A 72,089-nucleotide genomic window follows, 5' to 3' on the forward strand; every position below is an offset into this window, starting at 1 on the left:
TAGATTCTTCAAAGTAGCCACCCTTTGCTTTTTTTGATAACCCTGCAAACCCTTGGTGTTCGCTCAATGAGCTTCATGAGGTAGTCACCTGAAATGGTTTTCACTTCACAGGTGTGCCTTGTCAGGGTTAGTGGAATTTTTTCCCTTATTAATAAAAAAGCAAAGGGTGGCTACTTGGAAGAATCTAAAATATAAGACATGTTTTCAGTTATTTCACACTTTTTTGTTAAGTACATAATTCCATATGTGTTCATTCATAGTTTTGATGCCTTCAGTGAGAATCTACAATGTAAATAGTCATGAAAATAAAAAGGAAACGCATTGAATGAGAAGGTGTGTCCAAACTTTTGGCCTGTACTGTATACACAAAGAAAAACATTAAATGGAGAGTACACAAAGTTTAGACTTACCAGCAAGTAATCCGTTACATTTATCCATCTATATCCAACGTGTTTTTCTGTACACTCTTTCCTATGAAGAATTGCAGGCTATAATCTACAGATATTTTGCACTGTACCTCTAGTGATAAATGACAAATGTCAAGCTCAGCTTCACACTTCACATGAAAGGGAAACATTGATAAAGTATAGTGTTCTCCCGTCCCACAGCCTGCTTTGGCTTCTGTATGTGAACATACTGAGACTTCCTACCCCACATCCTTTCCCATCTAAATGCATTCAATAAACTCAAAACATTCACTGCATTCTCCTGTATACAGCAAGGTAACTGTGTGATTTGAGCATTAGCCAGTGTCATCAGTCATGGAGTCCCTAAATTCCCCATCCAAGCAGGTGCTGTTGGGCAGGGCTGGCCCTACAGTGTTAAATGGACTGTTTAGCTGGCTAAGCCAACTTCAGAGCTGTAAAGCACGGTGGATAAAGCCTCAATATTCTCTGTTTGCCCATAATTCATCATACTGTGCCACGTTGGTGGCTTTAAACAAGCCAATATGCTAAGCTTGCCTCAGCTACGTGCTGTGTCACGCTGCACAATGCTGCAAACCACATTTTGCATGCACTTAGAAAGCTATCTTTAAAAAAGCAACCTGATGATCGATCACGTGACCAGCACCTGCGACGGTTGCAAGAGACTAGAGCTCCTACACTCACCTCCGTATTTCATTAAATAACCAGGTCTATTACTTTTTCTTCGACGCCAAATTGTTTTGTCTGTTATCACAGTGACTCAGTGAAACGCCTGCAGGCACGAAAAAGCAGGTGTCGTTGTCGCCTAAACTATCTACTCGTTCAGAGAAATTTGCTAGCATGGTGGCGGAGTGGAGTGGTGGCTAACGGAGCAACTGATGTGAAGACGTTCCCTAACATGGAGGACTTAATTGCTCGATTCTTGGAGAAGCAGCTAAGTGTACTTGAATCAGTGATCTACAACGCAGTGAAGGGAGTGTTGGCGGAAATTAATGCCTCACAGCAACACATCGGGGCAGAACCTGAGATGCAGGAAATTATGGTATGTGAGCCGGAGCAATCTGACTGCGTCACATATCACCATACGTGCATCCCTACAGCGAGTTGTCCAGGACAACTATGAAACTATATTAAAGGGGTGATAGAATGATTATATAGGGTATTTCACACCGTTCCTTATGGTCTCCTAATGGGGTATGTAACATTGGTTGGGCTGAAAATGGTCTGGTTGATATTTTATTGGCCCTTATGCATCTCTGTGTTTTGGCCCTATTTGTAACAAGAGCTTTTCTTCCAAATATGGTATGCTCATGAATATTTAGATGAGCTGCCCGCTGATTGGTTGAGCGAATCCCCATACACACACATTAGAGACGTGCGCTGATTGGTTGAGCGAATCCCCATACACACACATAAGAGACGCGACAGAATCTCATATTCCAGACACTGCAATGTTTCGTTACCAAATTCACTTCTGAGACTTTTTATGCGAGAAATCAACTATATAAAGCTCAAAGCTAAAGGTTTCGTTAGCTGCGACTGTCCCTTCAATCCAAGCTATGTGTAGCTACAAATCATGGATAGTTAGCTTCATTTTCAGTGTAATTCGAGTATATTTACAGTTTGAATTTCGTCACGCCACTTATACAACATCTACCTAACGGTCTTATAAAGCTAACAACGTTGTCCGATTTCAAGTTAATGAATATTTGTGAACATTAAGGGTTTCGTTAGCTGCGACTGTCCCTTCAATCCTAGCTGTGTGTAGCTACAAATCACGGATAGTTAGCTTCATTTTCGGCGTAATTCGAGTATATTTACAGTTTGAATTTCGTCACGCCACTTATATAATCTCTACACCAAGGTCTTATTAAGCTAACAATGGTGTCCGATTTCAATTTTATAAATGTTTGTGAATTTCAGAGGAATTCTAAGAGGAGGCTAGCTAGCTCTCATTGATAGAGCTAGCTCCATCCAGACGGACAAGAGGCGTTTATTTCACTGATCGTTTGTTTAAATAACTCAACACATTATAATTACACACATTATAAGATTAACTGGAACCTGTGGTAAGAGATTGCTGGCGTAACAAGCTCGCTGACCGCGCTCTCAGTCACACACACGGGGCATTTAGCAGGAAGAGGGGAGCTGCAGGCACTGGAGCTCTGTCCAGGCAGCGGCGTTTGGTAGTCCATTAACCCACAAAACCGTGACTTTGCACGGGTATGGAGTGCCGTGGGCTGCCAGCCGTGACGGAGCTCAATCGAGCTCACAGCAGGCCGTGGTCTGTGAAGGAAGGCAGGCCAGGCGGCGAGGCAGCTGCACAGGCAGCACCGGCCGCTGAACTCCGACACACAGTCGGACAAAATTTGCAATTAGACATCAATTTTTGTAAAACGGCCCATATTTGACCTCTACATAGTTGATTTCTCGCATAAAAAAGTCTCAGAGGTGAATTTAATGGTAAAATAGCAGATGAACAATGTATACAATTTCTGAGATCTACCCGAGCTAGAGTCAGAAGACTAACTGATCTCAGGTCAGTTGTGTAGCCTATGCAAATATTGGGGTGTGACAAAGATAGAGACTAGAGCTAAATGAGGAGGAGCCGCCGAGTTGACGTCAAGTAGGTGGCTTGTTGAGATTTGCCCGTTTTCAGAGGCAGTTTCAAATTGTGAGATTTGCAGAGGAAAGAGGTGTCAATGGGATTTAGAGGTTCTATGTATGTCCTAGTTACCCACTAAACTGTCATTATTCAACTATGACAAGTTAAAATCGGTTTTGGTATTGGTCTGCGCAGCCGGCATCACTACGCTCCAGGATTGCTGCTGTTAAAATGAACATAGTTCCTCGTGTGATGATCCCCTCACCCCCACCGATACATTTCTGGAAGAAACTTGATACCTTAATAAAATATATTTGGAATAATAAACAACTTGGGCTAAAATACTAAAATACCAACCTTAAAGTGTTTCACAGAGCCTTTCAGCTACGGGCCCTCAGAGTGTGGATGGACCCCTCATCTACAGTCCCATGGAGAGAAATAGAGCAAAACCTAACTGGAAGTCTAAGACTGCAAGACCTTGCCTTTGCAGGTGTGTGTCCAAAAAAGTGTATGCTAGCCTATGGCCCTATTATCACCAACACATTGACCAACTTTAAACAGGTGGAGGAGCAACTATGCTATACCAACAAGTGGCATTTGAACACCCCAATTTGGCACACTACACACTTAATGGTACTTAAGGTTGTTACCAGACTTAATGGTCTGGTAACAAACCCTTTGCTTGTAAGCAGTGGAATGACGGAGGCATTTATACTGTAAATCAGCTATTCAATGAGAAAGGTATGTTGAGTTTTGAAGATCTAAGAGCTAGTTTTGAGGTCCCCAGGACATCCTTCTTTGTATCTGCGCTTAAGATTAGCCCTAAAATGTTATGGTGTGCCATGGGGAAACAGTCTTGAGCCGCACCCATTCATTAAATGGTTTGTTGATTTTCCTGTGAGATGATTAGCGTCCAAGATCTATGCTAAACTGATGCAAGTATCCATAAGAGAACTCCCAATAGCAAGGAAATTGGAGCGAGAGCTGAGCCCTGAGGGGAACGCAATTAATTGGGAGACAGTTTGGGACAACATTTTCCATTGTTTCAAGAACCCAAATCACCAGCAGATCTATTGGATATATTGGACTCCTCAGAAGAGATTCGTCTCTAAAATCATTCCCACTCCCTATTGCACATTGTGTCAACCTGAACAAACTGGAACTTTCCTGCATATGGTCTGGGAGTGTGAACAGGTGCATGAGTTCTGGAATAAAACAACATCAATAATATCTGATGTGATAGGATGTAGAATTCCTACTGATCAGATTGTTTTGTTACTTAATGACGACTCTAAATTACACCTGCTTGGGAGACAGAGGAAAATTTGGCTAGCCGGCTCAACCGCAACCAAGAAAATGATAGCTCAATGCTGGCCCCCCAACTTGCTTTGTATAAAAGAGTGGTTGGCGTATTTTCTAGACATAGTTATGCTTGAGCTCTCTAGAGCAAGGATTAACAAAGCCAAATCATTGACTATAGACCTATGGAAAAATGCAGCAGCACAACATCAGTCCTAATGACCACAGCATGACAAGAATTAGAGGAGAGTGACTAGGCAAGTTTTTTTTTTTTTTTTTTTTTCTTGAGACCGCAGAGGGTGGGGGGTGGGAGAGGGTTTTTGTTCTTGTTCAATTGTATTTGTCTGTTCTGTATATTAAAACATATAAAAATAATAAAAAGTTGAATAGCAACCTGATGGAGAGATGCAATGCTAATGCTAATTTACCTGAAATAATAGTCACCACTACTTAGTATAACAAGGCAGCATAACTTTCCAATACCAGGAATGACGGAGGATGCATTTTTGTTGCACACATTTCCACACAGCAACTTAGAAAATACACCACTCTGTTTACGCAGTATGACTCCTGCATTAGGGGTGTAATGGTAGGGGTGCCAAATCCTCGATTCAATTACATTTTTGATTCTAAGGTCACGGTTCGATTTTCAATTTTCTTTTTTAAAGCACAGGTTGCAATTTTTAGCAATATAATATCTAACCTTTGTTCGCAATGTACGACATTACATTGTCAAATTTAAAACATTTATTAACATAATGTAACAATAAAATATCTTCACTCAATTGGACAATTTGTCAATAAAGTTAAAAGAAAAAAAAGTTTACCGACAATCCTGAGGGCAGACGCTTCGCAGCACACAGAGTTTGGTGTTTGTAGCCCCCAACGGAAGGCACTAGGATTAGGCAATGGTTATGGTTGAAGACGACGGTCGCAGCGCTGCCTGTAAGGCTTAGTTGGAGGCTTAAAACACCATCGAGCCAGCACAGCAGCCGAGCAGACCGATACCAAAGAGGGCGACTCTGCAGTGCACTAACGTGTTGCCCTCTCTAATATAACCAATATAAGCTGCTCTGTTTAGGCTACAAAATGTGCATGCGGGCTGAAATTCAACTGTGCGGTTTTGTTGGGATAAAGCTATAAGCTCTGCTATGTGGTACACGCACATAGCAGAGCTTGCAAACTGTGGCTTTTTTGTCGACGACACAAACGTTGTCAACATAACTCACTGGAAATCCAATATACTTCCACACTTTCACACACTTCAGTGAAAGTGGAGGGGGCTCAAGTTCTGTTGATGGGTCTCCAGCATCTGCCATGCTATCTTTTGACTGGCTCTAATTAAGTTACAGGAGGTTGACTGACTCGCAGCACGTCAACATGTGTTTTTTTCCGCTTGACAAGCCGACCGGACGTGACATGGGGGCGTGGCAGTATCGACGATTCCATTTTTTTTTATTCGAAATTCAAGATTGTGACCAAAATTAAGTCACAATCTTATCCCGCATATTTGAATGTTTACACGTTACATTTAATCCAAGACATTATAGTAAGAATTAAAATGTATTAATGAGCTTTTTAACAGATCAAGATATGTACATAAAACATTTTTTACCTCTGCAACTGTAGTTACAACTCTAGACTAATTGTGTTACAGGCCTCAAACAGACACTGTTGCACTGTTCATGGATCTGCAGACTCTGTACCTGTCTCACCTGAAGAAAACTTGGAAATCTGCACGATGCTCTCGATCTTCTTGACCTCTGGCTTTTGCACCTGGCTGATGTGACCAACAGATTGACGCAGCAGCCCCTCCAGAAGTCTATCTGTTGTTGAGATTGTTTAGAAATGGAAGGAGAGAGATGATGGAAGTACAAAGAGCCAAAGTCAAAAAAATGATGAAGAATGTGGATAGGTGATGGTGAAGAGCCCAGTGCCTCATTAAATAAAAACTCTAAAGAGTGAGAGTCAGGAAGCAGATGCTGGAGCTTCAATGGCGTTTTGAACAGAGAATCACCGATCAAAAGATAAAGTCTGAGTGACCTTTTAGATAGCATCCCCAGAGAGAAGAATGGAGAGACAAAGGCACCCACACAAACACACACATGCAGCCCCTTAGGCTTACTCTCCATTCTCTGTACCGGCTTCTTTTCCTTGATGGCCTCCTCAGGGCTGCGCTGTAGGCCTTCCTTTGGGATGTGTAGCACTATGTTGCCCACCTTCTTAATCACATTATCTGTTCAAAAATAACATTATATGAAACATTACACATCACACAGCCACACCAAGGCTTTCACTGGATTGGGATGTGAGATAACGCAGATCATGCAGAAAAAAGGTTTGCTTTCCATTCAAAATACAGAAAATGCAGAAAATTCATATATATCTCCATAGAGCACTGGTCTCTGAGGTTTTCATGTCGACAAAGTGCAAGAATAGGAACTGCATAAAAGAGTGGAAAGTATTGAGAGAGTGGCACTGTTTTAGGTTTTCTGTGTCTACAAAGCACAAGAAAAACAGCTGTTAAGATACATGGAATGAAATAAGCAACTCACTCTTTGCACTGAGATCAAATGGATTTCAATCTGAAACCCTCAGCAGGAGAAATTCAAAGTGTTTACAACTTCAACAGCAATGGACAAGAGAAAAGCCAAGACAAAACGTCCCTCTACTCCAAAGCACTTCACATACACAGTATGTACCACTTGGGAATGTGAACAAGGTGAAAAATAACATCACATGAATAAAATGAAGAACAGGTACATGAATGAAGGCAGAGGGAGCAATGTGCAACGTCACACTGTAAAGAATGAGGGACTTTAAAGGCCAGTTTATTGGTGAGACCACAGCTTCCTGTTATCAGTTTGGATCCTTGACTGCGGGAACAGTTAGGATCAGCGAAAAGAAGATAGCTGGGCATCATCAAAACACACTTTCATACACAGTGGCAGCAACATGCAGCCCACCCACCATTAGCCTTTAAAGATGAACAAGACAAGGACAGGAAACGATGGAGGAAGAGAGAAATAATGAGCCAACTCGAAGCGCAGAAAATCAGTGCCAGTCAGTGCATATTGTTTTCTTCCCATACCTGTTTGTGCTGTATGTAACATGTATTTTAATGTGTGTGTTTGAATATGTAAATCTATGTACATGCTTTCTATGGTCATCTAACCTTTGTAAACTTGCAGGGAATGGATGAAGACAAAGTAATTGAGGTGCAGCCTTGCTTAGAGCCAAATAAGTGCTTTGCATGATTGCTACCACTCAGTCTGACATGGGAGTGAAATCTGTATACCCAAGAGCTATAACTTTACCTGTGTTCTCCATTTACATACATATGTATGCTGTAAACCACCCATCTGCAGTCACAGGGGGCAAATCATTGTGACCTAATTGTTAAAGAATAAAGTTTCTAGAAAGCAAAAAAGAAAACAAAAAAAAAATGTTTACCCCACAGGCCAGATTTGAGTCTAGGAATTTTAAATCCTTGAAATGCCTTTGATTGTCGGTGTATTGACTGAAAATGATATAGCAAACTGAGAATTTGCAGGGGGCTGAGGCAATGAAAAGGATTTCTGTCAGGATTATCCAATCTTTGTCTGATTATCCGGGAAACGGAGCTGTGTCAGGTAGAGGAGGTTGTAATTGTGGGTGTGCAGTTTCTGTTTACTACCAGTGTGGGTGTGTACAAGTGTGTGTTACTTCTTTGAAAAGCAGTGGCATTTTGTACACTGATTGAGATGATTAGCATGAGAATTGAACCATCACAACGCACCAGTACACTGTGTGATTAACCCCGTGTGTCTCTCCATTCAACTAGTCCGTCAGCATTTACCTTTCTGGCTTTGCAAACAAGAGCGAGAATTTTTGGATGCAAAATGAAAGAACAAGTCCAAATTGTTGTTTGCTTGTCATTCCATATGAAGAAGATCAATGGTTGGCTGTCAAACTGTCATTTTGTCAAAGGGGATAAAATGTATTGTTATGCACTCTTCTTTCAATAAGAAATGTTCTGCGCATATGATTAAAATGTTCTACTAAGGTTGAGAATAAGACACTGGATCTTCTAAAGGACTGAAAGAAAGAATAAGAAACTATGTCAAAGGTTCAACTACAATAGTATAATAGATTTGGTACCACACAGGGAGGTGTGTAATGGCGGCCTACATTTAATTTTTAAATGAAATGTTCACTGATCACAGAGGTGTTTCTGATTATCCTGTCTAGCTAATTTTATTTGTTTAGCCCAATATTACATTCTAGCAGCCAACCTAGCACTGAAAACCAGCCGCTGGCCAGCAGAACAAACTTCAGAACACAGTTACCAGACTCGAGGACAGTGCCGAACTTCAGGAAGAGGTGAGCAAATGTTAATAGAGGTGATGAATATCTGTGGATAGTTAATGTTGTACAGAGGAGACCCATAAATGTTCTCTTTTTGGAAATTTCTTTAGAACTACTACCAAGTTTAGAGACGTTCTTCCACCCACCTATGAGGCTGATGAGGTAGCGGTACATGTTGGTGGTGTAGTTGTCCTTTCATGCTCTTTTCCCAGTAGGTGCTGAGGGCAACCAAGGGGGCATATAAACAGGTCATCCTGCTCAGCTGTGGTTGGGGTCGCCCTGCACTGTGCCAAACTGTACATACGGCCGCATCAAACGTCTCTTCTGCGATTACCGCCTTTGACACATGGACGTAGTAGGCCAGCTGCTCTGCCACCTGTCCATGTGAAATAGTGAAGCAGAGGAGAAATTAATCAGAATGGTGAAACACAGGGATGAAAGAAAGGGTGTGAAAGAATTAAAGACGAGACAGAAAGCACAGAGAAAAAAAATGGGGAAATGAGAAGTTGGAAATAATAAAAAATTTAAAAAAAGGAAGAAATGAGTGTTGAGAGAATGAGAAAGCAAAAGAGAAATGTGTGTGAAACAAAAAAGGGAGACAGGGGAAAGACAAAGACCAACATCATAATGGGGATGCAAAACTTCCAAAAGGCACAATACATGCAAAGACGCCCTGAAATACCTAATTAAATTATGGCATTCAGTGATTCTCTTTTGTGATCTCTCGAAAGCAGAAAACTAGTCCGGCCATGAAATGGGAGACATTTTTATTAATTCCCATGAGTCTCTTTAGTTTCAGCTTACTTGGTATTCAGGGACATCATTACCAAAATCTACAAAAGCTCTTATCAGTTATAATAGTGCATAGCACTGCACCCAAGTGTGTGTGTGTGTGTGTGTCTTGGACAAGGCTTGGCAGCAATCTCTGCTTCACATCTTTTGGCTTCTGAGGAGAATGGGCTGTCCAGCTTTTCTACAGTGTTTTTGACATTTCCATTAGTCAGGATGAAAGCTAAACAGGTATCAGACAAGCTGGACAAGGCTGCATTAAGGGCCTGCACAAAGGGATTCGACCACTTCTCTCTGACGGGCACGTGCAGCTCCTTGCATATCAAATAACACATGGTCAATTAAAAAAACAAAGATAAATATTGTTTTTCGTCCTTCACCATTTTCATCCACTACTTTCTCTATCAAAATGAGTGTAAGCTACTTGAACCTGCTCATAGGAATTAAGCAGCCCCCCCTGGGATTTTCAATGTCAGAACATTCATTATAGGGCTCAATGGGGCACAACTCTTTCATTAAGGGCTCCATAACACATGTCTCACTGGGGTTCAGTCATTATCTGTCAGTACAACACTCCACTGCAGCTACATTTTGGTTAGGGAGGGGGCGTTGGCTGTACCTGTGAGGCACGGAAGACTCCACCCGCTGCCATGGATGTGATGGAGGGGTCATGGTGGAATTAGACAGCTTCCTTTTTCGGTCCTCCATACACAAGTCCTTGTTTACACCAGGAATGATCCACATAACTAATGGAAGGGTTAGTGTTAGTTATGGTTGTTGTATGACAGGGACTACTTTTACATGCACCTCAGTAATCCGATTTGTCCTGGATTGTGGAATTTCTTAAACACCATGTAAAAAGACAAATGTAATTGTGTCCAATAGGTTAAGAGATTAAGGGGAACCAGTTTGCACAGTTGGAACAGTAAACTAATTATGTGACCATGTATCACTTAACAAATTGTTTTAAAGGTGTTTTAACTGAGCATATTTACTGGACAAAGACTCATAACAGGACAGTATTGCTGTACCAGCAGTGTAGTGTGAGGAAGAAAAGATGCGTTGTGGCGATACAAAAATACAGTATATATATCATTTATTTTGATATTTGCAGAATGTGATGCCTTATTTAACTCCTTGTTGGAAAACTACTACGCTGTTTATAAATGTTTTATCTAACTCCCTGCCTTGACGTAATAACCTGATGCTGAAGCTGAAATAAAGCCAGAGCTCCAAAATAAATCTCTAATGAAAGATTCAACCCATATGTTGCTCCTATGCAACAGAAAAGTTTAGTTTGTATTACTAAAAAGTTAAGTAACAGGCTGACAACAGGAAAACATTTCTCTTTTAAATCTCATGTCACTTACAGTACACTTGAGGATCAATTAGAAAAAAACATGGAAATAATTGTCTTAGAGAGCAGGAATGATTTTTTTTTATGGAATAAAGCTTACGCTCTTGAAGAAAAAAATTTTGTTCTATAAGCTTAGATAAACATCTGGTGGCTCGCAAAATACAACTTCCAGTCACTGCTTATGAAGCGCTTCTGAGACAGGTAGGATGGATAACACAGCAGGTGAGTCCTAAAAGTCTGTTTTTCAGTTTAGGATAAGAGTTGTTCATGTTCTAAACATTGATTGGACTGAGGTAGAACACAAAAATAACATATGTCTGGACTGTAGAACACAAGAATAACATGTGCGTCGAATTGAGTGGTATTCCAGTTTAATGTTCTTCTGCAATGTAGATAATGCAGAGTGCCACTGTCGGTGGTTGGGAGAGCATGACCATCAATTCTTCTTTGCTGAAAAGGTTTCCATTAACCAGTTTAAATGCTTTACCAGCTTACTGGTGCACAGTCTGGCATACTTTCCTCATTCAAAGCCTTCTCACTGCATTCATTACCAGCCGTGACAGCGACGCTGGTACTGTTTTCGCCTTGCGAGTCTGTGTCTGTGTCTGTGTGTGTGTGTGTATCATCATGGCAAAATGTGGTCCTGGAGATACAGTACCTACTGTAGGCAGAAACTACGACAGAGGCAGTTTTGAGTACTGTGCCAGGCGTTGGTGTCTGCGGCCTGATTTTGTCAGGTGTGTAGTTGAGATCAAAATGAAGGCCGACTTTGGAAGTAGGGGGATCCCATCGCAAGATGGTCTCTAGTCTTTAGTTTGTCTGTGGTTTGCCGAATGTAAGCATTGATACACATAGTACTTTAGATGGATCTGTGAAATGCAATGATATACTGAAGGACACCAATTTTCATAATTACATATGGTTCACATTGTCAGAAAGATCTAGCCTCACTATTCTCTTTTTTTTGTTATCTTGAGCACCGTCATTACTTTTGACAGTAGACTTAAGGGTTGATGTAACTGTGATGAGACTTACTATTGTATAAATGAAAACCTAAACTTCTGAGGAAAATCACACAATTTCTTCCTCCCAGAGGTAATCACATAATTATAAAATTAGGCATTTTAGAGTTAAAACAATAAAGGATAATTATATGATGCTTTGTCATTTTAAGGATTTGCTGGACATCAAATCAAAAAGAAATATTCATGGCATTAAGCTGTGAAAAAGTGCAGCAAAGACATGGAGTTGCACACATCTTGAATTAATGTTCAATACATCAAGAGCATTTACTTGTATGTATATATTTTTAATATGCACATTATTCTCCAAATCATGTCACACAATAATTAATTGAATTAAATTGACCATTATTGATTAAATAATTGACTATTGTTTAATACAAATAATTGAAAATAAAACATAACACTTACATTGTTCACACAACATGAGTAAAAATATTCTCAAAATGTTTGAGAGTATTGCAAACTTCTTCTAAATGTGTGTCATGTTTGCACACATGGAGTATGTATGTCCCTTTGTGTAGCCATCATTACAAATTTACCTTTAGGTTGGACCTCCTGTAGTCGACATGGGAGACTTCGGGCCATCCGAAAAGCTGTATTGCATCGTCTTCTCCAACCCTCCTGAGTCAGCTAGAGGGGAGAGGAAAGGTCAAAGAACTAAAACAATAAAGAAAGTAAGAAGCGGTCTTGTCTAGCTCTACAGTCTTCACTGCCACAGCTTTGTCTTATTCTAAGTTAAGCTGAAATGATTATATGGTATCATAATTATTATTATAGTTCAGGGCTCGACATTAAGGTCTGTCCGCTTGTCCGGGACAAGTGGATTTTTTGTAGGGCAAGTGGAAGAGAAATTTACTTGCCCCACTGGACAAGTTAAAACTCAAAGAAAATAAAATGCCATGTTAGTTCACGTTATGTGCCACTCATCCCCCCGCAATCCCGGTCAGCGGACCCAGCGGTAGTCAGTCAGCGGGCCGCTAACGTTAGACCCAGCCCGCTGTTCAGCTCGTTCTCTGTAAGCAATGCAGCATGAAAGCACGGCGAACCTGCCGGTGTTAGTTAGCTAGCGTTAGCTTGCTAACTCCGCCTTAACGTTACCTCCTCGCCACATCGTTGACAGAAAACAAGAGACCCGGTGCTAATACGGCACCGGTGCCTTAATGACCGTTATCTACCGGACCGAATTGCAAGCAGATTTTGGTGCCACTGAAATGCCTGCGTTTCTCTCTGATGCTCCGAAAACGGACGAGGGAACCTAAACATCGCCGCATGTCACGCTAGTAAACACTACACTTGGCAGCAAGTAATGTTAGCCTACCGTTAACTAGCAGCTAGAGTAAACACGGTTAAAATGCTGACAGCTAAACGGTGTAAAAGTGTGTCCGTCTGTATTTCACTGGAGAGGAACGTATGACGTTGTAGAACACAGATGTTGCGTTCACTTGAAATTGGCCTCGCCATACTCGTGCTGCATTAAAAGTTGTTTTAAAATACCCTTTTCCAATCCAGTGGTCGCTTTTGCCGTTCTATAATGTCGTTTTTTTGTGCTCCTTTTTGAAACAAATAAATAAAATGCGGATTAAATATCAGGTAATAATCAACTGTAAAGTAGCCACAGCTTTTAAAGGATCTCTAAATCAGCCTCTGCTGGGTAGAAATTAGTGAAATTGTATATAAAAAGTTAACACCAACATTTAGTGGCAAAATCCATTGTTATGTCTACAAAATTATTTTAGATATAGTATAAGTTCAAGTTTAAGTCACCACTACGTCTGGTCAAAATATTGACTTAGTATCTCAGAATATAAACTAAGAATCTCAAAGTATTGAGAAAATGTAAAATATTGCTTTAGAATCTCAATATATTGACTTAGTATCTCAATATATTGACTTATCTCAAAATACTGACTTAGTATCTCAATATATTGACTTATCCCAAAATATTGACTTTGTATCTCAATATACTGACTTAGTAACTCAGAATATTGACTAAGAATCTCAAACTAATGAGAACATTTAAAATATTGACTTACAATCTCAATAAATTGACTCAACATCTCAAAGTATCGACTTAGTATCTCAATATATTGACTTAGTAACTTAGAATATTGACTAGGAATCTGAAAGTAATGACACACCTTTAAAATACTGACTTAGAATCTCAATATATTAACTTCTGCACACCGGCGTGCAACATATTACTTTGTACTATGGAGTCTGGAGATCCTTTTTTCTTGTTGAATGGGAAATCTATTGTTGGGACACATTTGTTTCTACTGTTTCAACTGAATTTTATTAATGCTGATAGTGTTTGGATGCTTTCAACGGTTTGCATTATTATATTATATGCATGCATTAGCAAAACAATTTTTTTTTATAAAATGATGACTCTTTACCCGGACGAAGTGACTTTTGTGCACGGACAAGTGAAACGTAAATGTACTTGTCCGAAGGACAAGTGCCTCAAAAAGTTAATGTCAAGCCCTGTAGTTTTATCAAGATCCTGGCATAGTATGCATGCACCTGAGCTCATGACAAACTTACAACTCCCATCTTCCCTATTCTGGGCTTGACAGCTGGGGCCTGCAGGGAGCACGATGAATAATTTGTGGGCAGAAAGAGCTGCAGGCAGCCGGAAAATTCTGAGACAAAAGTAATAAAATGGTGAAGTCAACAGCTTCATGAACTATTTATCTTTCTGGGACCGATATGTCCTCTTTCAGTCTCTTTCTGTACTGTTCCACTCCAGCCACCTCACTTGTCAAAGCCCACAGCAGTCCAGGCTTTATTGAAACTTTGATTCAGTTTCCCAAGTTGTCACTTTCTAAGGACTGTGCGCAATAAAGGAGACAGGTTATTGGGGAGAAGAACAGAGAAAGGGACTAATGAAAAACGAAATCTTTACTGGAAAGAAAAAAAAACAAAGAAACCCACACTACAGTCTGATCTGAGGTTGGAGAAAGCACAAAAGTTGACAATGATCAATAACATTAATATGGGCTGCTGCAGACAGTCTGCTTCAGGCAGATTAACTATATACTGCTGAAAAACACAATAGACAATAGTGACAGAGTAAAGCTATTGTGTGATATTTAGCCTTCAAAAGTGTTGTGTAGGCTTGTGGTTAAACAAACTTATCAACTATGGGTTTAAAGTAACATGCATTTATACAAAACCATAGTGCAAGTAGTTGGTATTTCTGCAAATGGAAAACCTTGATTATAGGTCCAAATTTGGAAAAGTGTGTCAACTGTAAGCCAAAACATACTGGCAAGGTAAGCCCAGCAGCCTGATTTTGGTATTGCAAAAACAACTTAGAAAGCAGAGCTTGAAGATAGTCCATTGTCAAAATATCAATGGGAGAACTGTGGTTTCCCCCCAAATCATCAAGCAATACAGGACAAAAAGTAGTCGTGACTTTAAGAACAGTGCTGACGTTGTTTAATCCAAGTCAGGTAACATTAGCTTTATGTTTGAAAATAGTTATATCCAATACTGAGTGAAAAGTTATTGTCTACTACCAGGAGTGACGCAAAAACTTAACGTAGTGCAAGGACAGCAAAAGCACTGGTGAAACACATTTTATCATGCCAAAATGCGCTGCTGTGAAAAAAGTATACTAGTTAATGTTGTTCAGAGCCATAGTAAATATCATTTATTAGTTACACCTGAGTCAAAATGTCTCATGTGAGTGTTTGTATTGTTAACGTTACACACCTGATATCTTGTAGCATTACCATAATTTCTGGATCATAAATTAAATGTAAACATTTGTTTTAATGTGTAACATATAAATGTCCCACAAACTAGCTTAAAACAGTTAGCTAGCTAGCTAGCTAAGGTTAGCCAACAACAGTAACGTTAACTAACATTAGTGTTAGCTAACATTAGCTAAGTTACCTCCAGGCTACTTTACAGGCTTAACGCATAGTTAGCTATGTATTCTCACCTTTAATAGCTCCATTGCAACAGCTTTATGGGTCAATTACGGTTACTGGGTGTAAATTAATGTTATGCTTCTTTATTTTCTGTGACAACAACAAAGGTAATGTTAATGTAAGCCGTGTAAGAACTAGGGTAGCCACGCAGCATGTCTTGTCAAATTGGTGCAGCTAATTTCCTTGCTTGTTTCGTCTATTCGCCTCAGCTCACACGCCAGGGCCATCGTACTGCATTCCTATTGGCTATCTATTTAAACTGCAGTCGATGCTCAAAAAGTTTGTTAATGCAAAATTAAAAAATGATAACAAAATGACTGGAGGACGGTTGAACATCTGAGCGACTGATATGAAAAAAACAAATATGTCAGGCGTAAAAGTGTAAAGTGATAAACATATCTCACCCTGTTGCAATGCCATAACTTCAGTTAATAAGATAATCTTTCATTTTAGCGCCCTCCGCTGGTTGATAGGCCTACATCATTTTGCATCTGGATTGTTGAGTTTTGTCAACAAAGCAAAATGTAGGCTATGATCTCAGAATTCTTAGATATCTGCTATAAAATAAAATAAAATACTCAATAATAAAGAATACAAATTTAAACGTAACATTAATAGTTCTATTAATGTTACGTTTAAATTAAAGTGCACGAAGGCTTTCTCAGGATGGTGGTCCAATCCCCGGTTCTATAGTGTCCTTGAGCAAAACAATTAACTGCAAGTTGCTTCTTGGTTCTTCTTTAAATACTTCCTCTCGTTTTTACCCCCTTGCAACAAATTATATATCCAAATTGCTGAGTATCACTGTATACGAAAGGAATAATGGGATGCTACTGCCATTTCTGGGTTCATCCCAGAAATGTACTGGTGGGCAGAGTCAGAGTGCGTGGAAGTCCTCAGTTGTGTTGAGTGTACATTGAGTAGATATTTGTCTGATCCAACTAATCCCATTAGGTGCATCGTGTGCTGTGTTCTGTGAATGATCTTGTATTGTATTAGCCTTGCGTTAGTATTCCTGTAAGAATAAAACAAACAAAGTTTGTAACACATTTCTAAGCAGGGATGACTAATATAGAAAAGATAAGCACAGTAGATCTGCTCTGGGAATGATCCCTGCTGCTATTACAGCTACAAGTGCAGGAAGTGAGTTGTGGTAAGTTATTTCAAATACTTGAAATAAAACAATAAATTAAAATAAAATGAAAACCATGGTATGAGTGACCTCCACTTGACTGCCAACCATCATTTCAATCAAGAGAGACTTAATTTAAAAATTAAATAAAATGTACAATGTACATAAATGTTGCACAATAAAGTTAGTCTTTGGCAATTAGACCCCATCGTGACGTCATTTATTTTTTAGTGTGTAGGATGCCATTAGTGGAGCAATATCCTCCAATGGAGTCTAGACACTAGTGGTGGTGATGAAGGGAAATGCCTGAAGATCTGGATGGATGTGATGTGGAGCCAAACTGATGATGGAAGGAACTCTAGCTGCGATGTTATGAGTACTGAATATGAATGGTATGGAGCGTTGCATACATTTCACTGAAATGACAACTGACAGCAGTGGAGAACATGGAGTTGGATGAGAAAAGTCAGAAAAGTCAGGGTTTTTGTTCCTGGACTTAAGTTTTAATAATTCCTTATAAATAATCAAACACAAATTGGAAAGTTACAGTAAATCTCAAACTTTAATTGTAACAATACATACTGTTAAAGTTATTTAATTTACAGCATAACAACTATAACCAGGGTTTCTGCAGGTCCTTAGTCTCTCTCATTTAACTTGTTGAAACCTGCAGAAAACCTGTATAATATAAAAATATCAAATTTCAAAATAAGGATTCATCTCAATTTCCCTTCACCTATAAACAAATCTCTTGCATTTTAATAAATGATCAATATGTTATTACGGCAAATATAAAATAAGATATTCAAGGAGGGATTAGTAATCCTAAAATGATGGTGACACCAAACCTCCTGAGACCAATTTAACAAAAGTCCAATTAGAATCCAAAATCAGAGGTCAGATTGGTGGAGTTTGGTGTGTGTATCCTACCACAGCATCCTACATCAGATACACCAGAAGTCTGAAGTTGAGCTCTGAGGCGGACTGGCACGCAGACTTCCTGGCTCCTGGGCAGCATCGAAGACCGGCCTATCATCATCGCACTCTGCTGTCAGCAGCCACTCAAGCTCCAGAGGAACAAGTCCACTGAGCCGCGGTGGCTTGCCTCCACACAGCGACACATGATGTCACCATGCAGGGCTTCAGAGCGGGGCTGAGTCTTCCCCACAGCCCAAACGCCCACCATCAGCAGAGGCTCCGAGAAGCCAGGGTTACCCCCTGAGAGACGGCCTTTGTCTCCCTAGAATGCAGTTCACCAAAACAGCTGCAGGACACTCCCCAAACAGCTCAAAACACAGTGAGCATGAATTTGTCAACATGAAGGGGTAACACCCGGCTGGAACAGGTTGAAGAGTCAAACTTTTTTCAGACGTCTCCCAGTATTCACTCACTCGGTGACTTGCAGATGTCTAGACAGGTTAAAGCTATTTTTGGTAGAAAAGTAAAAAGACTTCTGGACGTGTAGGTGCCCGCAGTATAACATCTAGGTAGGTACTTAGATGTTAAAGGGACCAGGATGCCTCAAAGACTTCCACTTTCAGACCGATTTAGCCTGGTTTAACCTACCAGTGGTGGAGGAAGTATTCAGATAGTTTACTTTGGTAAAAGTAGCAATACCACCATAAGTAGCATGAACTACTCAAGTAAAGTAAAAATACCTGAAATTTGTACTTAATTACAATACTTACAGTAAATGCACGTAGGTACAGACTATTCCACCACTGAACCTAGCCAACTGGACTTCAAGTCACCAGTGGGCTACTTACTGGGTTGGTTACATACAGTAGAACTGTTGGTCTGTCATTTCAGTGAAATGCTGTAGAAGCAAAGTTAAATATGTAACCAGGAGACGTCTGAAGAGCTCACACTTCTCCAGCCCATCAGCCAGATGATCGGCCTTCACATCAACAGTATACCATCCCAGCGGAACTGGGACGGGCGGGGAGCCCCACGGGAAGCCTGACCACAGTCGGGGAAAATAAGATGAAAACGAAAGGAAATTAGCATCATGCATGTTGTCAGCCTGATCTGTGTAATCAGTATGTATCTGAGGGTCTGCTGAGCTTTGACCGGTGGTTTTGCCGCGGCCCGCCTCGAGCTTCAGAGCTTCAGAGCTGTCCAGGTGTCCTCTCTGGGAGTGTGGCAGATACTGAGGTGAATTTGTACAGGGACTGCAATTTATGCACGAGATAACACCTCAACATTCTAATTTATTCACACATAATGGTTATTGCATCATTGTAGAACCCATAGCTGTGATCATCTAATTCCATACTGCATTCTATTCTCTCTCACTCAAATTCAAACAACCTTCTTAAAATGAATGTTGTGAATAATGTTTAATTAAAGTGTTCAAGTAAATTCCCAGTACAGTCACAACTGAAATCTAACCATGACCATCTCTCTCACCTTCTTTATTCACTGCCTGTCCCTTTCTCTGGGACTCCTCGCTTGTCTCTCCTGCCAAAGTATAATTATAGAAATGTCTCACACATAAATGCAGGCAAAATCTGTGTTTTACAATTACATATAGGGCTGTAGCGATACACTAATCTCATGATACGATACGATACACGATATTCAGCTCACGATACGATATATATCACGATATTCAGCCAACAATACGATTCGATATAATTCGATACACTTACATAATTTTCTGAAAGATTTAAAGGGGACCGAGTGATTTTGGTGACATCTTGTGAGTGTTCCATTTACTTGGATTTAATTAATTGAACTGAAAAAATCAATTACACAATATATGTCTGACTGGACAGAGAGTCTACAGCAGGGATCATCAACTACATTTTTTTCAGAATTTTTCTAAGCACTCTGGCGGCCGGACTTTCAAATAAAGAAAATAAAATGAATTTATACCTAATACGCCTATTCTTTTTCACTTTTTTTTTTTTTTTTAACATGTATTAGTGTGAGCAAACTCCTAAAAAACATGGAAATTCCATAATGATAACTGGCTCTTTAACTAGAAAAAGATCTCAGACTAGGAGGCAGTTCACTGAGGAGTGATGGTTAAAGTCTGTGATTATGGAAAATTATTGTAGTATGCAGCATCCTGATTGGTGGAAAATGCTTGCAGAAAGAAAGTCTGTTGTCAGGTAAACATGTCACTGTCAAAGAGGCTGAAGCAAAAAGTTGACGTGGAAAAGCCAAAAGCCCAGCTTTAATGATGAATGGACTGATAAGCAGGCTATGCACTCGTCATGTATGCCTCATTTGCAATGAAACGATGTTGTTGCAAAATAATACAACCATCATCATCATCACTCAAACATAACGATCACGTCATTCACGTGCATATTAAAGGTCCAATATGTAATATTTGTACTGTAATAAATCCAAAAATGACACCAATGCCTCATCAGATATTAAGGAAACATGTTAAACTGAAATACTATCTTTTCTGACAACAATGCTAATGTCAGTATTTTTTCTTTTTAAAATTTACATTCCGTGACGGAATCCGTGTGTTGTTATCAACGGCCCAGTTTGACAGGCAGGCCGGGTTGCCAGATATACCTGTAAAAACATAAACCCAGCGCGCTACAGCTGTAACGGTAGTACAGCCATGAAAGCAGCAAACAAACGAACAGGATCAACGGAGATAGATTCTACATGACATAAAAAAAGAAAACAGCATGTTTCTAACAGTTGTGTGACCAGAGACGTAACAACCCCCTGGTAAATATTGGAGATGTATTTGAAAGATGGAGACAGCTTAGAGCCCAAAAGGACGCAGAGTTGGCTTATTTTCTCCTGAACCGGTAAGCATTAGCTTCAGCCTAATTTATCACAGCTACTAGGGATGGGCATTTTTTGTCATTTCAACATTTGTGTACTCACATTGCTAGAGTACCCAAGTTGGTTACTCGCAAAAACAATTGAGACACAGCCAGTAAAGTGATCCCGACTGGTCCTGGCTAACGCCGCCATGCTAACCCTGCTTACTGTTAACGTTACCGGGCAGCCCATGGCTGTTTACAACGTGTAGCCTCTTCAGCGGCTGGAGCCGACAACGTGAGTTATTTTGAACCACGAGAGGGGGGCTGTAAATCGGAAAGAGAGGACTGTGAGTTTGCAGTGTGTTTAGCGATTGTTGCCGTAATTCTAAGCCAATGAAGTGTGTTCCATCGGCAAGGTAGTGGTATTTTTAGCGTTTCGTATTGTAATTCTAAGCCGAAGAAGTGTACCTGACTGGCGTGTGGAGAGGACAGTGAGGTTGTTGTGTTTTTAGCAGTTCATACTGTAATTTTAAGCCGAAAAAGTGTGTCTGTCAGTTGGTTACAGAGCTCCGCGTGAGCACGGGCTTTTATGACTGTCAATATAGCCAGCATCTACCGTTAGCTACTCCGCTGTGCTGTGGAGTAATGTCTGGCTATGTGAGACTAGCATCTACCGTTAGCTACTCCACTGTGCTGTGGAGTAATGTCTGGCTATGTGAGACTAGCATCTACCGTTAGCTACTCCACTGTGCTGTGGAGTAATGTCTGGCTATGTGAGACTAGCATCTACCGTTAGCTACTGCGCTGTGCCGTGGAGTAATGTCTGGCTATGTGAGAAAAGCGTCTAGCAACGTTGTTGTGAATGCTGCGGTCTCAGCCTGGCAACCCTCGTGAACTTCGAGTCTGGGCAGGACGGGGCAGGGGAAACGACTCTCCAGTATTTTGAATTGGTAGTGCAGTAACTATTTTAACCGCTAGCTGCCAGTATTACAAAATTTCCAGATTCCCGGCAACCTAAGATAAACAGTTAGACTACAAACCGACAGCTTTTGTTTTAGCTTGTTTGTAAAAATTCGCTATTTGCAGAGTAGAGCTGTGTTTGCGTAAAACAACGCGGTGGACTGAGCAGATTGAAATATGCCGGTCTACACAGGTGAGTGCATTGATAAGTATTGACTTTCTATTCACGAAGGTTTAATTGTAGCCTATTTACAGAAAAGAGACCAGCGTGAGTTAATCTGCCCCAGCGGCCGTTGGTAACTCTGTATCGTTCCCAGTCAGATGCTGCGTGTTTTAACCTTTAACACACACACACATCTCGGCTCAGCTGTGTGTGTTTTAACCTTTAACACACACACGTCTCGGCTCAGCCGTGTGTGTGTTTTAACGGTTTGTTTTCAGAGCAATATCTTAATTATTGCATCTCCGAAGGCTCTTAATTCATTAATAAATGGCACAAATAAATGTAGGCCTATAAAAAATGAACTAGGTTTGTTTTAATTAACTAGGTTTTTCCGAACTCATCCTGCCAAGAAGGCATGTCCCATCTTAAGAGAGCCTAATGTGAACTCTTGCTAAAGGTATGTAAACATTTGTTAGGTTCATTAATGTCTGGCCATTTTGTTATCTAAATAGCTGAAAAAGTGCATCTTCATTAACATCTCCCTTGCAGGTTAAAATCCACATCTGAGAATTCTCTGAAGCAGGTGGATGTGTCTCTACTGTCGAACACAAGTATGAAACATTGCTGTTTCCCATGTATCACATGCCTGCCTCTTATTTATGAATAATCTTAGGCTTTTAACAAGAGCAAGGTGAAAATGGAATGGCCCCTGTAGCATTTCTATCAGCAAGTTGACCCCGAGTTGAGCAGAGCCACTTGTATGATTTCCTCTAAAGGGTAAGTACTGTACTGTAACAGGGATGACTCTGCTCCGAGTGCTCTTTCGCAATCTCACCCTCTTTTCCGCCACTTGGATTGTCCAAGAGTTGAACCCATCACACGAGGCAGCAGGAAAGACAGGGAGTTCATGATCCGAGGTTTATCATGTTTTATTTAAAAACTGAGATTAAACATTCAATTCTCCTCAAACCTTTTTTTTCATGTGAGAGAGAGTGAGGAGAAGCTCCACCGTTGGCGATAGTGTCAAGTCATCACAGAGAACTCCGAATGCAGTTCACCTCAATTACCTGTCCAACATATTGCTGCTTGCTATCGTCAAGGAGTGTTGCCGGTCACGGTGTGTGCTGAAGAGAGACAAACACACAGTCAACAAATATACATTTTTGGAATATACTGTATCAAGCATCGTGGCACAACAGCTTTCACAGTTGCTATCTTTGAAAACAAATGCACAGTCTTGCACAAATCACTTTGGCTTGGGAATTATTTGGGGTTAATAAGTTAGGAACTTTCCCTTAAATGCTGTAATCCAACAAAATATTTTCTGTTGTGCCAAGTATGGCTCAGTGACATAATTTACATGGAAAAAAAGCACAAGAGAAGTTTGTCAACTGGCCAATTAAGAAATCAAATCAAAATGCCTGTGTGCATTTTAAGGCTCACCCCGCAGCTTTAAAGCACTTTGGTAGTGACGGTGAAAAAAACCGTCCCGTTCCCATCATACAGCTGTACATTGAGAAGCCCTTCAAAAGAATAAAATGATTAAGAACAAAATCACAAATCTTTCATGACCAAAAAACTGATCAAACATATTTGTACCAAAAGACAGGATAAAAAACCTGTACGTATGTATTGGTGCAACGTCAGCATACATTGGCATATACTGTAATACCTACCCTCATAGTTGGATATACTGTACATATAGCTGCTCTATGCATCACTGAGAAGTGGTTACCTTTTCCTTTTGAGCAGATGTGGACATGTATGTTTGTCAGTTTTGTGAAGTGAATAAAATGTGAGGGCGAGCCAGCAGGGAGCTGGTGTTGGAATGAGCAGGATTGATGTGCTCACAGCATACGGCCTCGGATCCATCATCGGCTTGTCTGAACTGGGCTCCTGGGTTTATTCAGTGTGGAGTATACCTGCAGTATGGTGCCCTTTACAAGTCCCCGTCTACACAGGAGGCAACTGCAGAGGTCATTGTAGTAACGCACGACGCACGCACGCACGCACGCACGCACGCACGCACGCCACACACACACACACACACACACACACACACACACACACACACACACACACACACACACACACACACACACACACACACACACACACACACACACACACACACACACACACACACACACACACACACACACACACACACACACACACACACACACACACACACACAGTTGCTGAGCGGAGGACTAAATTAGGAACAAAGCTGAAATACCGGGGTGCTAGTGGAACAGATTCGTTGAATGCTGCGCATCAGACGGACCAGCTGTGTGCGTAGACGCCGTTACTAAGCACTGTAACAGAACAGATGTAGCACACATTTTCACTTTTAAGAAAATACATTCCTTCTTTTTCTGGTACCAAACTTTGACAACTTCTAGAAAAAAAATATTTTATACTCACATTACATGGACAGCACAACACTAAAGTGAATGTTGTAGTGTTTTTAATAAAACACAATATAAGATACACATTTACCTTAGTAGGTCGGGAATTTAGTGAATGTTTTGACAAAGTTGATGGTGCACTGCGAGCTTATTATGCGCTGCCCCTCAAAATTCATTAACTGATGCTGGTTCAGGGATTTAAATCTGAACCGCACACCCTTGAGGCTCAATGTCAGCCAATTCGCTTCAGGGTAGAAGTTAAAAAAAAAAAAAAAAAAAAAAGTACTGTCAAGAAAGATGGAGCTGTGGCAGTCCATGCAAACTATAAATTAATAGTATGTGTTTTGATGATTGATTGGTTTCTATCAAACAGAAATATTTATTTAAAAAAATACACCTCATCAAATATCAAACATACACTTCACACATACCACAGGAGCTACTGTGGTTCATTCACATATCACAATCATTTCCTCTGGTGCTTAAAAAAAAAAAAACTAAATGTACAAATAAAAATCAATACCTCTTTGAATGGCTGTAATCATCCTAAATATTAAGTTGTTATATTTAAGTCGAGCGATGTCAGTCGTGTTTGTTTCCAGCGGCATAGCGCTGTCATTGATCCTGGCTGGTATTAAGAGATTAAAAGGTTCCCCGTCCTCTCCGTGTTGTTGACAAGCGTTGTGAGTCATTACGGCCATTAGCATTAAGCTGGCTCATCAATAAGCACTTGGCTGATCCATCAGTCTTCCTCTGATGTAGCCCAGGGGACCCCACCGTGGGTCCCTGTCAGCTTCGGGAGCGGCCGCATGGGCACCCTTGATCTGTCGGTCACCGCGCACGCTCGCTCACTCACTCGCTCACTCACTCGCTCACTCACTCGCTCACTCACTCGCTCACTCACTCGCTCACTAACAGGCTCTGGTGTTTGGCTGACAGGGAGGATTCAAGTGTCACTGTAAGTCTCTGTTCTTTGTAGATGCCGCTGTTAAGTGTTGAGTGAGTGTAGCCACTTCTGCTCGTCAGCATGTTAGGGTTTGTCAGTGCGTTCTTTTTTATTTTGGTTTGTGTTGATCATTGAGGCCTTGAATGTGTGCGTATGTGTGTGTGAGAGAGACAATGCAGGGAGTCTCTCCAAGTTAGTGTTTTTGCTGTATCCGTCGACTTCAGTTATGTCTTACACTGTATCTTTATGTATGCCATGTAGGGGTCTGTGTGTGTGTGTGTGTGTCAGGTATGTCAGTGTCAGTCAGCGCAGGACTATGCAGCGTCTATGTATGACAGCCAGCCGTTGTCTGATGTGATAGGGTGCCACAGTGAATGGCAATGTATCGACTTAGAAACCAGTAGGTCGTCTTTGAGAGGGAGCTTGTAAGACACAGAGCCAAAAAAGAAGACTGGAAAAGGATATATATGTTGGTGGGTATTACAGTTCATCATGGAGGGCCTCTCCCTCTACATGGTCCAGAGCTCCCATGAGCAGCAGGGCTCCAGTCGTGTTGTCTCTGACAAAGATGATGAAGGGGTGATCAGCGTAGAACAGTTTGGGCTTTTCTATGTTCTCCTCCTCTAGATCTGCGTCTCCTTTCCCAGCTTGAGCAGCCAGCTCAAGGGAAGCCCAATGGAGGACTCCACCCAGGTGGAGTTTCCCCTTGCCCTTGTCTGACACCCCCGAGAAGTCGGCCACCTTCTGGTCCCAGGCATCGGTCAAGCCCAGAGCAGACAACTGCTTCTGGAAAGTGAAAACAGAGTAATGGAATTTATGGACTGCCTTGAATCAATTCCCCCAAAGCTGTGAGGTCATCCCATAGAGAGGTCCTGCAAGTGTTTGCAAACAAGCAGCTGCCAGGACACTGATTAATTATGCACACAAGAATACCAAACAGCGAGTGGGAGGGAAGGCACATTTTAAAATTTCAGTGGGAGAAAAGCACTGCCCTTTCTAAACCTCGCCGCATGATAAACGTACACATTAAACCGTCCAAAACAGTCAATCAGTAACTTTTCTAAAAGGGTTTTGACCATGTTTATTTACTTTCTATCCCAGAAGATGAGATAGGGAAGGAGGCTGACAGTTGCCCTTGTTGTGAGCAGGCAGAACAAAGTGGGCGACAGGCAGCAGAGGAGACGGAAGGAGGAAGCAGAGGATGAATAATTTAAGAGTGATGCCCCGTGACCTCAGCACCTCCTTTGTTTTGGCTCTGATATGAATTCCACAGAAAGTCGTCGTCATGACAGGTAGTTTATCCTCCCATGGCAGAGGGCCACTCACAGTGACAGGCTTCTCCAGGGGCCAGATGAAAGCATGTGTGGGTGTGAGCGTGCGACTTGTGTGTGGATGTGCGGGAGGGCCACTGCTGGAAGAGGAAGTTGCAGAGGGAGATGAGTGGGTAAAGATCTTGTTTTCTAGCATTGTTTAAACTTCCACTGATTAAAACTCTTTATTGGAAATACATTTTACCTGCAGACAAGAAGAGTATATCACTTGGATGAGCTGTCTGGGTAAATGTGAGTGCTCTGGGAGTGCTGCCTTACTCACATTGGTTTTCTTTTCAAAACCACTTATGTACATATAATACTGCATAATTCCTAAAACCACATGCTGATGGACAATTGTAGTAATCCATCTAGAATGTCTGCTTCTCTACTTAAAAATGTAGATGTGCATGTAAGAGGAAGTTAGACTGGATTGTGTTGGCTTATGCCTAAACATGAAATACGTAGATGTATATACACAGTTGTAGGCATCTGTCAATCCCATTCTAGTGTTTTCATGCAAAGCTCTTGTCTCTACACAGATACACACCTCCTGCTCTAATGCAATTCTATTGTCCTCATCCATTATTCCTGCACTCTTCCGCCACTCGCTACCACTACATCACTGTCTTCCTCTGCTGCTGTGCCACTTGCCTGGCATCCCCATCCCTCATTTGCCCCGCCCGCCTCTATTTTATCCCACTCTGTCTCTCTCTCTGCTTCTAACTCAGTCTTTTTTCTCCCCGCCTCATCCTTCTCTTTCTACGACAGGCCGGCTCGGCCCGGTATACATCGCTTTCTCAACTTCTCCATCTCCGTCTGCAATCGTTCCAAGGTTTTTCCGCTCCTTATCTAACGAGGGAACATAAGCAGACTTACGCTGGTGGATTCCTCAGATTGGCAGATGGTTTCTGTGTTTCTGTGTCATCCGCCATGTCCATCCTTCCTCATTCTCCTCAACAATATTCCAGAAGACCCAGCTCACTTGGCCTACAGTAGTGCAGGTGCCACTATGAACATCATAAATAATACTAACCAACCCCACATGACCTAGCTTTCCTCTCTGACTCTCTTGCTCTGCTTGTCAAGGCAAAAGCTTTTGGTAAATCTTTTTGAAGGTATAACGCGTTTAAAAATTAAAAAGGACCCCGTGGCAGCACGCTGGGAAACAGACCAGGGGTGTTAGAGGAGCCAATGGAGGCCCTGTGTGTCACATAGATGTGGCACTGCATTACATGGGGAAAAACCCCTCTGGGATGTGGTCTATGGCTGCCCTTTCTCTCTGAAGCACCACATGAATCTTAGATGGAACAGCACTGGGCGGACTGCTGATGCGAGTGAGAGCCACAGGCATTGTCAGCTGGTGGTTTCCTCTATGTGGTGTGTGGTGGGTGTGTGTGTGTGTGTGTGTGTGTGTGTGTGTGTGTGTGTGTGTGCAGCGTTTACTTGGCCTACAGCGGTGCAGTATAACTGGGCCTGAGGTAGCATGGCATCAACCCTCAGGCGTGCAGCACTCGGCATCACATTATTTCAGCTCGATGGTTGAGCCCACTAAGTAGCTTGTTGGGTGTACCTGTGGGGGTTTTAAGGGGATAAGTTGTGACAGCCAGGACATGTTACAGCTCTATCTGTGAGGAGTCACAGCAGCTGATGTTAAAAGACAGAGCAGCCTTAATAATGACAATGGGGGGGAAAAAGAAAGATGAGAAGAAAAGCAGAGATCAAACAGGTATACCAGGGTTTCCCGCAGCACTTTCCAGTTTAGGCGGCCCGCCTTAACAACACGCGCCTGCCGCCTTAATTAAAAGTAAAATATCCGCTACTCTGTTTGAGTGGCTGTAATGTCCAAGTCGCATCAACACAGTCACAGGAAAACAAGGTAACGGCCAGTTGTCAAGATACCACCAATCACAACGGAAAGAGCATTTGCTGGTGAGTGTCGTTTATTCACATTTAAAAAGGGATAAATTGGCATTTGACCATTGCGTGCGCGTCGGAATTTCTCAATAAATGTGCGAGCAGCTGGGGCATGCCCGGGCAGAGACGGGGTGAGTGGACTTACCGGAGCGTTGCTATATGGCGGGCAGAGAGCATTTCTATATGTATCTCTGTCCTGTTCTTCACATCAGTGAGACTTTCTTCTCTTGTTTCAACAAAGTGAATACATGACGAAGTGTCTGAACTATCCATCACCTCTCGCGCGTGGATTCTCAACATCCTGGCTGTTTCCCGGTCTTTGAGACACAGCTGTTGTGTGTTTTTTTTTTTTTTTTTTAATCACTACACGCGGTTCACAACACATAGTTAGTTAGCGCAGTTAACACTACACACAGTGAAATTACGTGTCCTGTTTTTATTTCACGCATACTATCTGCTTTGGGTGAGTGAATCTATGGGCTGAGCTATTCTCACAGAGCGGTTTGTTTTGGAGAAGAGTTGTCAGGCGAAGTGGAAGAGAGCGTGTCACAGAGGATAATGGGAGCCATGCGAGAAAAACTGTTATAGCGCCTTTTTTTTATATATATACACTACCGGTCAAAAGTTTGGGGTCACTTAGAAATTTCCATTCCACTCCATTCCAGACACAATACCTGCTGAGATCAGTTGTATTGTTTTTTTTAACCAGGGCAGCAGTTTTCAGATTACATTATGTGCTTACATAATTGCAAAAGGGTTCTCGACTGTTGTAGAAAGAAGTGGCTGAAGAAACAGTTGAAATTCATGCTTTTTGGTCTAAACGTCATACCCAAATTAAAAGTGGTACAGCTCCCATATACTTTGACACTCAGGGTTGTGCCTGATATCATTGGAAAGGTGATTGATGTGGGTTTGTTTGTGTATTTGAGAAGTGTTGTATTTTGTAGTTTTTTGGCTTTTTTATTTGCACTTTTCAAATAGAAATAAAAAACGCACAGACATATTTGTAGAAAAGAATTCATATAACATCCATTTTTTGAGTCTTTTGGTGTCTGGATTGTTTCTGTAGTAAGCTGAGACATGGCTTATGCTGTGTTGTCTGTCACCTGTCAGATGTGTTTACAGCAGTGTATTCTAATCACTTTACAGATGTATGACTTGGACGGAAATAAAACACCTCCATTCTAGCCTCTGTAACTCTGTGTCAGTAAGGCCTAGAATCGCCCTGACACTTGTAACAAAAACTTGAGAATGTTTCCTTTCCAATAATATCAGGCACACCCCTGAGTGTCAAAGTATATGAGAGCTGTACCACTTTTAATTTGAGTATGACGTTTAGACCAAAAAACATGGATTTCAAGCATTTCTTCAGCCACTTCTTTCTACAACAGTCGAGAAGCCTTTAGCAATTATGTAAGCACATAATGTAATCTGAAAACTGCTGTTCTGATTAAAAAAAACAATGCAACTGATCTCAGCAGGTATTGTGTCTGGAATGGAGTGGAATGGAAATTTCTAAGTGACCCCAAACTTTTGACTGGTAGTGTATATATATATATATATACAGTGAGGAAAATAAGTATTTGAACACCCTGCTATTTTGCAAGTTCTCCCACTTGGAAATCATGGAGGGGTCTGAAATTGTCATCGTAGGTGCATGTCCACTGTGAGAGACATAATCTAAAAAAAATAAAATCCAGAAATCACAATATAGGATTTTTTAACTATTTATTTGTATGGTACAGCTGCAAAAAATTATTTGAACACCTGTCTATCAGCTAGAATTCTGACCCTCAAAGACCTGTTAGTCTGCCTTTAAAATGCCCACCGCCACTCCATTTATTATCCTAAATTAGATGCACCTGTTTGAGGTCGTTAGCTGCATAAAGACACCTGTCCATCCCATACAATCAGTAAGAATCCAACTACTAACAAGGCCAAGACCAAAGAGCTGTCCAAAGACACTAGAGACAAAATTGTACACCTCCACAAGGCTGGAAAGGGCTACGGGGAAATTGCCAAGCAGCTTGGTGAAAAAAGGTCCAATGTTGGAGCAATCATTAAAAAATGGAAGAAGCTAAACATGACTGTCAATCTCCCTCGGACTGGGGCTCCATGCAAGATCTCACCTCGTGGGGTCTCAATGATCCTAAGAAAGGTGAGAAATCAGCCCAGGACTACACGGGAGGAGCTGGTCAATGACTTGAAAAGAGCTGGGACCACCATTTCCAAGGTTACTGTTGGTTATACACTAAGACGTCATGGTTTGAAATCATGCATGGCACGGAAGGTTCCCCTGCTTAAACCAGCACATGTCAAGGCCCGTCTTAAGTTTGCCAATGACCATTTGGATGATCCAGAGGAGTCATGGGAGAAAGTCATGTGGTCAGATGAGACCAAAATAGAACTTTTTGGTCATAATTCCACTAACGTGTTTGGAGGAAGAAGAATGATGAGTACCATCCCAAGAACACCATCCCTACTGTGAAGCATGGGGGTGGTAGCATCATGCTTTGGGGGTGTTTTTCTGCACATGGGACAGGGCGACTGCACTGTATTAAGGAGAGGATGACCGGGGCCATGTATTGTGAGATTTTGGGAACAACCTCCTTCCCTCAGTTAGAGCATTGAAGATGGGTCGAGGCTGGGTCTTCCAACATGACAATGACCCAAGCACACAGCCAGGATAACCAAGGAGTGGCTCTGTAAGAAGCATATCAAGGTTCTGGCGTGGCCTAGCCAGTCTCCAGACCTAAACCCAATAGAGAATCTTTGGAGGGAGCTCAAACTCCGTGTTTCTCAGCGACAGCCCAGAAACCTGACTGATCTAGAGAAGATCTGTGTGGGGGAGTGGGCCAAAATCCCTCCTGCAGTGTGTGCAAACCTGGTGAAAAACTACAGGAAACATTTGACCTCTGTACTTGCAAACAAAGGCTACTGTACCAAATATTAACATTGATTTTCTCAGGTGTTCAAATACTTATTTGCAGCTGTATCATACAAATAAATAGTTAAAAAATCATACATTGTGATTTTTGGATTTTATTTTTTTTTAGATTATGTCTCTCACAGTGGACATGCACCTACGATGACAATTTCAGACCCCTCCATGATTTCTAAGTGGGAGAACTTGCAAAATAGCAGGGTGTTCAAATACTTATTTTCCTCACTGTATATAGTTTAATGAGCTTAAAATTGCACATTTTTGAATTTATTTATTTCGAATTTATTAATTATAAATTACTATTGAAATGTAATACTTAGTGTATTAGTGTAGTGTGTAGTAAACCACCCCCCGGTCAGATGCCAATCCTACCACCTTAGCTAACAAATTTTCTGTGGTAAACCCTGTACACTATTGCTAAACAGTGCTATTTTTTTATAAGCTTCTGTTTCCAAACTATGAGACTTGAACTGGGAAAAGACCTTAAGATGATTAAAACATAGGAAAGACTACACGCCACACATAACAACTATCTCTACCAACATCAGATATGTTTTTTCTCAGTCAAATAGGGGCACTTGCAGAACAACCGAGTAAAGAAGACAACAGATTGATTCAACAGATTGAATCAAGTCCTGTCACTAGGTAACTAACGAAATCCCATGAAAAGCCTTGTATGGTTGTGTGTAGAATGGAATATACTTGAATATGGTGTAGCTATGTAATTATTGATTATATTCTGGCTTCATCATTTGGTCTATGAAATTTCAAGAATTAGTCAAAGAAATACCCATCATGATTTCTAAAAGCCCAAGATGATGTCTTCAAATGTCTTGTTTGCCAAGTAATATCCAAATCTCCAGTGTTATAAAACCAGCAAATCCTCACAAAGACTGAAACTATTTGTTTACCAAAATACTTGCAGAATGATTATCTGTTGGTCAGTTTCTTCTACTTCTTCTACTATATGATGTCTTCAGTCCCAATTCCGCTTGTAAATATCAAATATGTTAGTGTCCACCAAGTACCTGGTGGGGACCTTTGTAGCATCCCTTTCTCTCTCCCCTTGTTTTTTTTTTCTGCCTCTTCATTTGTCCAATAAATAAATAAATAAACACATATTGATGAGAACATCTGCATATTTTGAACCAGAAGGCAAGTTATTTCAATTCTTAAAACACCACACACTGTATGATTTTATCTCACCACGGTCAACATCAACGGACTCAGACTGAAACAAACTGGCCCAATCAACTGGGATACCTACATTGTGACTGTGATCAGTCCAACAATCATAAAACACTAGGGTTAAAACCTCCCTGCCCCCGCACAGTTTACACCTCCTGTTCCCTCCGGCTTACCAATCACACCGGCCAAATGATTCTTTAAAGCTGTCGCCACCTTAAACAACTACAGACGTGTTCTGCTTAATTCAATACTGCCCTTAACATTCTGTGTGGGTGGTTTCAAGTATGTAGTACATGGCACTGGCATCATCACAGCTCCATTTCACGGACACATTAGATGCAGGCTTTAAAAAAAACAACTCTTTCTATTGGCTCTCTTGAGGCTTCAAAGCCTCTCCATCTCTTTATTGAGTCTCATCAGCAATACTGCTACTGGCATCTTATTTACATTGGCTTTCACCTCTTTTACACAGTCAATACGCTCTCTATCTCATTCACTCGCTCACATATACACATAAATGGCTTTTTATTCCACAAGGCTATTTTCCAACAAATGAAAAAGGAAAAAAAAAAGAAGCTTTTGCTTTTAGTAAGGGATTTAACGAATGCCCACGAAACCCATCAGAAAAATTCATATGATGCAGGGCTGTGGTAGCTGGGTTAAAACAGCTGTCCCTCGACACTGTATACTGCAGTGTGTGCTCTTGTAAATATTTGATGGCCTTTTGACCTCATTAGCCGTGATTGAGTGAGCTCTCCGGTGCACACTCATATGTCTTAGTCACCGACTGGAGATACAGCAAGAATGGAGCTCAAGCTCAACCATTAGTGTGTGTGCGCGTGTGTGTGTGGGGCCTGGTCAGCACGGGATCAGAGACAGAGGGAGAGGGTGGTTTATCCAGTGGCCTCTGGGCCAGGCTTGTTAAGAGGGTTCTCAGTCTCCAAATACAGACTCCGACACAGCGTGCCCTTCACCAGAGGAGAACTTCACAAATAGGGAGATGGAAAGAAAGAAAAAGGCAGAATTCTGCAGCTATTTATAGTTCTCTGTGACTCTTTCCACCTTCTCCCTAAGCAATCATTGACCCCCCTCGTCCTCCTCCACCTCTTCTGCTCACTTGCCTGCCGAATGTCAATCCTATTTAGGTCAGCAGAGCCAATGTGCGGCTGCTGACTGATGGCGTATTACAGTCACATGTGAGACCTACAAAAAGGAATTAGATCCCTGAAAAAGATATGACGGAGAGGACAGAGGTGAGGGAGGGAATGGGTGCGTTTGGATGTGGCAAATCCATGTAACATGACCCAGAGGTGCGTGATTTAGTTTGTTCTCATTGGTCTCGCAGAGAGGACACTAGTGTTAGGGTTGATACAGTACACACACACACACACGCACAATGACCTTCTATTTATCCAGATGCTGCCCTCTAATCTCAGGAGTCCATGGCCATCCAAAGCACTGACAGACAGAGTGGTACACAGCATTAACGCACGGTGATGAGCAATTATTTGCCCGACCCAATTGGAAAAATGAACGTCAGAAAAGACATGGAAGAATGTCACTGGCCAGAGGGGTTGGACAGACAGATGAAATGAGCTTGGAGTGGGTTGAGGGCTTGTTCAGAGATTTAGCCATTTCATAATGATTCCTCAAAAGCACCTCTTTTTTTCTTCAGAGAGCTAACGGAGGCAGACAGCTCTTGACGAGTTTGAGAAATGGAGGCCAAAACATTCAAGTGCTTGTCCATAATGAGGTTACACAATGGGAGCTACTTTTAGTTATTTACAAGAGTAAAAAGTTGTTGTTTTCCGTCTGGCAAACTCTTGCAGAGACAAAAGAGGATCTGTGCAACAGTACATTTCTGCTCTTTCCCTGGTAAACTTGTAGCTGTGTCAAAAGGAATCGTTTCAAGCTTTAGTTCTAGATTACAGCCTCTTCCCCAGAGTGTCCTGACAATGTTAATGTCAAAAGCTTGTTTTTCATGTCTAGCAGAGTAACATGGCAGCACAACTCTTCGGAGATGTTTGTTAAACTAGAAAGAGGCCAAAGTGGATTTCGTCAGTCCATGATGAGGTTACAATATACATCTACAGAGGACATGGTAATAGGTTCCAGTCCCTTGCCCTAAGGAAATGGGTTTTACCGGCATGCCCTCTGTATCTGTCAGGTTCAACAACTCTCTCTCTCTCTCTCTCTCTCTCTCTCTCTCTCTCTCTCTCTCTCTCTCTCTCTCTCTCTCTCTCTCTCTCTCTCTCTCTCTCTCTCTCTCTCTCTCTCTCTCTCTCTCTCTCTCTCTCTCTCTCTCTCTCTCTCTCTCTCTCTCTCACTGGTGGGTAACAGTGAGCACTAAAGAATGTCTGAAGAACATTTTAATGGTACGACATTGTCTTAAATGCAAATCCTTTTCTTTACTGTTTTGCTCACCTAAGCTCTCTGAAAACCACCAGCTTGTGAAAAATCAGGTGTGTCACATCCAAAAACCCATGGCCGAGACATCCCTAGTGAGTTCATTATTTGGCAACTGCAAATAAAAAAGTGAACCTTTAGATCAGAACTATGACTGCAACTAATGTCAACACAATATGCTGTGCTCTTGCCCCACGCTATGAACCCTGTGGCCTGGTCAAATACGTGCTCTTACACTAGCTCGACAACTCTCCAACCTTTCAGTCAGCAGCCTGACACAGCCTCCGGTTTGGCCTGTGTGAACCTTAACACGCCCCATGCCCTCACATTAGCATCAGCAGCCACTAAGCTGCTGCCTGTCTGTCTGCCTGCTGCTCCTCCTGGCTTCCTTTCCTCTGAGACTCAGACCAGCTACCTGCTGGCTCCAAGGGCTAAGAGAAGCAGAGATACAGGCAGACTACCAGCTGGGCTGTGGCATGACCTTTGTGCTCCTGCAAAAGGAAATCTGTGGGAGGCTTTGGAAGTCCACCGAGGAGCTACAGGTCACGGTCATCCTGAGGCCCCTCTCAGCCTACGAGCTGCCAGGGGTTTGATTCCCTGCGTACAGCTGGGTGCCAATCACCTCAAGGGAAGGAGTGACATTTGAACTCACAGAGTTGGAATCTGCATTGAACTGGAAGGGGCAAGCCAGGCCACTGCTTCCCTAAGAGCACTAAAAAGGCAGAGGAAAAGAAAGACATGTAGGCACGAAACAGAGGTCACAGGTGACAAACGCATGGAGGACGACAAGAAAGAGGAATAAATGACATGTGAGAAACACTGTGCGACATGGAGGCAGAGCAGCAAGGCACAAGGACAGAGAGAGAGGAGGCGACAAATACACCTGAAGGGGAAGAAAAAGGGAACCAAGATAAGCAGAGTACGAGTTGGAAAAAGGAGGTGGATAAGACAGAAGCATAGAACAAAGAAGAGGAGACATGGAAAAACCAAAGACGAGGATGAAGAAGGCGAGGAAACAATGAGAGTGATGACTGGATGTCTTGGAGATATGAGAAACCATATCAGGTGAAGTGAAAAATTATGCAGTGTGTGGACACAGGAAATGAATGAAAGCTAGAAACTAAAAGAACAAAAAGCACAATTGTGGCTGCATGCAGGGATCCACTCTGTCAAATTCCACTACTGTATTAAAAAGCTGAGAAACCGCTTCCCCACTGCACGTTTAATGTACTGTGTAAGGATATCACCTCAGTCCTCAGTGTCAAATACAAATGCCGGGAACGTGGATTAAAAGTAAAAAAGATTCAACAGTATTACTCCCACAGAAACACCTGTAGATCCCCCTACAAAGAAAAACTACAAATCCTGTTGCTAGGGCAAGGTGAGGAGAGTCTGGAAATTAGGCTAATACAAGATGGACTGCGTCTGGTGGGGATGGAACACCTGGTTGTTCACTCTCACAAGGATTTGCCAGAGCCAGCCAAGGCTCTGGGGGCTTCAGAAGCCACAGCTCAGGCAGTCATGTGCTGCAGCCATACACACAGGCAGCGCAGGGAGGAGTAAAAGGGATGCAACCACAGACCTAGAGTATGTACCTTGCTCAAAGACATAACCCTGAAATGGAACAAGGTGTCACAGATGAGCTACCTTGTAAAGTCAGCGACATAAAGAAGCCCCTCTGATCGCATTCAAAGAGTTTTTCAGGTGAGGATTAAGACATCAGTCTTCATCCAAACATTTTAGAGCAGTATGCATCAAAGATACCACTCACTCTGCCTGCAATAAAAGACAGACATGATGTATTAGCCTGAACTATATGGGACTCAAAATATGGGAAATGTACTATAAAAGGAAACCAAAGTATTATGCTGTGATTGATTTAAAACTAAAGGTCAAGTTTATTCCATCTTAATGGAAGATATCGTTTTACTTATTTCACTAGTACAACTACGCTGCACATAGCTGTACATATCTGTCTGACCAATTTGGTCGCACATGCGACCAAAATTTGTAAAGGTGTGACTACGATTTTTCCTAGGTCGCACCGGTGCACTGAACATCCTCGCATCCGCTGCCTCTCCACGAATGAAGCAATATCGTTTATATCGATATGGTTTAATGTTGCGTTACATGACCCATTCCTTCTGTAAAGTCGTGCCTGGGTTTGGATCTCTCCTCCGCGCAGCCCCGCCCCCTATTCACTCACACACGGCTCCCCTGCAACATGGAGAGACACAGCGCCGCTGGTCCACATGCTGACATTTGTCTACAGTTTTAATTGTTATTAACACAGCTGTATATTGTTGAGTATGAGAGGAAAACCTGTATTGGTACCAGTGTTTCCGCTGGTAACTCTCTGTTATTGCAGCCGCCACGGCGAAAAACATATTAGAAGTTATTAAATGCAACTAACTTCAGTGCTGGACCTGGGCGAGAGATGTGACCAGTGGCCAGAATATCATAGTTCATAAAAATGCAGCGCAGTGACGATACAGACATTTCATAGCCTACGCAAGACGTGTGTAACGCCGCTGACCCACCAAAGCGCATTCGACCCGTGCTGGACCAATTCATAATGAGTCAGCCGTCACTCTGTGAATAGCATACGCTTCAGTCCATCGAACTCCCCCTCTCTCCCTCTGTCTCCCTATGTCTTTCGGTCCGTTTTGTTTTTTTTATAGGAAAGCTGAAGACATGAAACGGAAGAGGGACGGGGGAATGCATGCAGGAAAGGGCCGCAGGTCGGAGTCGACCTCTACATATACCAACTGAGCTATCCGGGCGCTCTCTTTCTCTTTTAAAAATTTTGTCTGTTATTGTTGTTGAAAACAAGTGAAGGAGCTTTCTCTGAGATATATATACTGTATTTTTAATATATCATAGGCTATTTATTTCAGATAACTGTGTTATAAAATGTGTTGCAGCTGTATATTTTCAAACTGGTAAAGAAAACCCTGTCTTTGCATTTTATTTGAATCACAATCTGTTTTAATAAAAGAGCTTGTGAAAAGTGGCTTTGACTTAAAACTGAACATTTAGCCCACTTTGTAAAAAATACAGAGCTATATATCATGTCTATCAGCGTTAACGGTGACGCAAGGAAAAATTTGGGTGCACCTAAATTTTGTGCTGGTGCACCTAAATAAAAAAAGTCAGGCGCACCAGTGCAACCAAGGAAAAAAGTTAGTCTGGAGCCTTGATATGGTTCATTCAGTATATCCATATTTATTCTGTTTTTCTTATTATATATTCTGTTAATACACTGCATATATCTATATCTGTATTATTCTTACTACTAGTATAATGTCACTGCTACTACACTGCACATATCAGTACATGTTGTTCATACATTGTTCGTATTACATGGCCATATTTATTCTGCTTTATAACACTGCAATATATTTCTTGTCCAGCCTATGCACCACCTGTCTATATTTTTTTTTGCACTTCTGGTTGGACGCCGACTGCATTTCGCTGTCTTTGACTTTGTACTCTGCACAATGACAATAAAGTTGAATCTAATCTAAAAAAAAAAAACTAAACTGGTGTTGAACCATGAAGCCATAGTGGAAGAGCCAAAAACAGTTGTTCTTTGAGTGGCCACTTTGTTTTTTAACTCACCCGTTGAAATTATATTCAGGCTGGGGCGGCCTCTAGCTCACCCAGTGGCGACGACTGAACCACTGGGAGCGGCCTATTTTTAGCTTCATTTTGGCTCTTCAGAAACCGACGGGTGTCGTCACGGAGACTATGTCCATATTTTTGTATTATAGTCTTTGCTACAATCACAATAACGTACAGTAAGTTTAAACGTAACTTAACATTCATACCGATATTTCAAAAATGCTTCACCAAATACGAATAAAACGTTGTTGTGCTAACCTGCAGACTGAGTGTGCTGGTGATGTTGGTCACGGGCAGCGAGATGGACACACTGGTGATATTGGTCTTCTCCAGCCACTTGGACAGCAGCTCAAGAGTCAGAAGCTTCTCCAACCTTGCCAGGCTCTCCACATGAAAGGGCATTAGAAGCACAACGCTGGCCTTGCCCCCACATAGAGGCGCCTCCAGAACCTGCACCATGTTTTCTATGTCTTCATGGTGACGGTACAAACCTGGAGGATATGACAGGCGGAGGCATGCACAGAGGAGAGGAAAGATCAGTCAGGGAGAGAATTTGTCATAATGGAACATTCTTGCTTTTCAGTGGTAGTTCAGAGCAGTATCTCTCTGCAGCAGTTCTCTCAGTTCAGACTTGCATTTTCAGCTGTGTCACTTGTGCCACCGGAGTTCTCACCGAACTGAATTACAGGAGAAAACACTACAGAGTTGGGTTGAATCCACTCAAACATGATGTGAATGCAACCTTAGACATGACAAAGGATCACTGAAATAATCTTTTTCATGAATTTGAAATGGCATACTAGAACATTAAATAGAATACAACGTATCCCTCCAACATCTTTTACTGCTGTCGTAGCAGAAATATGCTCTGCTCCGTTGTTGTTTTAAGACAATACATAAAATATGAAAAGTGTGTTAAATAAATCATAAAGATACACAGTGATAAATAGGAGAGAAGCAGATTGGACCTTACAGATGTTCAAGCCATTTTAGAACTCGAATTGCTGCCGCATCTATTTGCTGGTAGGAGTACAGCAGCGACAGACTGTCTTTTACCTGCTCTGTGCATCATCATTACTTTGGTGTATTCCTTCCCCAAGAAGGTACGATGATCTGTGCTCCCCTCGCTGAACTCTCTCTCCCAGAGGCCTGAGCAAACAGCCAAACAAACACAGAGAACAGAGCCATTTTGAATGCAGAGCGCCTGACATGGATAGGCTGTGAGAAAATACTGAATGATTGAAAAGAGGCAAAAAGGTGGACAGACACTAGGTTAAACAATGCCATGTTCATAAAATACATACAGACCTCATACACAGTGACACCGGCTGACACTGCTCATGAATCATCAATATCTACCGGCCATTAAAAAGTGTCTACTCTTCTCAATGCTGAGTTGAGAGTGCTATACTGAGGCAGTTATGAGGTCCTTAAGGCCACATTGTCCCATTCACTGTTCACCACATGCCAATTGGCCCGGCTAACCCCCTGACAGCTGTCAATTTAGGAGAGTAGTGGAATTACTGTTGTAATAACCTCACAACACATTCCCAAAGCCGCCGGCCCATTCTATTGTGCAGGGGACACTGGGTGGAGTGAGGAGGTCGACAGATTAGGACTTGTACTCATGTCACTCTTTGTGAAGGACGCCTGGTGCCAGTTAGGGCTAAAACTAACGAGGATTTCATTAATCGATTATCAATCACAACACTTATGACACAAAACTAAGGTGCAAGAAGGCCAAAGAAATATCAAATGGCTCATTTGCCCTATTGAAAGTCTAGAGACCAATTGCTTGGCTCTATTATTAAATACTATTATTAAATACTTTTAAATACAGAGCCTTCTATTCTCTATCGATAATCAGCTAGTCCCTAAAATGTCAAAAAATTGTGAAAAATACCTTTTGAAAGTTCCCAAAGCCCAAGGTGACATCTTTAAATTGCTTGTTTAGTCCCACACAATTCAAAATACTCTATTTAAACTGTTATAAAACCGAGTAAAGCAGCTCTCAAATGCCAAATATTCTCATTTGAATGTTTGGCATTTTTCCTTAAACAAATTACTTTAAAATGATTTAGTATTTATTATAGCTTGTTATCATGTATGCTAACTTCTTTCTTAAGATTTTAGGCTTCTATTTGTATAGGACGGCTTAGACTTAGACTAGGGGAGAGAGAGGGGGGAATGACATGCTCTACTCTGTGAGCTAACCTGGTGCCCTATGCTAACATGTAATAATTAGCACTTAGAACATGAGACTGATGAGATTTCATTAGTTTCTGAGGTATTTAGGTGTTCACCAAAGTATTGGACAAATTAGAATTTTGACCTGATGATGGCCCTAGATGAAAAGCTAAGGGATAAACAAAGTTATTCCTGAGGAGCACGTGAATGTCTTTAACACATTTCATGGCAATCCATACAACAGTTGTCGAGAGTTTTTCCTCACCACTGTCGCATTAGCCACTGCTAATGCTTGCTCTTGGGGGAATTAATGGAGTTGTTGGGGCTTTGTAAATTATAGAGTGGGGTCTAGACCTACTCTATATGTAAAGTGTCTCGAGATAACTCTTATTATGATTTGATACTATAAATAAAATTGAATTGAGATATTTCACTAAAAACCATGAACGTCAACCTCCTCCCCTGGTGATTTCATCAGTGATATTTTCTTCAGACATTGGAAAGCTCCAGAGCCACACAAGACATTATACAACTGATTTTACAGGCTGACAGGTACAGAACTAACTAAACTGAACTTGATGTGTAAAATTGGAGCCGCTTTAAATAGTATAATTGATTATAAAAATGAATGATAATTAATTTTCTGTTGATCAATTAATGAACAAAAATTACAGCACTAGGCTTTCCCAGAACCACCCAGCCTAAATTGGACCCCAGCCAATAAGAAGTCACAGCAGAATGACATGTGATTCTCCCTTCCAGGCATGCTAGCGCAAGTCACAGACATTCGCTCCGCTTGCTATAACATCAGAGAGTGAAACATAATCGCGCTGGAATTCAAAAACAACTGGCTGAAGATTACCTGAAGTGGCAGCCGTGTTGTTGAAAAGATGTCGTAATGAGGAATAACTTCTCCACGGTATGGTGTACACGTGTATGTTTGAGTTGTATCGAGCAGGGACCTAATGACCTCACCAGCCTGTGTAACAGACTCTGTGGATCTCTGCGTGTGGGCTTGTGTCTAGACGAGCTTTGGGTTCGCCCTGCATTATCTTCTTTTTATGGGACACTATAGCAAGAGAGATCACTTGAAACCTGAATCCATTCATATCAATCTACAATAAACAATGAGACAATTGCACAGCTGAGAACTCCAAATCGCTCACAGACCAATTCATACTGTAAATTTAAGGCAAAACCCAGAGAAGAATCAATGAGGCCTACTGGCTCCCTCTCCTCCCTCATCAACTTTTGATTACAAGTAGATGCGGTATTTCAGAAGCTATTATTAGAGGTAAAAATATGTGGGGACTTGTTGTTCTCTCTTGCCTTTTCTATCCTCTTCTCATTCCCCATGTTGCTGTGTTATCCTGTATATAAGTTTCTCTCAACAGTTTTTTTTCCACAATCTTATTTTTCTTCTTCCATCTGCAGTGTTTGTTTGTCTAAAACAGGAACAAAGCCTGAATTAATTAACCAGTGTGGACTGGAACTCCCAATGTAAGCCTTTTACATCCCTCCACTATGTCTGTCAATCTCTTTCGCTCTCTCAGCAGGCCACCCTCTCTCTTTCCTTTTCTCAGTTTTCACTATTTACTTGCATCGCTTTGTCCCCTTCCCACCCAGACATCTCTCCCTACACTGCTCATTCTCTTTGCTTTTAACATCTCTCCACTATAAACATGTTCCACTACTAATTGCCCCTGACCTTCCCTTTCTCTGAATGCTGTGTACAGCCCAGGGAAGGAGGGACCGCAAAGAGCTTTTTTTAATTCTCCCCTTCAATAATTAACTAAAGGGGACGACAGTGAAACAAACAAAAGTGAGCAAAAAAAAGCAGATGCCTGTTCAGTGCCAAAAGAAATCCCGGCACCATCTCTAAAACTATTACATTATCACACACTATGAATTGTGTGAAATCAAAGACAAATAAAAAAGTTACAACAAACCAAAGGCAGCAAGTACGAGCAAGAAGCAAACTATCGACCACTTGTGAATTATGAATCAAAACTAAAGGAATCCAATTTTAAGTAATCTAATTTCTGTGCTGCAATCTGCTGTGTAATCTAATTTGTATATTTTCTCCACAAAATTAATGAACCGACCAACGAGGGCCAGTTCACAGAAAAACTAATTTCGTAATGAAGTCAAAACATCAAACAAAGAAAATTAATTAAATTGCTTATCAATGTATAGTCTGTCTGGGAATGTTATTTTCTAAAGGCTGTCTATCTGTTGGCAACAGGTTTTTCACTTCAGCCGTCTTGCCTTCTTTGCACCTAATAAAAAGAATACCTGCAGGAGGAAACAGAAGGGATAGAGGCAGATAGAAGCAGATAAGGATGTGAACACGAGACATGGAAAGAAGAGGAAGAGGAGACAGGGGGTAGATTAGACACACGATAAAACAATGACAAAAGCATAAAAACAGACAAACGCCACAAAAAGAAAAAGTGAAACAGAGGGATATATTTAACGCATCATCATCTTTTGTGGAGACTGCAAACAAAAATGATATCAGCAGGCATGCGAATGTTGGCTTTGCTCTGAGAAAAAGAGAGATGCTACTGTAGATTATAGTCCTGAAAAGTTGTCATGAAAATGGAAAATGGGCTATTTGCTATTTCTTTGACTCATAATGAACTAAAATCTAGTTGTACTGACACCCTTTAACAGCCAAATAAAAGTTACAATATTCTAACTCTTTAACCTTTAATGATACTTTTAAAAAGGTCCCATAGTATGCTAATTTTCAGTTTCATACTTGTATTTTTGGGTTTCTACTAGAACATGTTTACATGCTTTAATGTTCAAAAAACACATTATTTCTTATACTGTCTGTCTGAAACGCTCAATTTTAGCGTCTGTCTCTTTAAACCCCCCTCCCGAAAAAGACCTGTTCTGATTGGTCCGCATTTCTGTGCTTTCCGCATCTCTGTACCGTCACTGCAGCCGGGGAATGACTATAACAGCACTGTAGCGCCACTTTCTACCAATATATAGTATAGTTGTGACATCACAACTGTACAGAAGTCCTGACGGCTCGTTTAAAAAGGCACAGTTTCCGAATACTGACTGTGTGCATTTCTCATTTTAATACTTTCACAGTGTTTATATAGCACCTCAACCTGCTTTGTAATTAAAAAAAGATATGTAAATCTCACTTTTTACAATATGGGAGCATTAAAAGGGCACAATGAATTTCAGATTGTGAGATTATATGGATATGTTTTTGGGATGCAACCATTAAATCACAGATGGGGCTTTTCGTACTGAAACATTGACTAGTTTCATACACTGCAGCCCATCACAAAGAACAGATCTGAGCCAAGCTGTGCCACTGCAGACTTGGAGCGCTCCAAGCACAGATGTTAGGCATGACACCGAGGGAGAGAGTCTGGACACTTGTTACTCAATTATTTAAGATGACACATCACCCCCCAATGGAAGATGAATATGCTCTCAGTGATAGACCCCAGAATCATCCTTTATCTGCTGTGTCCACCAGCTGGAGTCCAGTGCATGCACACACACAGGAACACACACAGACATGCACACTGCACACAGGTGGGCATGCTGGCACACACAATGTAGTGGGCAAACTGGCATGTAGCCTCTCAGTGCTGTCTGAGAACACTGAAAACAGTATATAGGCATGCCATATTAATATTCTAAGACTTCTCATCCAGTGCAGCAAACAACATCAATAAAGAGGCATTGCATAGTTACAAATGACTCCACAATTACAAAGCACGCCAGTCTATTTCAGCATTACTCAGTCCAGTCTATCTGCTATGTTACGTATCTAATTTATATCCAAGCAGTTATGCCACTGGATGTTCACCATAATGAAATATTCAGTTGGCTATGAACTTGCATCACTTAGGGTCACAGATAAGACTGTTTTGGAGACACTGACAAATGATGACATGTTTGCATACTATTTTAGGACTATTATTTCACAACCAAGTGAGTATAGACAAGCCCACTTCACTTGTAAATTCTTGTGTGTACTGTGTGCACGGTTTCTCCATACCTTTAAAGCGCAGGGCATTGGCCAGTATCAGAGCTCCAGCCTTAGCCTGGATGTAAGCTGCTAAAGGAGCTCCCTCCAGCCCACCAAGCCCAGCCTTGGCCCAACCATGGAGCTGCTTCAGGTCAGCCTTGGAGTCTCCTTTTCCCAGTGGCTGATGCAGCAGCCTGAACCTAGCCTGGCTCTCCTTCACAAACGCCTGGCTGACTGGAGGAGCTTGCTTGGAAAACAGAGCTGAGGATGTGTGCAGGTGAAAGCTGGTACCATTGGCTGCAGTGAAGCTCTTTAACGCCTCGGACAGAAGATCCCCAGTGTGGGCTCCAGCCTTGGAGGGGGATGGGGTCTTGATGAGGTCTTGGAGCTGGCTGGAAGTGGTACCTGCTGAACCTCCATCCAGCGCTCCAAGTGAGGAGGCCACAAGCAGAGGGGAGAAGAGGGTGTTTACAGAGATCGAGTCAGAGCGGAGGGCCTGGTACAGGTGCAGACCAAGAGCCCAGCTGGGGTCAGCCAGAGGAGGAGGAGGGCGGGATGGAGGTCTGGTTGGGGCAGCAGGGCTCTTCTTGGATGGATCGGCCGTGCTGACCTGCACCAGAAGAACTGGCCAAGAAATGAGTATATGGACAGGAAGTCTGGGCAGCATGGCAGATCTAGAGGAAATCACAGGGAGGGAAATATAAACTATGTGTGTGTGTATGACAATGAGAGGAATGAAGGGAATTAATTCCTCTCATTAATAATACAAAGAATAAAGCTCTATTCATTACACATATTTTGGCAGATTTTTAACAGTGTGATGGCGACTTATGTTATTGCACAGTTCATATGTGAGATTAAGCAATACAAACACAGCCTAAGGGTTCCCTTTTGCTGTAAAACTACAGTGCCACAGCGGTAAACTTGATTTTGTAAATTCCTGCCCACTTGGCAACATGGTTATTATCTGGAAAAACCAGAGTGAGACACTTTGATCAAGTTTCAAAAGTTTTTCTCTATATTGCCTTACAAAAAAAACCTAGACTCGCCGACTGATTTTGCCGAGTTGGTGACAGGAGTGACAACAAACATCTGTTGTCTAGAATTCAGCCTAGCCTACTCTTGTTGTGATTTCCGCAGACCTCTAGGCGAAAAGGAAAGAAGGAAACGCGTTTTTGATCCAATTTACCGTCAGTGACTTCAAGTCTTATCCCTCTCCTCCGCCGCTGCTGCTGCTGCTTTTAGCCGTGTCCTGACCAGGAAGTGCCGGGAGTGGGTTTCAGACGTGGCAGGCAGCACACGGAGGAAGTTTTTTCGTCTTTCCTCAACTTCACCCCGGGAAAAGCTTCCTGTTTAACCCAAACCTCCAGGCATCTCATCGAAGCAGCTACTGTGCGCAGTTTGATATAAACGGTGGCAATTAAGGCTAACGAAAAAAATAAATAAAAATAAACTGGGTAAAACTTTATTAAACAGCTGTCACCCAAAATACCTTGAGAGTGAGATGTAGTTGTAGACCTTAAAGTGCCATACTGTGAAAAAGCACCATGAAAAAGTCCCGTTCCGTTTTCAAAGCAGAACATATCGCCCCGTGGTTAAAGTAGCCTAACCTCGTTTTACTGCAGTTACAGGCTACTGCATAGGCTATTACAGCTAAATATGTAATTTCGTCTATAAAAAAAAATTATTTATGAATGTAGAATCCATTAGAAGCTAACCACGGGAGAAAACCTACAGTTAGGTCGCTTTAAAGTCCGTTGTGGCGTCTCTATCTTGGTGTGTAGGCAGGCATAATACATTTATGCTTTACAAAACCATAATTAAATGTGACAAAGTCCCTAGGGATACATTATAGCGGTTCGCTATGAGCTTGGCAGGGGTTATTATGTGCATGTAATGTTGGGCCTGGTATAGTTTTTTAAAACGAACAAAAATCCACCAGTTGCAGTAAATGAGGCGTTTCTCCATGCATTCAAAAGCGAGCTTTGTGGGTTTGCCTGGATAATAAACCCTCTTGTTCTTGGCTCAGTTGGGGTTGTAGTTCCCAAAGCCGTTCAAGCGGGGTCGCTAATGGTCTTCTCTTCGCCTCAGCTCAGTGACCCTGGGAGAGGCTGCAGCATGTGGGCCAGGGCCTCGCGAACTTGACACCCAGCCCTCCCAGTGGATAGGATATAGACCACAGAACCAGCAGGCACAGTTTGCTCCAGGCAAATCCCCCTGAGGAGTTTTTACTTAGCCTATTAGTTGCAATTTAGTGTTAAATCTGTCTGCATTTTGGGACCATAATTGGGAATGGGCATGCCGTAACACTATGATGTTTAAAATAGCCCACCTTTTAGATTCTTTATTTTGTTATGTCTAATTTTCTGAAATGTGCAGGTGACCCCCCCCCCCCCCCCCCCACACCCACCCACTCCCACCCACTCCCAGTGCACCCTAACACCACCTTACTTTGCAGTAGCTGTATTAATCTACTGTCAAGAAAAAGTAGGGCACACCATGCAAGCCTGTAATACGTCTGACCCTTTCAAATGTCCTCATTCTGTATTCTCCTCATTTCCCCGTTTTTCGCTTTCCTAAATTGTACCTGCCCTCCCCCTACAGCAGAACAAGGAGTGGAGAGCAGATAACTTGTAACACACGGCTTCGGGACAAGTATTATTGCCCAAATTGAAGGATGGAGAATGGTCATATAGGGTCCTAATCAATAAATGTAGAGATAGACTAAGGAGGCTAGAGAAGGATCACAGAGGGATATGGAGGAAGATAACTGCTCAAGACCACCAATTTTCAGCAATCAGGCCGAACATGACAGCTTGTAGACCCAACCAATTATTTACCCCAGCCAAATCAATAGAGCTCTCTCCGAAAGATAACCATCAGCAGCACTATCTGCAACACATTCACAGCAGAACTCACAAACACACACTGAGCACTCTGCTCGCTGCCACTCTCGCTTTTCATCTCTTTTGCAAACGCACACACACAAAAACACATTTTCCTCGCGGACACTTAGTTATCAGACTTCCTTGAAAATAAAGACACACATCATTTAATTATTGGACAACTACACTGAAAAGAGAAGCATTAAAACAGCATATGTCAAACTGTGCCTACAGCTAACATGAAATGGCATCACAGGAACATACGCACTTGCACACGCACACATTCGTTAATGGAGTTGAGGCTGCACTGACAGGCATGTTAGTGGTGATGAGTCGATGTGTGCAATGTCAGAAGTCTTAACCCTCACCACAGGAGTCACTGCCCCCTTCTGTGACCCCCCAGCACCACATCACAGTCAGTTTCGTCAGTAATGAGAAATTACACATATTACAGTGCAGTTGATACATAAAAAACAGGGCTTGCACTGCAGTTAAACGAGTCCCCGAGGAACTGGTTAGGAACCTGAGAGGCCCATCAGTCAGAGGATTGTGCATCTAGGGATTTATAAAGTAATGCACTTTAACCACAATGCACCGCCACATCTCACCTCCTGCACCCTGCCCTGTTTGCCCTCACCTCTCCGCACCTTGTTCAAGCCTCGAGCCCAGATTCAGTTTTCCATCTCCAGATGTCATTGTCTTAGGCAGTAAATGTTGTATTTCACCTCCCATGTTATCCGTTTATGCGGCTGTTAGCCATTGTTCTTGACTGTTGTTGAGGTTAAACGCTTGTGGCTCAAGGGCTCGGCAACAGAATCAACACCTCGCAATGAAAGCCGTTATGGTCACTGCCAACAGGCCTAGAGCTATATTCACTCCCCATGCCCGATTCTTGCTCTCATTTTCTCTCAGTTTCTCTTCAACACACATTTACTGTTTCACACATATTGTAGCCATTATTTTTTTCCAACCATCTCTATTCCTTCGCTCTTTCTAGAATGAGAGATTTCACTTCGCACTACATTAGCTCAGCTTCCTTAGACTCCTTTTCACCCCATAACTTCCTCTTTTCCTTGCTTTCCTTTTTCACCCATCCCTCCATGTCACTGTGCCTGAGGATTAAGTAGTTTCTACCTCTGGGGGCTCCACACTCACTCACGCACACACATATATATCTATTTCCTCCTCCTCCCTTTCCTGGAAGACAAGTGACATTTCTAAGACAGGACATATAGCAGACAGAACCCCTTTACCGTTAAAAACCTACCTAAAACAAAGACTCAAACTTTTCTTATGAATATATTAAAGTGTCCTCCCACAGCGCTCTTTCCTCTCCCGGCCTTTCCTCCACCTTCTCCCACCTCCCCTTACTCACTGTCGACCCAATTCCTCCCTGCTTCTCACCTCCTCTCATTCCTTCACCCCTACTCCTACACTTTTCCCATCTCTCCTCTGCTCCTTCTCCCTTTCCAACGCTGTCTAAATTTCTCCCTGTGCCCCCGTGAGACATTTTGGAGTCTGTACAGAACAAACAGCATGTAACATGTGAGCCCCTGTTCTCGTCAGTTCTGGTCTGCCTGTCTGTCATCAACTCTGGTCCGTTTCAACTAGTACAGTTTAGGCCCTGTCTGGACAGGTCCACAGGGTCCCGTTGGTTTACATCAAGTTCCATTGTGGTTCTTTCAAATTAGGGCTCTTACTTAATGTCTGGGCAAGCTGCTAAGCTGCAACCATGATTTTTACTGAAGCATTACCTTAACCCCAGTTTCACCCTGGCTGGAGATCTTCTGTCAAACCTAGACCATAAATACAAGGAAAACACATAATAGCCTAAGAGGATTTTTAAAGGTAACCAGGACGTTGACCTTTTTGATTATTATCAGCTTCTAATGTTGGGGATTTAGGATTTAAATTGTATTCACCGTAATGTAAAAATCAACTAAAATAAAGAAAGATCGATTGAGGCAGACAAATGGAGACAAAAGTAAAAGGATAGTTCAAATATAAAGCAATCATTTCTGAACCATTCAAAACTAAAAATGATGGTTAGGTCTGCTTTACTGAAGATCTAAAAATATACATTTTAGATGGGATCTAGGGTGGGAGAGAGTGTGCCCCCCAACTGTGATGTTTTTCTCCCCCACTTTGAATATCTAGGACAAAACTCTATAAGGCAACAGGAGGTACGGCTGGACAGATGGAAGGAAGGGAATATGTGTTTTTAATCGATGGGGGAAAGAGAGAGGGGGCAGTGGCAGAGAGGTGAGGAGGGCCATTGGCGGTTGGGGTCGGGGTGAACATGTTGAACAGTGCCAAAATCACAGACACATCTGCTGTTCATCTCAAATGTTTCCAATAAGCTTTAAATGTTTCCTGAAGCCCTGTGAAAGTGTACCGAGCTGCCAAGACAGAAGGGGGTTGGTGTTTAATTTTCTTTGTGTGTGTGTGTGTGTGTGTGTTAAAGAAATAGGTGGTCTCTCACACTTTTTTTTCTTCTTCATTGGACGTGTCTATAAATTACCCAAACTTGAGTGAAATGCAGAGAAGTACAAAAGCAAGGGTACACATCTTTACAGGCACACATCCACACAGCAAGAAAGGCAAATAAGTGGCTTTTAATGTGCTCAGTGAGTCAGGCAGAAAAGCAAATGCCAAGCACCTAAAAGAGTACACAGCTGCTTCAAGCAAGTGTTGACAACTATCTTTATAGGAATTAAATATTGCTCTTAGCCCCACCCCAAGTAACCGCCAAACACCTGTGACTCACATCAGACAGGCTCAGGTTCCATGACATTAAATCAACATGTTCGCTTTTTGACACCTCACACACAAACTCATATATAATGTGCCTCACACGCAACCACATACATACCTCAGAAATATGGACACACACCTTCAAAGACTGATATATTGACACACTCACCCACACACACACACACCCACACACACAGCTTTCTCTGGCTGTGAGTTTGCCAGCAGCCAGCTGGTACTGTCATGTCTGATAGGCTGCAACAGCGTGTGAGACAGAGACGAGGCCGGGAGAGGAAAGAAGGAAGAAGGGAGGCAAGCTGAAAATGTATACAGCAGAATGCATTAGTAAGATTGAGAACACTATATCAAACCATGGCAACTCATTACACTGTGTTATTTGGGTCCACAGGGACTCAACCCCCCCATGTCCTTTATCCCAATCCAACTAAACAAAATTAAGTCTGCAGTCATGCTAGCAGCTCCAGGAGGCTCTATTGTAATGCTACCATGATCACAATGACAACGTTGAATATGCTGATATTTAGCAGGTATAATGTTAACCAAGTTCACCATCTTAGCTTAGCGTGTTTGCATGCTATAAGGGGGGGGGGGGTATGTCATTAGTTTTGCTGGTATTTAAGACAAGACTGATACATTGTATCTATCTATAGGCCTAGTTATTGAGACATTTCAATTAAAACCACAAATATCAACCCCCTTGATGGCGTTAGAGGAATAGCCAGGATCACCAAAGCCATATTCTTCATCTGGGAACCATAAATGTCTGTAAAAAAAAAAAGTTGTGCCTATCCATCTGATCGATGTTGAGATATTTTTAACATGTTTTTCACATTATTCACATATGATACTTATATAAATATCAAAAAGCAATATACACCTCCCCCCTCCCCTGACACAAACACAGAACAAGAAATACCACCAAAAAGCAAAAAAATAATACAATTGAGACCCCCCCTTGGTATTTTAGTCTGGACCAAAGTTGTGAACCGACAGACTAAGTGACTCTCAGATAGTCCGACAGTGTCATCCCTAGAACCACTATGCTAACATTGCTAACTATGAAAAGATCCAGTTTCTTTTCACAAGCTATCAAAACAGTCAAAGTGCTGGCAAGCAGAGCACTTAACCCTGATCTATGACCAGTGGCAAACAGCAAGTTACCCATTGCAGCAGCAGACAAATAACTTTGCATGATTAGCAGACATCATCTCTCGGGCATGAGCTCTCTTCGGGAATTAACTTTCAATTAAAAAAAAGTCACAATTTTATATTATTAGCATTATTTAATATTATTATATAAAGCAAAGTAAAGTTGAATTGCCTGTACGTACACATCCGTAAATCTCAAAATTCCAAATGTTACCACAAAACCAAAAAAGTGGAGAAATCTCTGCATATTCACCTCACTATTCAAGATAATACTGATGTATCCCAGATATGTTAATCATGTTTTGTAAAACTGGAAGAAACGCTTATCTGGGTCATTATAAGCAAGTTATGATGTTTACATGCATCAACCAAAAAGCACACGTCTATCAAAATGAGTGATGTATCCAGATTTAAAAGTAGTTGGGTTGCAAACGAATGTCCTCAGCAAAGTTTGAAACTTTTATTATAAAAAGAGAACTTAAGGCTGCCCTTTAATTAAAGTTTATTGCAAAACCTTTTATGGTTAAACTATATTACGGAACTTCTACAGATCTCCCTTACACAGAAAAAATATTTATATATTCAAAAGTAATTGTTATTGTAATGTAATTCCTAACATAAAGGATAGTAATACAGCACACATTCAATTTAACATAACTGCAGAATGCAGTGACATTTGAACAGGATATTGTGAAGTCCTCACAATCACAGCCTCAGAGATTAACATCCATAAAGAGTATAGTCGAGCTACCATCACCTGTCCCCATGTTTTATTCACAGCCTCTCCCCGTGCATTACCATACATATTTATAAGAGATAACTACATTTACATGTACACCCTTGAGCATGTGCATGTGCACACACACACACCTAGTTCAAGCACCAAGTTCAGCCTATCCCTCAGGGTTAAAGCTGTCATTTTAGTCCTTCACAGCGGTTACTGTACGTGTGTATATCATGGAGAATGCACAGATCTATTGTGTGTGTGTGTGTGTGTGTGTGTGTGTGTGTGTGTGTGTGTGATTCAGATTGACTGATAGATGATGGCTGCAGGGCAGGTGGGCACTGAGTCATCTGCAGGTGTCGGAAGGTGGTTGGATGGAGGGGAAATGTGTGGAAAATTTGGGGGCAGGGAGGGGTGGAATAGATGAAGTTAGGTAGCCTGTCGGTCAGGCTGCCACTCAGCCTCATGGGAAACTGGTTTCAGCACCGCTTAAGGGCACAAAGACAGAGGGAGGAAACCGAAATAATGTGGGAAAGGGAAGCAAGGCAGAAGGGGAAAGGGTAACAGGTCAAAATATGTGGCACATTGGGGGATTAGAGAAACTAAGAGATGCAAATGAACAGTGTCAATGCTTTATTAATCACACTGCCATGGAAAGGTGGAGGGAGCGATCAACGCGGGGGAATCACAGGAACACACAAAGATAAAAATAGGGGAATTCTGGTAAGCAACAGGCAAAAGCGAGAGCAAGTGGATGAGTAATGGCACAGGAATGAAAGACGAGGTGAGTGGCATGCACAGGCAGAATAAAAAAAAAAAAAATATATATATATATATATAAGAAAAGAGTGAGAGGTGTAATATATCACTGCTACCAAATCAACAGGTGATGTCATCTGGTTGAATGCAACGTCATCATGCTGGGTTTGGGGCGACAGGGTTGAGATGGAAGAGGGGGTGTAACTGCGTCCTCGTAAAAGAGCGAAAGAAATCTGCTCTGTACATTCTCATTATCCCATCATCTCTCTCTCTCTCTCTCTCTCTCTCCAGTTCGTATCAAAGCTTCTCTGTCTCCCTCCCCCCCGCACCCCCACTTCTCCTAAGCCGCTCTGCTATTCGCTCCGGCGAGGCTTAAGATGGAGGGATTTTGCCCTCTTCTCCCTCCATGTCGGTTCATTTCCAGTACAGAGTGCTATATGAGGAGCCTGCATCTATCAGCAAGGACATATAAGCTGCTATGAATGTCAAGGGTCAACTTGTGATATTATTCTGCTGTTAATGGCCCGCCGTGTTATAGGGCCTCTAATATCCCTGGAAAAGACTGCTCAGACAGCTGCAGTGTATGTATGTATGTGTGTGTGTGTGTGTGTGTGTGTGTGTGTGTGTGTGTGTGTGTGTGTGTGTGTCACATCAAGAGGCTGTGAGACCACCTTGTAGTGACTCACATGACTAATGCTCTTTTAAATCACAAGCGGGTTTCAAAATCAAAGAAATATTTTTTATGGCATCATCCACATCCAACAGCACACACAGGCGCATACACACAAACAAACAAAAAAACACTTTAGGCCATTCGTTTGCACTTTAGCCAGCCTTTGTAAAGTTTTGACCTTTAGTTTATAATTCCACTTTGGCTCTTTACTTTCTCTAAAGCACTAAAAACACAGCAACTTTAAAAAAAATATTAAATGACATTTAACGGCATTAAGTAAAAGTGTGGTGGGGGAAATGCATTAATTCCTTTTGCATTCATCAAAATTCTAATAGTTTCAGCCATACCCAGTGTGAAGTCAAAAGATGCACACTGAGAGGCCTGTAAATATTACTTCACTGTAATCTCAAAGTAGCCACAGGTGCAGCCCTCATGCATTTATTAAAAGCACATTAGAATTTTTAAACTGTTGAATTGCATTGTGTTGGGGTGCCAACATGCAGATTCACTTCATTTCTCTCCCTCCTGCTGCAATGAGCAATAAAAGACTCACTTACAGGCTTTTAAAGCTCCCCCCCCACCACATCCATGTGTGTGAAGATTTCCACAGAAGCGAGTTTAAGAGCAAACCTTATAGGCAGTATACTATAGGTTGAAACTATATGTTCTTATTTTGGGACTTATGAGACCATTATCGCAAAACTACTGGTGCCATGTGGAACATTTAAACATAAATAATTCAGTGTCATATTCATTTCGAAACATAAAACCAATTACCATAAACCAAGAAATCCACAGCTGAGTATAATGGCAGCCTGTATTGGAGTCTGCTCCATAATACATTGTTTCTGCAACAAAAAGTAACAGCTATCATGGAAAATGTGGATACTAAACATGCTCGAGGCATGAGCAATCATGTCCTTCATTGTCTCAACTGATTACAGCATTTATACTAAGGTAGAAGAATAGAAGAAGAGCAGCTTTTTAGATTTTTGCATGGATGCAGTCATTTAGGAGAAAAAACCTTTTTGTTTTTGGATGACATTTTTCTACCAAGCTAGAACAGATGCCACACGGACTATCTGATTGGATCTGATTCATTTCTTTAGTCTAAAGGGGCCTTGCATTGTGTTCACTCAGAAGTGCGGTTTTTCATTTCATTAATACACACAGTGGAAAGTGGTGGAAAAATAATCAGATGAGAAAAGTAAAAGAAGTAATATTATAATGCAGAAATACTCCATCATAAGTTTAAATCCTTTTTTAGAACTTTACTTGGAGGACAGATATACAGTATTAGTAAGATAATTTAATGTAGTATAATAAGTACTCATTCTGAATAATGGCCCTTTTCAGTGTATTCAATTAGCAATGAATTAAAGTGTTAGCAGCCTTTTAATGTTAGCCGGTCACATTGGAACTGAATTTAACTACTTTATATACTGTTGTTGGGTGCTTTAACCTTTAACATTTATTATATTTTGCATGATACATTTTATCAAAGTAACTTCACCCATCAGAAAAAAAGAGGTGGAAGAAAATGTATCAAATGTATTTCCAAGTGAAATTCTGTGGGTTTAGTGGGTAATCAAGCTGTACAGTACAAACTGAAAACACAATAAACAAGATAAGTACTTACTTCTCACCTCTGCAGAATAAATGTTACCAAAAAGGATATGGTTAAGAACAACCTAAGCTCTAAGGTCCATTTAATGGATTTTAGACTTGTTAGCTGAATATCACAGTTTGAATTCAGCAAATGGCGCTGGCTCAGGCTTTATCACATTAACTTAAAAAGATGGGTATGCATACCCATTTGTACATCATGTACACCAAATGTTTTTGTTTGCTGTAATCATGCTTTCAATGTAATAAGGGGCGACGAAATCAACAATCCTAGTTCCATGCATAAAATATTCCCACGTTTATCTGAAGCTAAAGAGACCAACTCAGACTGCTTAAGTCTCGTATCAGCTTCAGCTAACATTTGGAATGTATTTTGGCGATCTCTGTGGACTGACCGTTTTGTGCATTTGAAGCACATTAGAAGGGGTCTTTTAATGGCCAGTATGGACAGAGGGATGATTAAAGCAAGATGAGAGGGGGATGTTTGTAACCACTATCCAGGTTCAAGGTTAGCCTGGAAATCCAGACCCAAATCCGAAAGATTAAGGGCCTGGCACTGAGTAATGAAAATGGCCCAACTCGAGGGGTGGCACCAAGCATGCATTTGAAAATCTCATTGCACGCAATTGGATAACACTACGACCAATCACAACAATACAAGGGGTGACGTATCCAGAGCGTACCTATACGCTTAGCTACCAGCGGAGCTAACTGGTAGATTACACTGTCATCATCTGTTTAGCTCGCCTCTGGCCCGCCTACATCAGATACACCGATGTGATTGGTGCAGCACGGCTACAAGGGCATAGTTAATGAATTCCACAAAGCCAGAGTGACTCACTGAGCAAATTCAAATTGTGCTCTCGCGAGAATTCTGGATTTCCAGGGTAGTTCAAGTTCAGAAGAGATCTGAGGAGCAGTCAACAAAAGTCCTCGTAAATCCACCGAATTTAAAATTCCAGCACAATCAAAGCGGAAGGAAACGGAAAATACATGCATCCGGCGGAATTTCCTACAGCACCGGAGCAAAGTGGAATGCAAAGGATATAGACTAGCTGGTCGATGACCATGACAGCTTTCAACTGGTGGTCCAACAGACAGTTGATCTTATCTGCTTCTGTACAGGGTGTTTCCCACAGCTATATTGCTGGTATACACAACTCTTTTTCTATCCAGGGATTCCTTTCTTTTTTAGGCTAACGCCTAACAATAAATAATTTGTTAAAAGTTGATCTGCTTTTCATTGAGAATGCACATGGCCCCTTCCTGCTATTCAAATAGCTTGGACTGTATCCGACTTTATAACAAACTAATGGGAAATGAATTTTTTTTTTTTTTATTATGGTTCATGTTAAAGCCTACTGAATTGAAAATCAATATGTTTTTGACTAGCTATGCTTTTCTTTCTGGACAGTGCATAAGCAGACCCAGAGACCACCTTGCAGGACATCTAACTCAACTGGAAATACTCTCCATCTGTCCTTTGAATTTCTCATCAACTGTCAATCAGATTGACTTCACACTTGGCGGGTATATAGCTGAGGACCCAAGGAAGTGCAATGAGAGTATCAAACTTAAACATTTTAAGCATCAGCGGTGTAACTTTCGGAATGTATGCTTTTGTTTCTGGAAATAGCCTGGTCACAAATAGAAAGCTGTTGTGTAGGTGTATTGCTCAGGATCCAAAGAAGCGCAGTCTCGAATGTGAAGTTGTTTGCAGGGCGGTTCTCAAGAAAAGCTCGAAACCCGTTCCAAACGGGCACTGCACTAGTCCCTGATAATAAAGCAGCCTTTTTAGAAAATCACACCAATTCTAGTTTTTCTTTGCCCTTAATAACCCTCATCCTGTTGCACTACCTGGCTTGATTTACGGTCGTCAAGGTAACCGCTCCATTATAAGCATAATAGCTTGCACAGAACAATGTATGTCATCATTTTGACAAATTTCTGTATGGCTCGCTGGAAAATCATTATCATAATTGTGACTACATGTGTGTACCTCAGCATGAGCACGTACCTGGGCACCTGGTATATATTTTTGAAATGGTCTGGTTCTGACAGCACAGACAAAGAGGGCCCAATAAGTGCCATACTGAAATCTGTTCTCGGAAGCTTTTTCAAAGACTCCTACTGTTTTCTGTTGTTCTTTCTGAAGGTGACTTCATTTCTTCCCCTTAACAATTTCTACTCCTATACAGACAGCAGGAGGCTGACACAGAGGCAAAAGAGAAATGTTTTTTGCGGCAAAGACTCTACCAGCTACAATGATACACACCAGTGAAATTCATAAGGGACCAGCTCCTTTGCAGCTGCATCATATTCCGACTTTGTAGAAGTGATGAGAGCAGCACAGAGACATGGTAATAAACCAGGAGGCTGTAGTCTTAGCTATGCGGAGGCCTTTTGCATAATGAACAGTATAATTATTTTCTGTTGGGTGTTAATCCTAACAGATGAGAGCTCAGGTGGACAGAAGGCAGTAAAGAGCGGAGAGGCTGTTGCAGGGTTTAGTGTGCTGTGGCCTCAGCTGTAATGAAGCAGGTGGATGCAGTGGAGTTAGAGGAGGGAGCTGTAATCTGGGAGGCTGTCTGCTTTATTACCCCACTGTCTTGTCATGAGGCCACACACACACACACACACACACACACACACACACACACACACACACACACACAAGAAAAATAAAAAAAGAAAGAGAGAGAACAAATCTGAATGTGTGAAGTAGAGAACCAGAGGGAGGGAGGAAAGGGAAGCAATCAGCCGCCCGGTCCTAATCATGTTCCTCTCGCTTTCCTTTTCACTGAAGCCCTGCTCCCAGCTCCGCATTTGGAAGCATTAAGTTGCCTAAATTATTTCATAAGCATCTCGGCCTTCACCACCAGCGAAGGAAGCATGCAAGGGAACGATGTACAAGGCGCTGATTAGACCTAATTAGGAATCCTGATTAAGGCTTTTAATTAGTCGAGCCAGCACTTCAGCTGGAGAGGGCGGCAGAGATGGAAAAGACAGTGGGAGAGACGGGGGGGGAAAGGAAATTGGATGAGTCTGTGGAGAAGAGTGTGGCGTAAAGTGAGAGAATGCAAAAGAGCAAAGGAGAGATATGCAATAGGAATATAATATTGGTAATATTGATGATTATTATATTGAAAAGCAGAGAATAAGTGACACATGGGGCAGAAAGATCTGAACAACAGGTGCTTGGATAAACGTTTCAGTCAAAAGTGATTCCGCCGGTCATTGCTCTTTTTTAAAATAGTTGACGTTGACTCATGAAAGATACTGATAGAAATCTTTTCAACAATACTCAGCACGCAATTACTGGACGGGGATGTGCGAGAGGTGGCTCAGTTCAATGTCAACCCAAATGAACGCTAAATATGATGTCATTGTACGGCTATTTTTATCAAGCAGCTTTGGAAACTATATGGAACAGTGTTAGAGCAGTGGAAGCTAACTGAGCTACACTACAGTGGGAAGAGTTCAGCTGTAGCAAAGCTGCAGTGTTAAGTGTTAGTTCGGATTCACCAAAGTCATACGATAACACAAACTAACTAACCGATTGAGGCAGCGGTAAACAAGCTACTCCCGTGTTCGGACTGCTTTTGGTACCTCATACAACCCCACTTAAAAAAAGTCCAAACTATCCCTTTAAGATTGTATTATTAACTATCCTGAAGCTACATTATGAAAACAATAAGTACTGCTAGTTACCATGTTATTCCTGAAGAACATTTCAATAAATGTGAATAAAAAAAAAAAAAAAAAAAAAAAAAGACCAAGGACATGTATTTTTATCATGTTCAAACTATTACTTATAACATACTATAATGATGACATTCCTAACTTTAATCAGTTTTTATAGATTATTAATGCATTTTTATTGTGCGAGAGGTAGTAAGTTAAACACTTAATTAATATAAAAGCCTATTCTTCTGCTCGGGGCAGTGTAAATTAATGAGTAGCTTCAATAGTTAAACCACCACATGCTATAAGCTACTAGCAACTCTGCTGATCCCCCGCACAGGGAATAGAAAGACGTTTTCATTAAAGACTAATCTTATCCCAATCTTCATTTATTATAATAATCCGTATCAGTACTTTTCAACCTGACGCTCCCTAGTCCATCAGATGTCGTAGTCCCATTGGGTTTTCTCTGTGGAGTTCAGGGACACAAGTTAAGTATGAGGAACATCCTTTACGTATCTGTGCCTTTCACTAAAGAAAAGCAGGAAATGCTAATATTTCCCTTTGACTTCTCCACCAGTGTTTGCATCCATCCTTCTGATCTTCCTCTGCTGGAGAGCCCTGATTTGCCTCCGCGCTGTTGATCTTCACGATTTGACAGATCCTCGTTACAAACATAACCTCTCAGTTGTTACGTTCTTCGCCTCTCATCTTCCTCCTTCCTCATTTTATTGTGCTTTTTCTTTGTTCTGCTTCCCATCTGGCTTTTTTTTTTCTCAAAGTACTTCACACACTCTCTCGCTCTCTCCCCCTCTCTCTCTCCTGTCTCTCTCTCCTCTCTCTCTACTGTAGACCATTTGGCAAAAACCTCATCTCTCCTCTCATCCCTCGCTCTCACCTCAATTTTCGGCTGTTGCATAATTAATTAGCAGCACTGTTCACTATCAATGCAATTACTCCAGAGAATGGAGAAAGAGAGAAACGGAGCGAGAGAGGAGATAGAGGGGGGAAATAAAATGGGAGAACAGGGCCAAAATGGAGATGCCGTGAAAAACGAGAGAAAGGGAGGGTGATTTTAGCCCGTAAAGAGATGGAGTCAATAAGGGCTAAAAATCTAAGTGGTAATTTTAACAATGCAAAAGCCATTTGGAGGCTCGGGGATCCAGATGGAGACAACACTGGTATTGTTCAAAACAGAATACGGTAAACATCCTCATATTAAGAAGAGACTCTCACAAGTTAGATTTTAGATTGTAAAATGCCTCACCTCACCACTGTCTGTCCAGGGGCCAGTGTTTAAAGAGCTGTGTAGACTTGTGACTAAACATCTGCATGTGCGATGCAGATTTATACATCTTGAGTCATTTTTGAAAGTGTTTGCATGTGCGCAAAGCAACCGCCCATTCCCCCAAAATTATTTATGAATTTATGTCAACACTCCCCTGTTTAATCTTGTTTGGACAAAACCCAGACTCATTCCATTGTTGATCTGGCACTGGCAATGTAGATGGTGTTACTCACAGCCATATGCATCACTATACTGTGCATTGTGATCTAGAACAGCATAATAATAAGACTAATGATCCTTAAGTGGGTCAAATTTATGACTATTCTTTTTCCCACAATACTGTATAATTTGGATGACTATATAAAACAATCTGGACACATGCTGGAATAAAATCAAGCTTGTAGAAAGAGATATTTATTCACACAGCTACAAATGTTATCCATACTAAGTCTAGGCTGTTGTTGAAAGCTATGATGTCATGAAAAAGACTGCGGTTTCAAATGAAGTGTCACACATGGTGTAAAGCATGCGTGAAGGAATGCACATTTCTAACAATAAATACCAGATTCTGTGCGGGAAAAGTATTTTTCTTTTGTCCAGATACATCATTTATACATCTGGCCCCTGTTATTTTTTATATCGCGGTGACAGGCCCAAAGGGAGGCTCCTACAATTACAGGTCGAAACCAGGTGACATATTTGTTAGTGATTGACCCAGATAAGTACAGCAGCATTTGCTGGAAATGACATGTCTGCTGTTGTCTGGTTTGTAACAGCTCTATCAGCTGGGTTATTGTTACAACAGAGAAGGCATTTCAATTTACTAAACCTACAGCATCACCTCCAGAAGATGAAAAGTTATTTATTGCTATTATTTTCACTCCACGCCAAAGAAACAACAATCAAATGGTGCTGAATGGGCTAAAGCCCCTTGTAAAAAGGAAGACTGACGGTGAAAAGTAGCCCCTTGTTTCATTCCACGTGGGAACTTTTATCATTTACATGCAAATGGCCTTTAGCAGAGATTTAGCCAAGACCAATTACTTACTCAGTCGCAATTAACACAAAGCCAGTGCATTCAAGGATCGATGCCATTTTGTCCGTCTTTAATTAGTTAGCCAGACATCATATTACACTGTTGCGATGCTTGAGTCCAGTATTTCATGCGTGACTGAGGGACCTGGGGAGTGCGATGCATATGGAGAGGCTCACCACACCAAATCACCAACAGAGAGACAACCCGTAACTGACGGACGGACTAATACAAGTTAATTTCTTCAGCCTGTAATTCTTTGTCCAGTCTTAACAATGTAATTGTAATTCAAGGCTGGATGTATTTCCACATACAGTACAATGCAACTGGTGTCACTGTATGCTATTCTTGGCTGTTCGCCACATACCATTTCTACGGTATCTGTCATGAACTGTCAAGTCTATTCATTCAGAGCAGATACAAATCTTCTTTTCACAGAAAATAATAAACAGGATGTGTTAAAAACATGTCAAGTAAAGAGAGACAGGCATACAGAGGAAGCTATTTCAGTGTATCCTCTTTCCCTTTTCAGTTGCAGCCCATTCAGCACCATTTGATTGTTGTTTCTTTGGCTTTCCATTATCTATGAGCATTAATGAGCGAGTTGCATAAAAGGCCAGCAAAGTGGAAAGGAAAACAGTTTTAAAAGAATTTATTAAGACAGCATGCGCACACAATCATTTGCGTGCATACGCTCGCTCGCACGCACGCACACTTACACACAGAAATAACCTGGAAGGCATTCCTAATTACAGGCAAATGTATTCATTGATATTGTTGCAGCACTTTATCATTTGAGGATGTGATTTGCATTGGATTTTCTTTGCTGTTGCTTTGTTGTGTTAATTGTTTACTGTGGGCTAATTAAAGCACGCCAGTCATTAACCATGATCACTGCTCTCTGCAGATGGGAGGCAATGGTGGCAGACCCCGACAGAGGGAGGACAGGGAACAAAAGAGACTGACAGAGAGAGAGAGAGAGAGAGAGAGAGAGAGAGAGAGAGAGAGTGGGAGGGAGAGAGAGAGGACATGGTAGAAGGATCATTGAGAGTATTTTTTTACCATGCTCGCAGCATCTAGGGATGGCAATGTCTGTCCACCGCATTGTTCTAAACTGACATATTGTTCTAAACTGACATACTGACAACTATTGGATGGATTTACATAAAATATTGTGCAGCCATGGTGCCCAGAGGATTAATCTTACTGACTTTGGTGATCCCCTGACTTTTTCCTTTGTGCCACCGGCAGGGCAAAGTTTTCACGTATCCACTGAAATATCTACATCTAAAAGACGGATTGGCACAACATTTTGTGCAGACAATTTTGGTTCCCTGATGATGTATCCTAATGACTTTGGTGACCACCTGCCATTTATTCTGGCGCCACAATGAGGTTGACATTTGTAGTTTTGAGTGAATTTTCTTAACAGCAATTACATTGATCGTGATACAAATCGCTCAGTACAGTCTCATTGTTTATTGTTTATTATATTGTTTATTATAAAGAGGATAACATGTACATTCTGTAAACATGGAATCTTCACCATCAAACTTTTAATTTACCTTAATTTAAAGGTAAAGTACTAGTGCAATGTTTAGGTGATTGGCTTCCATTGGGGCCCTCCATACGTTAAGACATACATTCATAACACTATGTATTAATTTACCATATTCACCATTCCTTCACCATATGGCATCGCAGTGTACCTTTGATAACAAAGTTGTTGTTTATTATGTTGCAATTTGCATTTTAAGATATGGAATCATAAACCCCTCATAATCATGTTGGAAATGGTTTACACTATATCTCCAAAATGAAGATATACTATATATAGTATAGCTAAAAGGTTAGATAGAAAAATATGATATGAAAATCTAAAAAATGAATCATAAAGTCCTGTCTTGGCAAAATGTAACTCAGTGATGAACATCAAAGATTTGGCAGCAGTTGAAACAGAAAATGATGATCTCTTTAAGTAGAGAAAGTGTGATTGCAGCTGTTGTAATAGGATGTGTGGTTTATGTGTGTTCTCATGCTTGTATGTTTCTGCATGTTGGCCTGTTTGTGCGGGTGACTGTGTGTAAAAGACAAAGTGAGCTTTGTGGGGGCTTGTGTCACTTAGCTGGAGTGGATGTGTTTGTTAGTGCATGTCGTTCTCCATCACTGAGTGCCCATCCACATTAGATCTTATGGCAGAATTAAGTGGCACTGCTAAAGGTACATGGCGGCCAGGAGTGGTTATATCTTCATTCACAGCTGGCAGCTGGTGATTTGTTCCTGTGCACATCTCACAGGTCTGTGTGTCTGTATGCATGCATGCACACAGAGTCAGGAGGAGTGAAGAGACTTCACCTCAAGCTGATCCACTGTGTGTATATCACATGAAGCTATGGGTGTGTGTGTGTGTGTGTGTGTGTGTGTGTGTGTGTGTGTGTGTGTGTGTGTGTGTGTGTGTGTGTGCGCGTGTGTACATGCGTGTGTGTGAGAGAGAGACGGAACTAAAATAAACTAATCTATTGCTGGCTGCCTCTTGATATTCAGGCAGAGGCATTAAAGTGGTATTGATCTTCACATCTAACTCTCAGCAAAAAAGCTCATATTTAAAATACTTGTATTTCCCAAACTGTCCTATTATTTTAAAGTATTGATTTGTCTTCTGTTGTAAATACTGTAAATTTGCACATCTCTGTCTATGCAAGATAATCACAGGTGTTTTTGTAGTCTGGGTCCATCCTTTTTGGATCCTACAAAGAGCTCTAGAAAACCAGCAGGACCGGTTAGACCGGTATCCTTGCTGGGGTATTGCAGTACAGGACTGGTTAAATTACTGGGCTGTTTTCTTGAAGGTTTTAAGGTTACATATCAAACAAGATAAAACTCAGTTCTCCTGCACTGTTGTATAAGCAGTTGCATCTTTAAGTGAGAAAAGAAAAGGCACGGATAGTTTTTCAGCCATCTGCCAATTTTACCACCCCACGGCAAAAACAAAATGACTATATATAAAAAATAAGTACAAAGGAATTAGACTCACTGATGTGGGATATAAATTACACAGTTTGCAGCAGGTGAGCCAGCCAATGCTAATTTGGACCTAGCCATGCCTACCCATGTATGCCCTACCTTGTCCAAGCTGACAATGCCAACAACTATCACCAGCGCCTGCTTCTTTTCAGCTCCTGCCTGAACAAACAAAAACACTTCCCTATCAGCATCGGGTTATGCTTGACTTTTTCTTTTAAAGAGAACAATAATAGCACATAGCAAACACTGAGGCTGATAGCAATAACAAAGAACTTATCTTAAAAAAAAAAAAAAAAAAAACTATTTGCTGTAGAGAAAAGGTGTGTCAACTTCATTTCTCTGACTTAAAAGCTGTGTAAACTATGTGTGTTTATCCTCTAACGGTGCCAATCAGCTCTTTGTCTATCTCGCTGCCCCCAGGGTCCTGGCCCATATGCCTGCCTGGTCTGCAAGCCTGGTCACACAGGTCAGGACCCTGCCAGCCTCACTGGGACACACGTCTGTGTGTGTGAAAGTGTGTGCGTATATGTGAGTGTGTGTGTGTGTGTGTGTGTGTGTGTGTGTGTGTGTCTCCATCTGTTACAATTGAGGTGCGTCGTGTGACAGATCACCCCTGACCCCACCCCTCTGGGAGGGAGCTGTGTGTGTATTGCTCGAGTTACACACACCAGACGTAGAGTGTGTTCACATGCGTCTTGTCTCTGAACATGTACACATTCGTGTGCTTGCATCATGCCCCCATACCTCTGTATCTGTCTTTATAAGCAATAGGCGTGTCTGACCCCCCCAACCACTAACATCACTCCTTTCAACACCCTCTCCCCCCTCCTCTCCTCTATCTGTGTATTCGGAACCAGATGGGGTGCCAGGGTCACCTCTGACCCCCTGCCGCACTGTGACTGATGGGACAGCCCAGCCCTGTCACCCCCCTCTATTGTACCCTGATGGGCATCTGACACCAATCGGACTCATTTATTAAGAGCACTACCACCACGCACCTGCGCTTCTTAATAAGTCTGCCAATCAGGGTTATCCTATAGGCAATGTGTTTCAATAACTCTTTGTTGCTGCAAATGTATCAGAGGGGTATAATCAGTCATTTGTCATGTGGCACCTGAGCTTTATAATAATGCTGACAATCAATGCATTAGGCATTAGAAAGCAACTGACCTGTAGTTAAAGGGTTGATTTACCCAAATGACAAAAAAACATTAGCGCTAGTGGGATTCAGCCATGCTGGTAGTTTTGGTAATTTGCTCACGTTTTGAGATATCTCTCTCTGAGATTTCTTCTTCCACCCCACGGGGGTTAATAACAGCATTTTAAAGAATTTCAAGTTTATAATTTGACAGCAATGTAGCCAGAAAAAGTGTCTTAATTAGTCAAGGACAATCTAGATACCAAACAGTTTCATAGGGACTACAAATTAAACGTATATTGCATTGGGGTATAGTCTGAAATATTAGAGGTATATACAGTATCTAAAAATCATTCGACCTAAAACTAAAATTATCTTTATACTAGTAGAAGTGAGAGAAAACATTTAATAATTTCTATGAACTGACCCTTTAAACTTGCCCCTCCATTCTCCATGGTTGAGATGTTACCACATTGTCCCCTCTAACACCTTCCCCTGTAGACTCACATCACAGCCAGCTATGTATAAAGGCACCTTTATGACAGCTTCAAACATAAATACATTTGAATCAAAGGAATGCACTTCAGTCCGTGTTTGACAATTCATCTCATGTGTCTTCCTCCTTGTGTCCGTCTCCTGAACTCTTGCCTGCATGTGAAGCGCTGCTATCTTTGTATTGTAAAGCGTACATTAAGGCCATCAGGAGGAGGTGGATGTTTGTCTCACGGAATCTGAGGGAATGCCTCCTGCTTACGCTCTGAGACAAATTAGCATACAGATTCAGCTGTGGCTGTTGTAAATCCATTTTTCTCCTTGCAGATCTGTAATAAACACCGTTGTTGGTTATGAGAACTATTTTTTTCCCCCCTTGTGATGATTGCTTTTCCCCCAGTGTGAGGAAATACATCTTACTGTATTATGTGATTGCTACAGCATGTTGCAATATTAAGTGTAATGTGTTTCTTTTCTATTTTTGGATGATCTCTATCAGTGTATCTTGTGAGATTGAAATCATATGGTTGCATGGGCCCAGTGACGTGCAAATCTCTTTAGGGCAGGGGTGATAAGCCAAAAAACTTATTTCCTCCAAAATGCCAGGGAGGTTTGAAGAGGTCAATCTACTTCCCTAACAGAAAAAAAATGATTATCTCTGACCGGTTGCGAAAGAGATTACGGTTTCCATCCATTACAAAAGTGATATTTTTAAAAAGTGTATAAGCCTCAACGTGGACATATCCAGTGTGCTTGGTGCACTTGTTTTTGTTTTATGCTTTGTTTTATGCTTCAACAGTTGCAATGATATTACAGGGCGCAAACACGGAAAACACCAGGAACAGACAAGACAAAATGCATGTGGGACATACTGTGTGGGAAGCAGCAAAAGCATGACCATGTCAAAGATGATAAAATCCACATGTGGAGCCATTTCTCTTTCAGAATTATTGACACACCTCTTACTGCAAGGACTGCCTGTAAAGAAAACTGTTTTTGGAAGTTATTAAAGTGCTGCTTTCGATTTTTGTCTTATTTTGAAAACAGTAGGTTACAAATCAAGTTTTGAAGTGGATTGAAAGCACTGGGGAAAATAAAATCTAAATGAAAACTATCCAAAAAGCTATTTGCCATCTGCAATCCATATCCTTTGGGAAAATGTGCATATGCAACAGTGAAATAACTGAGGAAAAACCATTTGGGGCTTTAAAGGTCAAATGTTGACTGTGAAGTGCTGTCCATACTCAAATGAGGCCCCTGGGGCCGTGTTTTGAAGTGAGCGTTTAAAATGAGTACAGTGAATAGCACAACCAGTCACCTCTCACATTCTGAAGGTTACATTATTTAAAAAGGGCAGCCTTCACCCCAGAATGAAGGGTTTTCCGGACTGCGTGCCACATACAGTACAGTAGTTCTGCATTTAGCCAAAGTACAAGACCACATCCACCTGCTCTGGCTCCAGCTGGCGGGGTCATTACATGCCTCTTCAATTTGACTTTCCTCAGTACACTTTGGTGTTGACCCTTACATTTTAATATTGCTATGTATTTCAGCATGTTTTAGTCATTAGAAGTCTACAGAATCCTCAAAATATGAAATGTCAAATGTACATAGGTCTGTAACAATTATTATGTAATTGTCTAATCCCAATTTCTTTTTTACATAATTGTGGTTTCTTTGTTTAACCGCAATTAATTGCTTACATTAGCTAAGGTCCGGAAAATTTTATAACACTGTACTATTGTCAATTTTATGTTAATTTATGAAAAAAAGACAATGTTTTTATGATAATGAAGAAGCATGGTTTACTTAATAGGCTGTATTTGTGTTATTACATTATCTGGGTCACATGACAGTGATATATAACCAAAAGATGTATCCTGGGATTCATCAAAACTGTATTTTGTTTGGAAAACTAAATAAATATTTTTAAATATGACTGAAAGAGACAAATATATTGTTAAACACAATTATTTCTGAGACAAAATTATTGTAACTGCTACCTGGATGTTATCAGAACTAAAGGGATCCTTTCATAATAAAATCCATCCAAAGTTACTGATTTAATGCCAAACATGCTAATCAGCATCCAGTGGACAATTTCTCTGATCTCAGTAACATTATGACTACTTTGCTGTAATACTTTGCCTCAACATTAAAGTGATGGTTCGGAGTAATTTCACCCTAGGGTCCTTTGCACCATGACCTCGAGCCAAACCCCCCAGAAGCTTTTTTCACCTGGGTCTAACATTGGGAGAGTTAGCGTAGAGTAGCGTTATCAGCTGAATAGCTTATTAGCGCAGGGGCTAATGGACCCACGTTTATATCTCGTAAATGACCCCACTATAAACTTCTGGTGTACTTACAAACTTTCCAATCCATCGTTTTATGAGTACATAACCTATATGTACTAGTTTAGACCTTTGGTATCATTTTGGGCATTATTAGTGGGGTCATTTACGAGATACAAACGTGGGTCCATTAGCCCCTGCGCTAAGCTATTTAGCTGATAACGCTACTCTACCCTAACTCTCCCAATGTTAGACCCAGGTGAAAAAAGCTTCTGGGGGGGTGTTTGGCTCGAGGTCATGGTGCAAAGGACCCTAGGGTGAAATTACTCCGAACCATCACTTTAAATTCACATTTGCAGCATAATCGGATTTTTCCCCAAATGTTTGATTTTGCAGACCTGGGGACCTGGTATGATTTAGGAATCTAATCCATGTCTGTGTTTTATGTGTAGCCTTTCCACCGGATAAACAAAGTCAGTGTTTCACTCTAATTTAATCCCAAGGATCATCTCTGGAGACGACAGAAACATAATGGGTCTTCATGCTGAGCCGTGAGATGAGCCTTCTGAATTTGCACCCAAATTACTATCAAGCTTTCATTAGGAATTTTCACAGCTGCCTCCAGAAATCACTAAACCAAAAGATGAAGAAAAAATGTGCGGAAAAAGAAATGCTCGGGGAAAATAAAATGGCCAAAATTAATGAGATGCAGAATCACATTGAATGATTTATCAAATGATCAATTTGTAAAATTCCATCATAAATTCTCATATTGTGCCAGATTATAGACACGGCAGATTGGTACAGGATTAAGAACACAGAAAACTGGTGCAATAATTACAAACCCCAGGGTGGCCCGAGGTGATGCAACTTCTGTGCATCTAATTCCAAACAGATTAGTTTGAATACCATGACAATTTTTATCTACAGCCATAATTAACCTTTATTCAGGTTGTGTTAAATGACTGCAACTCTAATCTCGCAATCAAACGCCTTCGGTGACGCAAGAAAATTGTTGCCTCAGTGACAATCAACATCATTGTTTCACAAGTCATGATTTGAATCTTAAGACTTGCCTAGGACAAAACTTATTAATTGTTGAATAGGTTAGAGGGTGGTAGGGCTGTCAAAATTGGCCAAAAATTTGAATATTCCTCCTAAAAAAATAATAACAATATTTCCATAAGAGGGCAAACAAATCTCTTTCTCTCTATGTGTGTATATATATATATATATATATATATATATATATATATATATATATATATATATATATATATATATATATAGAGAGAGAGAGAGAGAGAGAGAGAGAGGGACAAGTACTAATGTCTCCTGAAAAATTTGCCAAATCTTCTCTGCCATTGCCAAACAGCTTATTCTGCCACTGACTCGTTTGGCGTTTGGTGGATTGGATGATTGAAGTTTGAAGAAACAAGACCTATTGGCAATTTAACATTTTATTCATTTCACAAACAGGAGCCTCAGTAGCGTGTGGAAGAACCACACAGCCACAACAGCCTGGCACTTCCTCCTCATGCTGGTCACACACTGCTGTGGGATGGCATCCCATTCTTCAACCAGCATTTGTCGCAAGTCAGCCAACATGATTGTGTTGGTCACTCTGGCACGAACAGCACACCCAAGCTGATCCCATAAGTGTTCAATGGGGTTGAGGTCAAGACTGCTGGCAGGCCATTCCATCCTCTCCACTCCCACATTCTGGAGGTGGTCTCCTGTGGGGGCGAGCGTTGTCATCTTGGAGTAGGGGTGTGACGAGACACTTACTCCACGAGACGAGACACATCACGAGATTGGGTTCACGAGAACGAGACGAGATTTTAAAAAAAAATTTGAAGAAATCCTCAATGATGAAATATATGAATGGAAAATAGTTTTTTTATTCAACTGACCTTGGCTTCTTTGTAGAGGTTTGGGACTACAGTGCGAGTTAAATGCGCGCGTGATGGGATGACGTACCTCGTTTCCAGTGTGTGGAGGAGTCGCCGAAATCCAACATTTTCCACCACAGAAAATGGCCTCATATCAGCTGCAATGAAAACGCCTATGTCCCTCGTTATTGCCGTGGCTCTTGCACTTACCGGTGGCAGAGATGCAAAGGCTTTTAGAGTTGTTTGCCCTTTTAATGTTTTCGTCGCGGGTGCAGTAGTTAGTAGAGAGCTGTGGTGGTGCTGTAAGTGTTTTTGCATAGTGCTCGTGTTAGCTGCGGTATACGGCATTTTTTTCTTACAATGTTTACATATTGCGTTCGTCTTGTCTGTCACTCTTTCGCCGTTTATTATTTCCGCAGGAAAACCAAAATGTTGCCACACAAATGATTTAAAAGTGGCAGGGGGATCTTCAATAGCAATTTCACGCTCCATCACGCTGACATAACATCGCCTCACGAGACAACTTTTCACCTCGACGAGAAATCTCGTCACGTTTTAATCTCGCGAGATCTCGTAAAACGAGATCTCGTCACACCCTTATCTTGGAGGATAGAGAAAGGGAAACAAGGAGAGTTTGGTGTGGAGATATGGGATTGCCACTGGTTGCAGAATCTCATCTCTATATCTCTCTGCATTGAGATTGCCTCCAATGATGACAAGCCTCGTTTTTCCAGTGAGGGAGATGCCGCCCCACACCATCACGCTGCCTCCGCCAAAAGGTGTTACTCTATTGGTGCAGCAATCAGCATAGCGTTCTCCGCGTCTTCTCCAAACTTTGACCTTATGATCCAACTGCCGTAGGCAGAATCTGGACTCATCGCTGAACATAACGTTCCTGTGTCAAGTGACAAGTGTCAATAGCAACAGCAAAATAAGCTGTTTGGCAATGGCAGAGAAGATTTGGCAAAATTTTCATGGGCGCAACCCACATACTCAGCACTGCTGCTCATCCCACAAATGCATGTTCCTTACAAATGGGGCAGCATTTGAAAGGGAACTAAACAGGCTTTCCAACGGTATAAGATTTATTACCAAAAAGCATTATTACCACAGAGAAATAATCTACCAAACACAAATTTCCTTACTTTTGTGCTAAGTTTATATATATATAAAAAGATATACATACCTACCCATTAATAATAATAAACTGATAAAATAATGTCCTATATAACAGAAAACTTAATTTAAGCATTGTAGAGCTCTCTACCTCTCTGTCCCTGGAGCGTGCAGGACATGATGCGACACGGAGCTGTTGATAACTTCTTTTTGCCATTCCCTGAATTTGTCGGATGATTTTGGCGTCTTCTTTTACTTTTGGTAGCACCAGCCACATGATAGAACGTCATCACCACCCCCCACTTGCTTGCTGTGAACTCTCTTCCTGCCTGGCAGCTCAATCCCAGACAGGGACCTGAATGTTTAGGGAACAGTGGCCCAGGCCCATGTGAGAACATGTGTGGCAGACACAATATTATCATTTTCTAATGTCCTTTTTGTTCTTTTTCTTTTTTTTTTACAATTCAAACATTTATTTGAATTTAGTATATTTGTTGACAGACCTAGAGGGTAATAAATGTAGTGCCAAACAGTGACTGAAAGGCAGTAAGTTGATGTTAATAACTTGAGAGTGATACAACTAAATGTAACAACAGTTTCCTTTAGCGTGAAACTAAAGCACTAACGGTCTTCCACACCTGTTTAATTACTTTTTTCTGGAGTTGTTTTTTGCTTCAGATAACTCTAACTAATTTTTTTTTATGTTTGCTCAGTGTGAGAGGGAGACACATTTAAAGCGGGCATTGTCTGCTCCCACTGTACACCTCTGGATGACCTCAACAATATGTGTCTCATTCAATATTCTAATGGATTTTTAGATAGCA

At 41.4% G+C, this 72,089-nt stretch overlaps 1 protein-coding gene across 1 annotated transcript; it reads right to left on the reverse strand.

The window, feature by feature from the left end:
* Positions 1–24,546: 24,546 nt before the first annotated feature.
* Positions 24,547–46,318, reverse strand: serpinh2 (serine (or cysteine) peptidase inhibitor, clade H, member 2). Its single transcript, XM_028564072.1, has 5 exons — positions 45,909–46,318; positions 44,750–45,393; positions 39,583–39,675; positions 38,785–39,017; positions 24,547–25,923 (listed from the first exon to the last, which is right to left on the reverse strand). Exons 2-5 carry the CDS (start codon positions 45,384–45,386, stop codon positions 25,618–25,620), a joined length of 1,269 nt encoding a protein of 422 aa, XP_028419873.1. The 5' UTR covers positions 45,387–45,393; positions 45,909–46,318; the 3' UTR covers positions 24,547–25,617.
* Between the last annotated feature and the right edge of the window lie 25,771 nt (positions 46,319–72,089).

Source organism: Perca flavescens, chromosome 19 (genome assembly GCF_004354835.1).
Source record: "Perca flavescens isolate YP-PL-M2 chromosome 19, PFLA_1.0, whole genome shotgun sequence".
Taxonomy (NCBI): Eukaryota; Metazoa; Chordata; class Actinopteri; order Perciformes; family Percidae; genus Perca; species Perca flavescens.

What these genes read in the sequence shown, in the direction of transcription:
- serpinh2 (XM_028564072.1), bottom strand. Translation starts at nt 45,386, where the DNA reads ATGCTGCCCAGACTTCCTGTCCATATACTCATTTCTTGGCCAGTTCTT. An exon ending in AATGATGATGCACAGAGCAG is followed by an intron (nt 39,018 to 39,582) that starts GTAAAAGACAGT and finishes CATATCCTCCAG; the next exon opens with GTTTGTACCGTCACCATGAA. An exon ending in CCAGCACACTCAGTCTGCAG is followed by an intron (nt 25,924 to 38,784) that starts GTTAGCACAACA and finishes TTCACTTTCCAG; the next exon opens with AAGCAGTTGTCTGCTCTGGG.